Source organism: Notolepis coatsorum (assembly GCF_963971535.1).
Source record: "Notolepis coatsorum genome assembly, chromosome: 6".
In the NCBI taxonomy this organism is placed as follows: Eukaryota; Metazoa; Chordata; class Actinopteri; order Aulopiformes; family Paralepididae; genus Notolepis; species Notolepis coatsorum.
In genome coordinates this window covers 24909151-24981239 of record NC_140170.1, presented here as the reverse complement: position 1 = coordinate 24981239, position 72089 = coordinate 24909151, and the positions used below count along the sequence as shown (strand labels likewise).

Sequence of the window (72089 nt, the reverse complement as noted above, 5' to 3'; positions counted from 1 at the left end):
TTGGCAACTAAAGTGTTAATATGAAATCATCCCTGTATGTAAACAACGTTTTATTCACTTTTGGCCCCGAGGCAATAAATCATTTGATTTGAACGCTAGTTCTGTTGTCGGACTGCACGTTTTATTCTCTACTGGCTATTTAGTCAGATGAGGGCCTGTTTCTATCATTCTCCTTCTCCCTCCAGTTAGCAACCTCAATGCACTGTGAATAATCCTTAGAAATGTACATAGAATATACGACAGAAGTTTACACAATAACGCTTCTTATCAATCAGGTTCTTATCAGGCAACAGTCTAGCACTCTTTGTGTCGGCCTAGAGCCCCATGTTATTTGCTATAACATCAAGGCTGGAGGACAGGTTGCTTAGCAACGCATGCATACAGAGCTGAATTAACTCTTCATTAAGAGTTTACATCTCAGTGTAGTTTATTCACAATATGAAATCAGATATTGTATGAAAACTGTTGTATAAACTGAACCCTTGAAATTCATCTTACACTCAATCTTCTCTGTAAAGTGTCTCCGTTCCTAAATAAATAGTATTCTTATTATTCTAAATTAACCGTACCTCCACAGGGTTGAAGCGGACGGCGTTGAAGCTGTCTACTCCCCATGAGAAGGACCGGATGGGACTGGTCCTCTGCTCGTCCCAGATGTCCACCTGCTGTCCACACATCACAAACACCCCGTCCCTCTGGTGGTGGTCCAGACCCGTGAACACCGTCTGTGGGACAGACAAGACATTATAGACCCGTTCTGACGCTTCAGAACTACTACACGATACAGTGGAACCCCTCTGGGATAGAGATGGGATTATTGAAACGCGTGGGAACATGTGTGACTTCTTCTGAGATTCATTCAAACCTTTATTTAAATCTGGATGGATCTTGAGGTCGCTTACAATGACGTTGAGTGATACAGACAGACGGGTTCAAATTAACAAAGACAAAAATCTGTTTGCAGTTACACACTGAAACACAGTGGTTTGGGATTGTGGGTTTTAAACTGTCTATAAGCTATGACGATCTTTAACTCGTTGACGGCCAATCACAATGCTCGCCAACCGCTGAGTGCCAAAAACGTAATATTACGTTTTTAGATAGTTTTTTTTTATTTTAATATCCTATACACTCTCACGGAGCTCTGTGTTACCATTGGAACTCATTCTGAGACCTCGAGAGTGCAATGCCGGCCGAATCCTGCTAGGTGGCAGTATCGCCTACCCTTTGAAACCTTATTTCACACTGTGTGTTACATCTTATATGATCCGGGCGGAGAATTTGGATTCGGGCAAGTGAAACGGTTCATTCGAGCAACTTGGAACACACTTGATGCATATTTTGTGCCATTTCATGTCAGGGACCCGATGGACATCAATACTGGAAATCGCGATCAGACAATTGGAATATTCATTTTGGGATACCTCCTAGTAAAGGTAAGGACTATATGACATCAATCCTACTTTGATCCAACAATGATTTTACATCGATCGCAACAACAATCAATGTCACATCCTCCAAAAGGTATGCCGTTGCTGACGATCAGAGCATCAAAAAATGACCCCCCCCCCCCCCTTTGATGCATTCATGATGAAACATAATACCTATTATATACCTTTGATTTTGAAATAGTAAAGTGTCCAGGCGAGCAACGCGAATGACTTTAGCTAAATATCACATATCGCTCCATAACTAAGTTTTTCAGGAATTAGCCCGGATCACTCTGAAACTATACAATGTTCACCACGGGATAACACGCAAACATATACATGAAAAGATTTACTCTTTCTTACATGTTGGACGAGAGATAGTGACTGTCAAATGAGCCATAGTATTGTCTCCATAGATATAATATAGAATATAGATATAGCTCTGCAAACATTGTGACGCATCGTGAAAATAGGCATAGGAAAGCTGGCCCATTGACTACAGGTTGAGGATAATAGCTGGCGCTCAAAGTTTTAAGGCAGGGCTTTCCCTAAACAACGGTAAAGGGGCGCTGTGACACTATGACAACACGTCAGCGCCACCATGTGTTGGAAAATATATATATATACTTTTTTTTGGTAGTGAAAGCGAGCTTAGAAACAGATGCATCATTGTCTAATATATGATTGCTATGTCCTCTGTTCCTCTGTGGGTGTGTGTTATCGTGTTCAATCAGTGGTGGCTGGTGAGGGACGCATTGGCGAATATTTAAGTAGGTAGAGTACAACTATCACCATTGCCATCAATCAATATATGATCACAGTCAGTCAATGCAGCCACGTTTCCAATAGCCCTACACAAACACGCACGCCCAGGTCTCTCGGTCTCTCGGTCTCTCGGTCTCTCGGTCTCTCTCTCTCTCTCTCGTATTCAGATCTATCCAATAATAATCACAGATGTATATCTTGTCATTTTAAACAAGTTACCATTATATTGTCCGGGTGATTATCCCCCCCTGTGGCGAAATTAATTAGTATCCCCCTCTATCTCTCTCTCTCACACAGACACACACAGCATGACGTGGAATCCAAGCTATCGTTACAAGTAGGGATGCTCGATATTGGCTTTTTTACCGATACCGATATTCCGATATTGTCCAACTCTTAATTTCCGATACCGATATCAACCGATATCAACCGATAACGATATATACAGGGTTTCCCCCTCCAAAAAACTGAATAATTTCAGGTAACTAATAATTTCACTGGATATATATATAACAAATATTGTTATTGTTTTTTTTTGTTTTTAAACCGATACCGATATTTTCCGATATCACATTTTACTGCCGATATCGGCCGATAATATCGGTCGGCCGATAATATCGGACATCCCTAGTTACAAGACTTACTTACCATCACAAGAGTTGAATGGGGCAAGATATTCAACTGTCCAGTCCACAATAAGCCATACCGAGTTTGCCATTTAATTGAAATTATGTTTTTAAGTAAGTAAGTAAGTAAGTAAGTAAGTAAGTAAGTAAGTATTTATAAAGCACCTTTCATACATGTCATGTAGCTCAAAGTGCTGTACACAAGTATATGCATATATAACGATAAAAGCAATAAAGTCACAGTGATCAGTTAAGATCAATGTTTAAAAAAAATAATAATAATAATAATAATAGTAACGTAAAAATGAAAATAACGTAAAAACAGTCATTTGCTTACCAGTTTGGGAGAACAGGTCCGCACAAACATTTCCGCTCAGTAGCAACCGGAAGTGCACTAAACCAATGCACTTGTATGGTAGGTAGCAATGTTTAGCTCTTATAACGCTAGTGTAGTTACGTTTTTATCAGTGGTCATAGTTGGGTCCATAGTGCTTTACCAAGTCCCATGGATCCATCAGTGGCCGTGTATTGTGTGCGTATGTACCCGTTCCCTCATGTGGTCAGTGGCCAGAGTTTGGGTCCATAGTGCTTTACCAAGTCCCATGGACCCATCAGTGGCCGCGTCTTGTGTGCGTATGTACCCGTTCCCTCATCTAAAAGAGTTGGGTCCACAAGACTTTTCCAAGCCTTACGGATCCATCATTGGTCGTGTATTGTGTGCGTATGTACCCGTTCCTTCATCTAAAAAGTTGGGTCCACAAGGCTTATCCTAGCCTCATGGATCCATCAGGTTTTTCCAAGCCATAACTATTTGTAAGCTAGACTGTATAGGTACGTTTTTAATTTTCCTTTAAAAATGTGTATAGAGCTGGCGTTTCTGATGTGTGTTGGTAGTGTGTTCCATAGTTTTGGGGCATAGTTGGCAAATGCCATACTTCCTATCCTTTTTTGGTTTCTGGGCGTGTCTAGTAAACCTGTAGTGGATGACCGTAGCGTTCTTGAGGGCAGATAACTAACTAGGGAATTTGCTATGTATTTTGGGCCTTGCTCATTAAGAGCTTTATATGTTAGGAAAAGGACCTTAAAATCAATTCTATGAGTTATTGGAAGCCAGTGCAGAGTGGCCAGGACTGGAGTGATATGTTCTCTTCTCCTTGTATGAGTTAGTAATCGAGCTGCAGAGTTTTGGATAAGCTGAAGCTTCCCAATGGTTGCTTTGGGAAGACCAGTGAACAGTGCATTACAATAGTCAAGCCGACTTGATACAAAAGCATGAATAAGTTTCTCTGCATCCTTTTTATTTACGAAAGGTCTTACTTTCGCTATGTTTCTTAGGTGGAAGAATGACGTTTTCATGGCCTTATTTATATGAGACTTAAAGGTCAGGTCTGAGTCCAAGATGACACCTAGGCTTGTAACCTCAGTCTTTACATAGGATGACAGACTCCCCAGGTTTTTACAAAGCACTTCCCTTTTCGCTTTTGGGCCGATCAATAGGATTTCGGTCTTGCTTTCGTTTAATTTTAGGAAGTTATTGTTCATCCACTTGTTTATTGCTAACAGACAATTTGTAATGGACTGTATGGCTGTAGTGTTATTTGGTTCTGCGGAGATATATAGTTGTGTATCATCAGCATAACTATGGAAGCATACATTGTGGTCTCGAATGATGTCCCCGAGGGGCAGCATATATAGTGAAAAGAGTAATGGACCAAGGCAGCTTCCTTGTGCGACTCCAAAATTGCTGTCATGTTCCTCGGATACATTGTCTCCAAGCTTAACATAGAACCTTCTCCCCTTAATGTATGTTATGAGCCAATTTAGTACATGATCGGAAAAGCCAACCAGTCTTTCAAGACGACTGATCAAGATATTATGGTCAATCGTATCGAACGCTGCACTAAGGTCCAATAGGACAAGAATTGAGACTTTGCCAGCATCGGAGTTTAGCCTGAGGTCGCTAACTATTTTGGTAAGGGCAGTTTCAGTGCTGTGATTTGTTCTGAAACCTGATTGTAGTTCCTCCATGATGTTATTATCTTTGAGAAAGGAGTTTATTTGTACTGAGACTATCTTTTCTAATATCTTGCTGATAAATGGAAGGTTCGATATTGGCCTATAGCTTTTTAGTTCGTTTACATCTAAGTTTGTTTTCTTTAGTAGTGGTTTTACTACAGCCGTTTTAAATGCATCTGGAAAAGTGCCTGTTTGAAGAGACATATTTATGATTTCAAGGACATGATTTGAGACACTATCAAACACCCGCTTGAGAAATGCTGTTGGTATAGGATCGAGGCAGGAGGTGGCGGAATTACACTCAGAGACAATCTTACAGAGGTCAGGTAATGTAATACATGTGAATTCCCCCATAGTTATCTCAGGTGGGTTTTCACTCACAGCCAGATCTATATCAGCGGTAATGCTTGCTCTAATCAATGATATTTTTTCATTAAAGAAAACTGCGAACTCTTCACATTTTGTGGCTGATTGCTGCGGTATATGGGGGGGTGGTATGTTAATCAGCCGGTCAATGGTGGAAAAAAGTACCCTGGAGTTACCCATATTTTCTGAGATCATTTTGGAAAAATATTCCTTTCTCGCAAGTTGTATTGCCTTATTGTATGCGCCCATGGTGTCTTTGTATAAATTAAAGTGAGCTGTGAGTTTGAATTTCCTCCATTTTCGCTCGGCTATCCTACATTTTCTCTTGTTATCTTTAACATTGGTTTTATTTAGCCATGGAGAGATTCTATCAGTTTTTACCTTTTTAACCTTTAGAGGGGCAACAGTATCTAACACTGTTGACAAGGTGCTGTGGAAGTTTTGCACTTTCTGATTTAAGGAGGATTCACTGCATTGGTCATATGATTTCATCATACTAGAGAATTTTGCTTCAGCTCTAGCGTCCAGAAGCCTTCTGTGAACTAGGAATTCGCTTCTGGTCTTATGTAATATTAGGCTTGTACCATAGAACACACAATAATGGTCAGAAATTGGAATTTGTTTTACTGATACATTCTCAATGTTTAGCCCTGTTGTTATTAGTAGGTCCAGAGTGTTGCCATGTTGGTGGGTGGCCTCGTGAACATGTTGCATCAGTCCAAAACTGTCCAGTAGGTTCAGAAACTCACAACCCCTGGGGTCATCCTTTTTGTTGATATGAATGTTTAGATCTCCATTAAGAATGATTCTATCATACCTGGTAATGCAGATCGATATGAGTTCTGAAAATTCCTGTATGAAGAGTGGCGAGTACCTTGGTGGTCGATACAATGTCACACATATTACTGGCATTTCTGTTTTCAATACAATAGCAAGGTATTCAAATGATAAAAATGTTCCCAGGTCAATATCATTGCACACAAATTGAGTGGAGATGATTGCTGCTATTCCGCCTCCCCTCCCACTCTGTCTGTTTGATTGATAGAATTTAAAATTGGAAGGGCAGGTCTCAATCAGTGTTGCTACACCAGTGATATTGTCTAACCATGTCTCTACTAAAAACATACAATGTACACCATGTTTTACTATGAGTTCATTTATCAGAAATGATTTTTGTTTCAGCGCTCTAACGTTGAACAGTGCTAGTTTTAGCTGTACGGGTTCTGTAGTGGGGTGTGAGATAGTCTGTGGTTGAACACTGATATTGATAAGGTTAGATTTACATATGGGACGTGATAATGAGTAATTGATTAGTCTTTTGGTGATCAGAATCGGGATGACACTCAACGTGTTTTTTTGTAGTTTAGGCTGCTTCTGTATATAGTCTACAGAGCTAGATATGGTTGGTTGTCAGGCCAGTGATGCTATACTTTGTATGACGTTATGTATTAGCACATTTACCCCTGATATGTTTGGATGGATGCCATCGGGTCTGTAATGGTCTTTCCTGGACCAGAGCAGATCAAAGTTATTTATATAGCAAAGTCCTATAGTAGTACAGTAGGTCTGTAGCCATTTGTGCAACCAGAACAGACGGCTAAATCGCTCAGATCCACGACCTATGGATGGAATGGGGCCAGACACAATGCATATTTTACCCAGGCTTTCAATAGTGAGTATTAGTGATTCAAAGTCAGATTGGAGTTTAACGGATTGTCTAGCCATTACGTCATTTGCTCCGATATGAATGATAACGGTGTGGGCGGACGGATATCTGTCGATGATTTCGGGAGTACACTCAAGTAAGTCAGTAACTTTTAAACCGGAAAAACAATACGTAATGCCGTGTGGTATTTGCAAAAACCTGGTGATGGAATCTCCGATGAGTAGGATCTCTGGCTGTTCCTGGATGCATTCCCCGTCGTAGATGGCCAGGTTTCTATGGTGAAAAGCCGCAGGAGTAGCGTCTACATTGTTGGCGGGGTTTGATGGTTGGTCGAGCAGCAGCGCCGTGTGGAGGGGCTCGTTCACAGCGGCATTTCCATCGATGACACTCGCCGTTTGAATGATCATACTGGCATGGGCTGCAGAGCACCGCAGACGAGGACGTTTAAACTTTGGGGAGTCGGACCCATCGCGTGAGTCTGGGGAGTTTGGCGATGCGAGAGCAAACAGGGCAGAGCGCTTTCTGCTCTGGGTTGCAGATATATTTCCATGGTTGAGTTGTGAGCTGGAGAGGGCCGCCGTCCTGGTAGCTTCGCTTGGAGCCTGGCTAGTAGCTAGGCTAGTAGCTAGCATCGGATAGTCTTTGAGCAAAGCTACATTACTAGCAGCAGGAGACGGAAACGAGGGAGAGCCTAGGAGGCTGGGATCATTACAAAGAGGATTGAATCGGTTTGATAGTTGAGGTGAATCAACGGGATCATATAGAGGAAGGGAGAGCTTCCTTCGGCCCCTCACCACTGTCGCCCAGGAGGGACTACTGGTGTAGCCTGCGTCCGCTTTTTCCATGCTAGCCAGCCTGGACATGAGCTCCGTTTGACGCTTGAGAAGATCCATTACTAGTATCTCGATGGTCTTCAGTTCCGTTCGCATTTCTGCGACATCTGATGTTGGAGCCATTTCCTCGGGGGAGTTTAGCACTGTGAGTACTGTAGCGTGTAGCTGTAGCTATGGCAACAACAAGCGCCGATAGCTTTAGGTCACGTCCAGTAAAAAGTCACATAAAACCAATAAATCCAACAGCATAAACGATAAGAGCAAAAGTCACAGTGATCAGTTAAGATCACTGGTTAAAAAATGGTAGAAAGAAAGAAAACAGTCTAAAGTTTGAAAGTTTGGGAGGTCCGCAAAAACACGTCCGTTCAGTAGTAACCGGAAGTGTAGTGGATCCAACCAACTAACACACAGGAAGTTGCAAGATTAATTACAGCAAATGGCTTTCTTAACACATTCGGGGCCAACCACGGACATGTCCGTGGCAAGGTTGTTTTGGCTTTTATTCCATTGTAATATCCTACTCAATGTCACCGAGCGGCACTGCAGATTTACCCTACTCTTGGAATTCGTGCATTACCGGCCAGATCCTCATAGGGGCGCTGTCTCGATAATGCAGTGTTCCCTGTTAGAGACTGGTGTTTTATGAATATTTTTTTTTTATTCCGGGGAGGAACCGAGCCCCCGGACCCCCCTAGAGGGGGACGGGAGGGAATCGGATCCGACTGTGCGAAGAGGGTTTAGCAACTCAAACGCACAGGGTGAGCAGATCGTGGGACTTACCTTCACACAGAAGAACCCGCGACTACACAGGCGCGCATCCCACATGCCACTAGGGAACGAACAGGAAGAAAAAAAATTTGTTACAATCCCTAACATCACGGGGTCAAGGTCAAGAACCCAACCCTGTGGCAAGGCCGTAGCAGCGGAGCGAAGAAGGAGGACCCAGCCCCAGGAAGGGTCAGCATCATAGCTGTCAACATTGGGATTTGAAAAAACAGGATACTTCATTTCCATTATTTCCACCATGTGCAACATTTCCTAAGAACAGCAATGTCCATTCTATCAACTCCAAATCTGTGCTATGAGCTCAATTCTCCCGGTGCATGCAGAAGTAGAATTACTGTCTTGTTTTGGATGAATGAGTAGAAATGAAAAACGGAAATCTTCTTTTATTAAAGTAGTTTTGACATGTGATATAGATAAAGATATTGTTTCATTGTGCATTGATTAACTTTACATTTGCTCTTCATTCATATTACAAAAGTTATACTGGCACGTCTAATACAGCAATGGATTATGGGTAAATGCAACGTTAAAGCAGTGCCAATGTAAGACTGACTTTACATTAAACTAATGACAATAATATAGTATAAAGTAGGGTATTATTTGGACTAAAGAATGGTGTTGTCTCACCCTACTCGCATGTTGAGGGAGAGCACCATACATTATACACTGAGAAACCACGGCCGAAAGTGAGCTCTCCGGGAACAACCCCACTTTGCCGGTATTGTCAAAGACACTCTGATGTCACGAGACCGCCGCCATCTTGCTATTAGGGAAAACAAATGGATTTCTACCATCAAATGTATGCGTTGAGCTCCGTTTTTATTACATGTTTGATCACATTCTTGTTCATTTCATAACATTTTCATACAATTTGTTTTGAATATATTGAGGCCAACGCGTAACACAGCAGCTCTTTGGCATTGTGAAGGACTGAAGAAAATTCCGCTTGATTGTCTTTAATTTGCCGTTTTAACGATCCGTTTCTCCCCTAAATGAAGCGTACACAATGTACCAGGCGGGACAGTTTCCCCCCACGCTGCAGTTGCCTAGCAACAACAGACAGGAAGTTGACTTCGAGAATCGCTTCTCTGCCTTTTGTAGGTAGTTGTAGAATGTAATACATTTCACGCTAAACCCCTCCTTTATCCGGCCGCTGTTCTTCTTCTTCTTCGGGTCGCAACCGTCTTCCGGTCTGACTTCCCCTGGAAAAGGGGGCCTGGTGAGGCCAACGACGCCGCAGCATCGAGACCCCACCAGGCGGTCACTAGTGACACCACGCCCCACATCGCCAGCATATTGGATGGGGCCCATCCAAGAGCAGGCCCTTCCCCCCTACAGCACGCCGCCCTGAAGCACTCAAAGAGGCTACACCCCCACAACACATTGGGACCAGGCAGCGCACCGGGGAGACAACCCCCAAAGAGGTTGATCCCTCAATCCAGGCAACAGGTCAAAAGAACTCGACCTGTGCCTGGAGCACTGCGGAGTGCGGACTAGACAGGCGCCTAAGGGGTCTGCTGAAAACAGCACCCCGGCGGAAGGGGCGTTCGGTATGATGTGCACCATGTCGCAGCCTCTACAAAAAAAATCCGACTCTCTAGAGAGGCCGAGGCAGACGTCATGAAAGGTGCGGGGGCACACTCGCAGGCAGACGGGGTCAAACCCGGCCTAACCCGAGAGTCGACTCCGCTACCAAGACAGCTGGAAACCAACCACCAGTAGTACAAGTGTTTCAGTTCTCAAAAAGGGGTTAACCCAGGCCAACAGGTCGACGAGAACGAGTCCGGACCTGGGCCCGGCGGCCCGGGACGTACACAGGGATGCCAGAGGGGCACAAAGAACCACCTCGACAGCCCCCTCCCAGCCCCGCCAAGCAGGAGAAGAGAGGGGGGGAAAAATAATGGAGAAGGACCAGGCTCCTTTAGCACAGCGCAAGGTACAACACAATATGGACCAAGCAACAGTGAAGGATAAGACGCAGTGACATAACCACGAACACCTCCATAACATCAAACCCTGCAACGCCCGGGCCAACCCGGCATTTTCACCCCGAAAAAGCACAAGTCCTTCAGGGTACCAGAACAGCAGATCTGTGCCCCGGTGGACAACGGGTTAACTGACCTGGTCCAGCGCAACCAGAACCAGTCCAGGGTCCTAATCACGCCACCATCCCCAGTCCTAAGAGGGGGGTAGGTACGCGTGTTGATCTAAAACATCACAGAGGGCGCCACCAAGACGGACAGAACATAAAGCACCGCGCCCGGTAGCCCACCCCAAGGGCGTGAGACCCCTCCGCCAATGCTTTGATCTATTCCGTTATCTCCCCCCAGAGATGAACGAGAATTCATCGAGACTAACCTAGTACACTGGCGCTCGGAAGAGACAAACTCCATCCTAGTTGCCCCATAAAAACGCTGTTTCCATGATGAGCAACCAAGGCGCGCAAGCCCATGCATGGTTCCACACAGAAGCACCCAGGGCCAGCACTATGTACACGTCGAGACCCAAAACACATCAATGGTAATTCTAACAAGAACCCAGATAACGTTCCCTCCAAGCCGCCTGGGAGAGCGGCAGGAAGCTGACCAAGAGACACAGATATGGGTCCCATATGATGCGTCTGAGGGAAAACACCCCTGTCAACCCTGCTCTGTATAAAAGAGAGGAGACAGGGAACCCCCAGAGAGACCTCCCAAGTGAGTAATAATTGAAAAGATATATGTAACATTGAGCTACGTGACCAAAAGCTCAAGACATGTGCAACAGAGCGCAGAGCAGAAAACTTTTTTAAGTTCTCACGCACCGCATAACTCATCTTGACAATAACAGAGGTCCACAACATGGAGCCTGAAAAGAACTCACGGAAGTCTCACAACCAATAGAAACGCGCCCAGTAACGTACTCTATGGCGGGTGAATTCCGTGACCCACCTGCCTAAATATGGCGTGGGACCAGGGAACTCGCCTCCCCCTCTCCCTACCCTGTGATGCGCTGACCCAACAGCGTGACAGGAAGCCTGAAGGACAGGAGGTCCAACCCCCTGACCAATCAGAAAAAAGGGGAGGAAGGGTTTATCAGTTCACCCCCTCATGACCCCACACCCCGGATACGATGAAAAACAACAAGCAGCGATGATACCTGTGTACCTAGCATGCTACATGAAAAGCGTATATCCATTAGGATAAGCTAAACCAAATGTACGCCAGCCACAGACGACAACTCGTTTGCGAACAGGTTTTATATACAAGGCTTTAGGCTCATGTGCGAAACACGTCACCCGTGTTTATGTCTAAAGAAAAACACAGACGTTTAAAGAGAGGGTCAAAGACCTCGGTACAAGCTACATATAATGAGCACTTCTGTAGGCAACACTAACCAAGTTGTGGACTCGATGCCATGTTTCCAACGTAACAGAATACACACAACCCCCTCAGATAAAAAACGGTAAAGTTTACCATTGCAAGAAGAACACAGTCTTCTTCATGATGAGGGAAGACAAGTCTTTCGACCGAGTGCTAGCCACAGGCCTTGCCAAGCACACATATATATATAGCGACCAGAACGATTTACAAGAAACTGTCCTACTCTCCTAAACAACACACAACCCCACAGCTAGGTGAGGGTTTACACATCGTATCCCGAATATATAACAGTGAATAAACACACAGTTTGTAACAAAAAACAGTCCCCCACCAGGAGGGACCTTTTATTTAGTAACAAAATTATATGTTGGGGAGGGGATGGGTAAACGGAGAGAGTCACTAGTGGCGCCTGCCGCATGCAGCGCGGTGCTTGCCCCCACGGGGAGCCGTCCCGGAGGGACGGTTCTGGGAAACCTGGTCACATCGATCCCTACCGTCACCTCCGGGCGTTGTGCGGCTGGCTGCGGCGGACGAGGCACTCCCTCCACTCCTGGCCTTCTTTGGTGGTTGCGGAGTCAACGGTTGCGGTCCTCTGCCGGCGTTGTTTTCATCGGCCATCACCGGTGGTATCGGGTCGGGGGAAATGGGGTTGGAGCACAGAGCGCTCCTCCATCTCTCTGCAGGCAGCCGTCATTTGTTGCATGGCCGACCCGAACAGCCCAGCATCGGAGAGGGGGGCCGTGAGCAGGGGAATCCTCTTCTGTTCCGGCACCCTCGCCTGCTCCAGCCGAAGGTGGCGCTGGGATAGAGTGGCCAGGGCACGCCCCTTCCCGGCGGCTATCGCCTGCAGCTGGGTAAGGTGCAGGATGGCTCCAGCCGCCTGGGCGTGAAGGTACTGTTGATGGTCATCCAATACCGACCCGCCCGCCATCATCCCCGACATGTAGTGCGCTAGCTGCGCGATGTTAGACGTTGCAGCTAGGCTCTGAGTCGCGGCGATGTACGCCTGGTCACTCCAATTAGCCATCTGCCTAGCCGATTTCCCTTGGGGAACCGGCTTACGCAACGGCTCCCTCACCACTTACATTACCTGACCTCTGTAAGATTGTCTCTGAGTGTAATTCCGCCACCTCCTGCCTCGATCCTATACCAACAGCATTTCTCAAGCGGGTGTTTGATAGTGTCTCAAATCATGTCCTTGAAATCATAAATATGTCTCTTCAAACAGGCACTTTTCCAGATGCATTTAAAACAGCTGTAGTAAAACCACTACTAAAGAAAACAAACTTAGATGTAAACGAACTAAAAAGCTATAGGCCAATATCGAACCTTCCATTTATCAGCAAGATATTAGAAAAGATAGTCTCAGTACAAATAAACTCCTTTCTCAAAGATAATAACATCATGGATGAACTACAATCAGGTTTCAGAACAAATCACAGCACTGAAACTGCCCTTACCAAAATAGTTAGCGACCTCAGGCTAAACTCCGATGCTGGCAAAGTCTCAATTCTTGTCCTATTGGACCTTAGTGCAGCGTTCGATACGATTGACCATAATATCTTGATCAGTCGTCTAGAAAGACTGGTTGGCTTTTCCGATCATGTACTAAATTGGCTCATAACATACATTAAGGGGAGAAGGTTCTATGTTAAGCTTGGAGACAATGTATCCGAGGAACATAACAGCAATTTTGGAGTCGCACAAGGAAGCTGCCTTGGTCCATTACTCTTCTCACTATATATGCTGCCCCTCGGGGACATCATTCGAGACCACAATGTATGCTTCCATAGTTATGCTGATGATACACAACTATATATCTCCGCAGAACCAAATAACACTACAGCCATACAGTCCATTACAAATTGTCTGTTAGCAATAAACAAGTGGATGAACAATAACTTCCTAAAATTAAACGAAAGCAAGACCGAAATCCTATTGATCGGCCCAAAAGCGAAAAGGGAAGTGCTTTGTAAAAACCTGGGGAGTCTGTCATCCTATGTAAAGACTGAGGTTACAAGCCTAGGTGTCATCTTGGACTCAGACCTGACCTTTAAGTCTCATATAAATAAGGCCATGAAAACGTCATTCTTCCACCTAAGAAACATAGCGAAAGTAAGACCTTTCGTAAATAAAAAGGATGCAGAGAAACTTATTCATGCTTTTGTATCAAGTCGGCTTGACTATTGTAATGCACTGTTCACTGGTCTTCCCAAAGCAACCATTGGGAAGCTTCAGCTTATCCAAAACTCTGCAGCTCGATTACTAACTCATACAAGGAGAAGAGAACATATCACTCCAGTCCTGGCCACTCTGCACTGGCTTCCAATAACTCATAGAATTGATTTTAAGGTCCTTTTCCTAACATATAAAGCTCTTAATGAGCAAGGCCCAAAATACATAGCAAATTCCCTAGTTAGTTATCTGCCCTCAAGAACGCTACGGTCATCCACTACAGGTTTACTAGACACGCCCAGAAACCAAAAAAGGATAGGAAGTATGGCATTTGCCAACTATGCCCCAAAACTATGGAACACACTACCAACACACATCAGAAACGCCAGCTCTATACACATTTTTAAAGGAAAATTAAAAACGTACCTATACAGTCTAGCTTACAAATAGTTATGGCTTGGAAAAACCTGATGGATCCATGAGGCTAGGATAAGCCTTGTGGACCCAACTTTTTAGATGAAGGAACGGGTACATAGGAGACACGCCTCCAGTTTTTCAAAAGTTTTTGACACGCCTCAGCTTCTGAGCTGAAGGCGTGTTTTTGCGGACCTCCCAAACTTTCAAACTTTTTAGATGAAGGAATGGGTACAATAGGAGACACGCCTCCAGTTTTTCAAAAGTTTTTGACACGCCTCAGCTTCTGAGCTGAAGGCGTGTTTTTGCGGACCTCCCAAACTTTCAAACTTTTTAGATGAAGGAATGGGTACAATAGGAGACACGCCTCCAGTTTTTCAAACGTTTTTGACACGCCTCAGCTTCTGAGCTGAAGGCGTGTTTTTGCGGACCTCCCAAACTTTCAAACTTTTTAGATGAAGGAATGGGTACAATAGGAGACACGCCTCCAGTTTTTCAAAAGTTTTTGACACGCCTCAGCTTCTGAGCTGAAGGCGTGTTTTTGCGGACCTCCCAAACTTTCAAACTTCTTAGATGAAGGAATGGGTACAATAGGAGACACGCCTCCAGTTTTTCAAAAGTTTTTGACACGCCTCAGCTTCTGAGCTGAAGGCGTGTTTTTGCGGACCTCCCAAACTTTCAAACTTTAGACTGTTTTCTTTATACGTTTTTCTTTTTCTTTCTTTCTACCACAAGACGCGGCCACTGATGGGTCCATGGGACTTGGATAAGTCCTGTGGACCCAACTCTGGCCACTGACCACATGAGCGAACGGGTACATACGCACACAATACACGGCCACTGATGGATCCGTGGGACTTGGTAAAGCACTATGGACCCAACTATGACCACTGATAAAAACGTAACTACACTAGCATTATAAGACCTAAACATTGCTACCTACCATACAAGTGCATTGGTTTAGTGCACTTCCGGTTGCCACTGAGCGGAAATGTTTGTGCGGACCTGTTCTCCCAAACTGGTAAGCAAATGACTGTTTTTACGTTATTTTCATTTTTACGTTACTATTATTATTACTATTATTATTTATTTTTTAACATTGATCTTAACTGATCACTATGACTTTATTGCTTTTATCGTTATATATGCCTATAATTGTGTACAGCACTTTGAGCTACATGACATGTATGAAAGGTGCTTTATAAATACTTACTTACTTACTTACTTACTTACTTCGGGGCAAAGTATGGATGTCATCGGGCTATCAAGCCGAGGCACTCCGTCCTTTAGTCCCTGGACCAAACCCGCCACCATCGTGACTGGCATGTAGGCGGGGTAAGGCCAGTGATGCGGGAGATTACCTGTGCCTGTTTCACGTAGGCCTCCATTGAAGGGAAGAATGGGCAGACAACGCCCGTCTCTCACAGAGTTTTGGTAAAGTACACGTAAAATAGACGTTACCTTTGTTTTAGAGGTACTCCATTTCTCACTTCGAGTCCAGGTGTCGAATCAGAACAGGATCAATACATATAACTAGGGATGCTCGATATTGGCTTTTTTACCGATACCGATATTCCGATATTGTCCAACTCTTAATTTCCGATACCGATATCAACCGATACCGATATATGCAGGGTTTCCCCCCCCAAAAAACTGAATAATTTCAGGTAACTAATAATTTCACTGGATATATATATAACAAATATTGTTATTGTTTTTTTCTTTTTTTAAACCGATACCGATATTTTCCGATATCACATTTTACTGCCGATATCGGCCGATAATATCGGTCGGCCGATAATATCGGACATCCCTACATATAACACACCTTATCGTCCATAATCATCATCCATATAATCCATTTAGTCTTTTTCATAATATCCAATAGTTCGCTCTAGGCGATCCCCATTGTCGTCCTGCTCACAGCTGCTCGCAACCTACTAGTAGAGTGAGTCTCTAGTTGTTTTTGCGGCTGGGGCCACACACACTAAGCTGGCCCATATGCATGTTCATAAGGTAGGCGATAATGCCACCTGGCGGGATTCAATCGTCATGCGTGACTGTTTTGAATTTTTTTTGAATTTTTTTTTAATGATCTAAACCCGGGAAATCTCGGGGTTGGCGCTTAGCGGTTGGATTTGAAACCTGAGAAATCTCGGGTATGGCGCAGAAAGAGTTAAGCCCTAGCCATATTTTCAGAAAACGTGACTAAAAATACATACCCAAGTAAATGGAAGATTGCTCCACTTCTACAAGGCCCATTTGCATGTTCTTGGTATCTAGGGACATCTATGGATCTCAGGGAATATATTCCCAGTGTCAGAAATATTGTGTCTGTTACTAGGCTTGAGTAAATTGTAATGAACCAAAGGAGAATATAAATTATTATTATAATACATTTTATTTTGCATATTTGACGGTGAATAAAACCATGCTAACATTGACCAGATGTGAAAAAAGAATTGCCACTGAGCTCATTCAGCACCTTCTTGAGATCTAGTGTACAACAAAATCTAAGCAAATTAATAAAGGGCAGATGATTTACATTTTGCTATTATGTACAAATGTACAGATTTACATATTTTTTTAAATACAGTACTGAATCTTGCCATCCACATGCTATTTTAAATATGAATATAGAATATCAGGCCTATAAATGGCCAAGTCATACATCTATGGATTGGGCCAAATCTCCTCTTTCCAATGGCAGAGTTCAATCTGGATTTAGTACCACCAGGTGCCCCTGACAGGGCAGCAAAGACTGTGAATTAAATCTACTGTAAGTACAGTTACTTTTTTGTAATGAAAAATGCTCCACCATTTTTCATCAGATTGAGACATGTTTTTTTTTCTCTAGACGTTCACAGAAAGGTAAAGAAACAAACAACGTTAAATTGTATGGCAATAACATTCTCTCTCTCTCTCTCGCTCTCTCTCTCTCTCTCTCTCTCTCTCTCTCTCTCTCTCTCTCTCTCTCTCTCTCTCTCTCTCTCTCTTGTGAACCAACTGCTCCACCTTGTGGTTAGGTCAGAGTAATGCACCACCACACCTCTTTATCAAACAGAATAGTACATGATACGTGTGAGTGCGTGTGTGTATGTGTGTGTGTGTGTCAGGCAGGATACATTCTGTCTGAGGACCAAATGTCCCCATGAGGGATGAAAAAAATATTAATGTTTCTGTTGGGATATTGGCCGGACCTCACCTGACAACATGCAGGAGCTATTTGAGGGTCAGGGGTTATGGTTAGGTAAGGTTAAAGGTCACGTTTAGTGGTTATGAGGGTTAGGTTAAGGGTTAGATTAAGGGTAATGGTTAGTTTAGTTTCTTTAGGATCTCTTTTAGCCCAGCTGTGCTATTCTCCCAAGTCCTCAACATCACTCAATACCAACAGAAACCAACATGTGTAAGTAAAACAATTAAACACACACTTGTCCTCATACATCTAACATCAAACAATTATCTTCATACATCTAACAACACACAATTATCCTCATACATCTATAACAGCACACAATTATCTTCATACATTTATGACATACATGACATACAGTGCTGTTTCATCCAGACATTATGACATACAAGATATACTGTACAAATATACAGTACTGTTTAAGAGAAAGATCATAAAAAATGTATACATTAGAGGTGGAAGAAACTGTACTTTGGAGGTGGGTGCGTGGGGGGTTCAGACATTTACCAGGACCAGTTTGGAATTGCAGCCACCCGTAGGTACTCTTTGAGAGAGCGGTTTTGAAGGAGGGCAGGCCGGCAGGGATTCACATTATTCTCCTAAAAAAAATTATGCGTGTGGGTGAACGAGCCGCCTCGGAGGGAGGATACCGCAGGCGGAAGACGGCCGCTGCTGCTGGAGCTGGCGTCTCAGGCGAGAGTGTAAAGGGGGGCGTAATAGCATAGGTCAGTGGCCAATCAGAGGAACCCGGAAACACAACTGCGTTGGGTAAAGCATACACGCTATCCGGTCAGATAGTAGTGAGACGCTGCCCTCTAGTGGCCGGCGATAAACTCTTCAGTGAACTCTGAACACGTGTCGGGTGGGAGGTGCTTCCTGGTTGTAGAGTGAACTCTGATCGTGTGGGTGGCGTTATTTTTTTCCGTAGTCGCATTTTGCGGAGACGCTCTCTGATTGGCCACTTCTTGTGACATGTGCGCCCAATCGTGTGATGCCTGTTTCTACACCGGTTAAGCTTAGACACTCTTTCGAAGTTGGTTAAGGTTAGAGTTTGTCTTAGAGCATGGCGATAGAACACCAGCCCTGATTCCAAACTCTAACCTTAACCAACTTCGAAAGAGTCGCCTAAGCTTAACCAGTGATAAACTAGGTGTTAGGTAGTTTGCAGGCTGTTATAATGCCGTGCGCCGTGCGCCGTGCGGCCATTTTAATTTTAACGTTACTGTTTCACTCTGCCTCCAGTCAGGACGTCGTTCAACTCATTCATGTGAGATTGTTTACATTATTGTTAGTTAGTTAGTGTGTATTTTATTTAATTTATATCCTTATATATATTTACATTTCTTTATATATATATATGCGTTGTTAGTGACAACAACATGCATGTATGTAAAACTTTGTCAGCTTATTTCGCTGTATTGTCTGTTTCAGGGTGTTGTCATCCTTGTCAATTAAATACTAAAACTGACACTGAGTGTGTTTCTTCATTCACTATAACCAGGAAGCACCTCCCACCCACACGATCAGAGTTCACTCTTGTCTTGTCTTTGTCTTTGTAGAATAAAATGGCGCAGCAAGGAGTTGATCTGTACCGGGACCTGTGCTGCTGTTGTATCTGTCAGGATGTACTGAAGGATCCGGTAACTATTCCCTGTGGACACAGCTACTGTATGGGCTGTATTACAGACTGCTGGGATCACGGTGATCAGAGGGGGATCTACACATGTCCCCAGTGCAGGGAGACTTTTACTCCGAGGCCTGTTCTGAAGAAAAGCAATATGCTGGCTGAACTGATAGAACAACTAATGAAGACAGGACTCCAAGCTGCTCCTCCTGATCACTGTTATGCTGGACATGGAGATGTGGCCTGTGATTTCTGCACTGGGAGAAAGCAGAAAGCCCTCAAGTCCTGCCTGTTATGTCTGACCTCTTTCTGTGACACTCACCTCCAGCCTCATTATACTGTAGCTCCGTTAAAGAAACACAAGCTGGTCAAAGCCTCCACACGGCTTCAGGAGAACACCTGCTCTCGTCATGACAGGATTCTGGATGTTTTCTGTCGTACTGATCAGCAGTGCATCTGTTATTTGTGTTCCATGGATGAACATAAAGGCCATGATACAGTCTCAGCTGCAGCAGAAAGGACGGAGAGACAGAAAGAGCTTGGCATGAGTCAGCAGAAAGTCCACCAGAGAGTCCAGGAGAGAGAGAAGCGACTCAAAGAGGCCCAACAGGCTGTTGATTCTCTCAATCGCTCTGCTGATAAAGCAGTGGGGGACAGTGAGAGAATGTTCACTGAGCTGATACGCTCCTTGGAGACGAGGCGCTCTGAGCTGAAGAAGGTCATCAGAGCCCAACAGAGGACCACAGTGACTCAGGCTGAAGAACTGCGGAAGAGACTGGAGCAGGAGATAGCGGACCTGAGGAGGAGAGACACTGAGCTGGAGCAGCTCTCACACACAGAGGACCACATCCACTTTCTACAGAGTCACCCCCCCCTCTCCAGTCCCAGTGAGTCTACAGACTTACCCAGCATCGGTGTCCTTCCTCTCCTGTACTTTGCAGATGTGACTGAGGTCGTGTCTGAGCTGAGAGAGAAACTAGAGGAAGTTCTGAAAGAGCAGTGGTCCAGAAACAGTGAATGCAGTTAATGTTTTACTGCCACCAGAGCCCAAGACCAGAGCTGACTTCTTACAATATTCCTCTCAGATCACACTGGACCCAAACACTGACAACACACACACTTCTGTATTTGTCTGAGGGGAACAGAAAAGCAACACGGATGCAGCTAAATCAGTCATATCCTGATCACCCAGAAAGATTTGAAAGGTCTCAGGTTCTGGGTAGAGAAGGTCTGACCGGACGCTGTTACTGGGAGGTGGAGTGGAGTGAAGAGGTTTCTGTAGCAGCCTCCTACAAAGACATTAGTAGAACAGGCAACTGGTTGAACTGTGGATTTGGATACAATTCCAAATCCTGGGCTTTATCTTGCAGTCCAGGTAATTACTTGTTCACACACAATAACAAGACCATAACAGTACCGGGCCCCTGGTCCTCCAGAATAGGAGTGCACCTGGATCACAGGGCAGGTACTCTGTCCTTCTACAGCGTCTCTGACACCATGACCCTCCTGCACAGATTCAACACCACATTCACTCAGCCTCTCTATCCTGGACTTAGGTTATACTTTGGTGGGGCTGCTGAGTTTTGTGAGCTGAAGTAGAGATCAGTGACATTCACAGCTCCTCTACCCAGGGTTTTGGATTTAAATTGATCTTGAAGATTCTGAGTTGTGAAAGATGAGGTCATTAGGAGTTACATTCACTCAGTCACTCTTATCATTGTTCTGAGGGACACAGTTTATAGCCTACCGAGGTAAAGTTTGTTTGATTGGATATTTGCATATTCACATATTTGATTCCCATCTTCAATACCTCTGTTCCTTTGCATGTGGGGAAGTCAAACTCTTTATTTTCATACTCTGGGTAGGTTTGACAATATGCAACCATTGTATTTGTATTTGATCACCTTTGGTTATTTTGGTCATTACTGTGGGATTTGGGTCGGTCTCTTCGCTTAGGAAGAATGACCATTCATTGAATATTGTGCATTTTGTCTTTTGTTCTTTTATTCTTACTAAATAAACGTGGACATCTAAACCCAGAAGGACCCGTGTGGATATTTGATATTTGATAGATCCTACTGTCTCTCTAGAAGCTCATACTGGCTGCATATCTTTCTAGTGTATATCTAGAAGCTCATTGGTTTGTACATTTACTAGATTTTCTAGAGATTTTTAGTTTTGAATGTATGTTTTGTAATCTGTATATTGGCCTGGCGAATGATGTGTTATCGTTTTATTAATTGTGATACTGCACACGATAACCATTAAATATAAGGATGTAGAATACAAGGTGTAGTGGTTTAAGCCCTATAGTCAGTTTGAAGGTTACTTATGTTACACTGAAAAACTAAATATTTTCATATTCACTTTTTTATATTTTTACAAAATATTGATGTACCTTGCTCAAAGAACTTATTGTTTCAAATGTTTTTTTTATTAACCATTTATTATAGATTCAGCAAGTCTTCTTTTAAACAACAACAACAACAACAACAACAACAACAACATATACAACATATACAAATAATAAAAATATCAAGAAGAAAAGAAAGAAACAGTCAAAAGAATAAACAGCAGGCAGCTGTCTTAAGCCTGTGTGACCTCTAGCTTTTCTCTCATGTGGTTCATAAATGGACTCAGAACTGAGTCTCAGAGCTCCTCCCACCCGCACACTTCAGCACCGTTTTCAACTCTAAGTCATTTTCATTTAACGCTATTGGATTCAATGGTATTTCATGACCGTTTCATATTTTTCCTTAAACATGTAAACAGATATTTGAGAAGCTAATTGCTGCTAATTGGAGGGATGAATGATTGAATGAATGATATAAAATACTGTATCCAGTACAGGTTCAAATGACAGTAAAACAAAAACAAAAATAGAAACAATTTAAATAGAGTACAGAAAATACTAGACATTATCTATAGGGAGGTGTAGTGGTTACGTCATTGCCGTTTTTCGTGTTCCACCCTCTGTCCAACGCAATGTATTTCCCCATTGCCCATTTCTAATCGCCTCGTTTAACACCTCTATCTGACTCTATTGTCTGACTGGCTCACCCTGCACACTACAAGTTGCATCGCGTCACTTCACCTGGACTCTCTCTCTCTAACCCACTGCACTCAGTTCAGCGGTGTCATCATGTTTTCTTTGTCCGGGTGGGCATGACGTTGAAGCGCCTGCCCGAGCACAGCCGTATGAGGTGTTTGTTGCCCGGGTGGTGTGGGTCCTTCAGTATTTTGACTGCCTTCTTAAGACAGCAGGAGTTGTATAGTTCTTCCAGTGAGGGGAGAGGGCACCTGATGATTTTCTGGGCCGAGTTGACCCTCTGGAGCGCCTTCCTCTCTGCGGCTGTGCAGCTGAGGAACCACACGTTGATGCAGTAGGTGAGGAATGAGATGCTTTCCACGCATTTCTAATTATGCATTCTAGTGAATTTTCATAGTAACACACTGCACTTCAGACAACCTACAACTGGTGATGGTGTCTAGGTCTTTAAGTGTTAAACAGCTGAGAGCAGTCACTGCTGTTTTTTGTCGTCTTCTTTCATACACACATCTTACCAAGTGTGTATTAACATCCTCACAAACCAACAAAGAACATGATCTATATCAAATTTGTAATTTATGGGTGGCTCCCCCCAAAGTATAATTTATGTTTTTTAATTAATTTTTTTACTCTGAGCACTCATTGCCACCAATGCAAATGAGTGCTCACTGAGTAAAAAAAAACAAAGAAAACACACAAATTATACTTTGGGGGGAGCCATTATACTTTGGGGGGCCCCAAAGTATTAACATGCAGTGGGAATCACTTCTCTACTACTGTTACACCCCTATTACACAGGAACAGTCAGGTTAAAACACCCCTCTTGTTTTCACCTCCTCCATCTCCCTTCACCCCCCTCCTCTCCTCTCTAGAGTTGAAGACGGAGGGTTCTGTTCGGAAGAACCAAGGAGTTGGTCTGCTGGAGAAGAAGAGGGAATATGTTGTGCCTTTACACATATGTTGGATTATGTAATTGGTTTGTCATGACAAACAAATAAAAAAATTGCGATTTACCCGGTGGCTACAACAACACACAGTGACTACATGCATATATGTAAAGGCCCAACATATTCCAGTTAACGGTATCTTTTTTTAATGATTCGTTACGGCGCAATCAATACTTCCATTTGTATAAATTGACAAACAAATAAAAAAATCGCGATTTACCCGGTGGCCAAGTCAAGTCAAGAGTTTTATTTGTCACGGCATACAAGTATACAATGAAATGCGGGTGGTCTTGCCCGCAACGATGTGCAATACAGTAGTACAACATATAATAGAATCCAATAAAACAACATTGTGCAATAAACAGGTAACATAGTGGGACATCTCGGTATTTGTACATAGTTATTTACAGAGCATGGAGGACATGCTAGGTCCTTTGGTAGTGCAATACACTGTTACTGTTGCTATACTATTTTTAAAGTGACCTTTCCTTTGTGGCCATAAGTGTGGGCGTGTGCAGCATGAGTGTGTGCTTGCTCATGTTAAAGTGGCTGCTAGTGTGCGAGCGTGCACAGCGTGCGTGTCATGTGTGTGCTCATGTGTGCTTGTGTGTGGAGAGTTCAGTGTTCTGTGGCCTTCAGTGTTCATTGTTCAAGGCTCTGATGGCCTGGGGGAAGAAGCTGAGCCGAAGCCTCTCTGTCCTAGTAGCTGGGGTTCGCAGGCGTCTGCCTGACCTTAGCAGCTGGAACAGGTTGTTGTTGGGGTGGTGTGGGTCTTTCATTATTCTGCAGGCTCTGGATTTGCACCTCTTGTTGTATAGAACCTGCAGGGGAGGTAGTGCAATACCCGTGGTACGCTCGGCTGAGCGCACCACTCTCTGTAGGGCCTTCTTGTCCTGTGCCGTGCTGTTTCCATACCAGACAGTGATGTTTCCAGTCAAGATGCTCTCTACAGCTCCGGAGTAGAAGGACTGGAGTATCTTCCCTGATACTCTGAACTTCCTTAACTGTCTCAGGTGGTAGAGGCGCTGCTTCGCCTTCTTTACGACTGTGTCTATGTGTGTTGACCATGTCAGATCCTCTGAGATGTGGACCCCCAGGTACTTAAAGCTGCTCACCCTGTCCACGGTAGCCCCGTTTATCCTCAGTGGTGTGTGTGTCTCCTGCTGCCCTCTCCTATAATCCACGATCAGCTCCTTGGTTTTACCAATGTTCAGGAGCAGCTACAACAACACACAGTGACTACATGCATATTATGTAGTCACTGTCAATCAATACTTCCATTTGTATAAATTGCGTTCGGGACCTCCATGTTTTGGGGGTATTCATCAGAAAAATCCGATCCGGGATTCGGCTCCCATCAGTCGGGCAAAAACTGCGGGTTTTCAGCTTCTCTCCTCTCTCCTGGAGCTTAGCGCTCGGCCAATCAGAGAAACGCGGAAGGCGCTCGGCCAATCAGAGAAACGCGGAAGTACATGTGCGTTGCCCAAAGTGTTCACGCGCCCCGGAGTCAGCGGGACTGAGAATGAAACCTGCAGACGCGGCTCTCTCCTCTCTCCCTCCCTCCCTCTCTCTCTCCCTCTCAGCGGGACTGAGAATGAAACACGCAGACGCGGGCTCTCTCCTCTCTCCCTCCTCCCTCCCTCTCTCTCTCTCCCTCTCTCTCTCTGTCTCTCCCTCTCTCTCTCCCTCTCTATCTCTCTCTCTCTCTCTCTCCCACGCAGAGTGCATGAGAGGTGCATGAGAGGTGTCGGGTTTCACTCTGCCTCGCAGTTTGATGAAGTGGTTTCCACTCGCTGTGTGGGCTGTCCGCGTACCCAGCGCCCACTGACGTCAGCATGCGCCTCAAATCAGAACGACCTAATTAAATCTAGCAGGAAATGGTCTGAGCTGAATGAGAGCAATCCGCCAATATGGTATTTAGACACAAAAACACATTGATACTAACTCCTATTACTATAATACAATGCTAGAGACTGAAAAATTACATTTATAATGCATGTCACCTTTAAATACTAAAACTGACACTGAGGAGTGTGTTTCTTCATTCATTATATAACCAGGAAGCACCTCCCACCCACACGATCAGAGTTCACGGCAGGTGATTCTCATGAAATCTTGATTTCAAGATTTCTAAAATAATTTTTTTAACAAACATGCATCAACAAATTTCCTTTCCAAGCACTATAAGCCAGGTCTGGAGTATATGTGAATAATAATTAGAAAATATTTATTTACAATTTAACACCTTTTTGAACACATTTTCCAAAATAAGTCCTTCAAATTCTCATTACCGCAACAGTCTTAAAACTTCAAGACAATAAGAAAAGCGTATACATTTTCACAGTTTTAAGAATTGATTATTAACAGTCATAGACACATACCTGAAACTATGAAATAATATATATCTTTAAATAATCATTTTTAGAATAGTTTGTCATATTACTCTCATTACCGCAACACCTTCTGCAGCCGTCAACCTAATTTTTGTGATATTTCATGGAAACCTGAATTTGTCTTAAAATGTCATTGTAAACCTGAAAGCACATAACAAATAGATCATGGACATGCCTTTAGAATCAAATTATAATTGTTCACTAAATTAAATAAACATTAAATTAACAGCTGTTGTGGTAATCATACATGGGTTTCGGAAATGAGATTAATGATTTCGGTAATGATAATAAGTATGCTAAGTGTTGCCAGACACAACTCGAGGCTTAAGAGCAAGCCTGTTGGTTATTCAAAGCAAACCACTTGGTGTGTCTGATTAGCCACAAACACCAAAGCAGTCAATTACATTTGTGTCATTTTACTTGCATCACAAAATTTAGGTAACACAACAAATTACATAATTATGAAAACCTCTAATTTACTGTCTATTTGTCAAGTTAACCTTTTTAATGAGAGATTATTTCAGGGCTTGCCAACGCTCACTGACTGCAATGACTGGATGCTTTCATAAAATTGCAATTAAGGCATTTGCATATCCTCTCAATCAAATTAAGAAAAAAATGCATTTGTTCAGCTCAACTCACAACTTTATTCTGTCGCCGGGGTTAAATTCATAATTTACCATCCCTCGCCAGCCCTATTTAACATGGAGAAGTTCCCCTTCTTTGCAGGGCTATAACTTTTTAAATTTATTGCTAAATTGCCATTATTATGGCCCATTCAATGTCCTATATGTATTGTTCAGGGTGTAGCAACGTTAAACTTTTTCATTCACATATTCATACTAAAATATGGTCTAAAGTATAAGTATGTTTTTATCGTTTTCTGCAGTTTTCTTCAGAACGTGATTTATAGCCCTAAATGCATTATATTGATGCTCAAATACAGTTTGGTAGGAATCTGTGCGAGATAAAAAATGTCAACTGGATGTGCTTCTAGAAGTTTCTACGTATCATCTGATGATGACCGGATGGGCGGGGGATCGTTTATAATTCCGTGGGCAGCGTTAGATGATTCATCCAGAGTGGGTCATATGTTCATCATAGCAGTTTATATCGAACACGTTAGAATATAATGCTGAATCTTACCGTGGCTTCCTCGCGCCGCTGGCAGATGAGCGTGGAACAGAATTTTTTCTATTATGGGATGTAGAAATGCCCGATCCATTTCCAGGTTGTATAATAGTATATACGTCCAAATCATGTTGTTTTTTCGAGTTATTTACACCGATCGATGTTCACTGTATCAAGACGGAGTCTCTCTAATGATAGCGAGTGGCCGGACCACATATGGATGAGCACCACCGGTTCAAAGGTTTAATATCCGGTTGGCGATCTGCCGATCGGCCACCAGATGGCGCTCTTGAACCGCTAGAGAGTTGAGAGGAGATCAGCAGTGTGTCTCAGGGCTCCGGAAAGGAAATATGATTTCGAGGACAGATTTTTGAAATATTGACATCAAAGACGAGTTACGGCGTCTTCGGCAGAATGAGCATGGCTAGGAAAGACGAGTTCCGGCGTTTTCGGCGATTAAAGTGTTAACAACATTCTGTTTAAAAATACAATAAGATGCAATCAATATACAGAGAATAATAACAAAAACAAATAAAACCTTTTCCATAGAACAATCATTGGTTCAGGTCATATACTTCAAAAAGTGCTTTAAATACCAAAAAATAACTCAAACAATCACACATATCATTATAGGCCTGATAATGCAAAATGTGCAACTCTGAACCTTGCTTAGATAATACAATCCATATAGGCCTAAGATAAATGTGTATATTCTGGTTAAAAACAAGTAGGCCTGTACAAAATGAAATAAAAAAACAAGGACACAATCATGACAAAATGGTTGTTGTCATGTATAAAACATGCTTAGACCTGTAGAACCCCCCACCCCACAACACGCATTTACACACACCAGTGTTTTAGACACACTTCTTTGTGTATTTAGCCCAGATCTCAGCTGAAACACTAAAATGAAGTGCAGAGTATGTGGCAGGTAGTGGCTCCGGGATGACACATTTGATGTCGTCCAAGTAATACCACACTTTCTCTCCATCGAACCTCCGAGATGGAATGTAGAATTTGTTCTCTCCAGCACAATTCATTGTGTCAACCTCATATTGATCATCCACAATCTGTAAAGGACATAGGTAAAAGAAAAAGTACAAAACAGGACTCAGGATTTACCATTAACAAGTAACTAGTGTCCATATCTAAAACTAGTTCTACATATACCTGTGTGATGGTGCCAGGGAACAACTCTGCATCATACTCCACAAGGACCCACTTTCCCACTTCCAAAACAGATCCTGGCTCTGCATTCTCCGTATCTGACTCCACATTCGCTCCTATGAAGGAGCACTCTTTTGGGAGAAAGCATCCACATGCACTGCCACAAAAGCAGGATACGTCCCGGGTCTGGATTACCCCTGGTTTTGTAGATGTCAGCTATAAGCAGAAATTAAATAATAAATGTATTAAAAAAGCATATGAATCAATCAAGTTAAGCCAACTTATGACAATTCATTAATTAATTAAAACACTCTTAACAGGAGCACTCATTCAAGGGTACTACGACTATGCTTCCACCTCATGGTACCAAAGCACCTCAAAGGCACTAAAAACAAGATTACAAACATCACAAAACAAACTGGTCAGACTACTGCTTGACCTTACTCCTAGAACCCACCTCACCCCTGCCCACTTTGACAACCTAGGATGGCTTAGAGTAGACGACAGAGTACAGCAACTTGCAATGGGCCTGGTCTACAAGATACACTGACTACACCACTAAGGTACCCATGTACATGTCAAAATACTTCCCAAAGGTCAGTGAATACCACAACCACAACACCAGAGGGAGTTCCACAAATCATGTTCAACCCAGATTCGGCACAAACAAGGGTCTAAACACGTTTTCGCAATTATGCCACATCAATGTGGAACGCCCTACCCACAGCCGTAAAAAAAATTGAATCCCTACCCACCTTCAAAACCGTTCTCAAAAGCACCTACAGGGGGCTGAAATTTGAAACTGGCCCCCGTAAATGTCCAAACCCTCCCATCCCATTCCAGCCCCCCCCCCCCCCCACCCACCACCTCCCAATGTACAGTCTCCTCCCCCTCGTATGTATATATTTTCTGTTAGGATCTTTGTTTAACAGTACTGTATATTTGCATATCGTGTATGTCACAATTGTAACAGTACTGTATATCTGTATGTCATGTATGTCATAAATGCCATGATATATCTGTATATCTGTATGTTGTGTATGTCATAAATGTCATTATGAATTGAAAATGGGGGACCCTGATGTAAACAAGACGAAAGTCTTTCTCTGGTCAGCATCCCCTTAACAATTGTGTGTATTGAGCTGTACTGTATTGTACCCATTCTACAACCTATTAATAAAGTTTTCAATCAATCAATCAAACTTGTTCAACCTCATGTCACATTGACTTACCTGGTGAATCTTCATAGTCCCGGGCACTGTATTCAGGGCTGGAGGAATCAAATCGTGGGCCGAAATGATCTCCTCCTCTGTTACCATGTATAGCCTTACAGATGAGTGTGTTGCCAGTTGCTGATGCAGTGTGTTGGTGTCTGGGATGCTAGTTCCATAAGCAACAAGCCCGTCTGCTAGGTTCTTGAGTGCACCCCCTACCCCATCAGGGGCACCCTTGCCATGAGATGCCTCTGAGAAGTTCCAGGTGACATATTCAAACCCTCTCATGAAAGGCACTGTCGAGGCCGGATAGAACGCTGTCTTGTTGCGGTACTGGGAGGTGGGTCCATCTGAAATAAAATCGATGTGCTTCACTTCTGGATGTTCCTCCCGGATGGACTTGAGCACTGGATTAAGATGAGCCCACGTTGCAACAGCATCATGCTTTAGGGACGCTGACAGAGAGGCAAAAGACTCCACACGTCCCCCACTCAGGTATTTGACCCCAGTATGAAGCGTCACTTGCTGGTTCCCGCCACCAAAGTGGGTGTCTTTCACTTCCCTGGTGTACTTACAGCTATGGTTACCCACACTATTGTAATCTATACTATTTATTTATAATTTATTCCGCCGATTTTCGTCCAGTAACTCCTGCCAGGGCTTTTTTTGGTCCAACTCGAGTTGCTATTACTTTTTGGAAAGTTTCACCGCACCGCTTGGCTACAAATCGACTTTAAACGGGAACTTTTGGTCCATAAGGAATGAATGGCAGACCATTCTAGAACATTTGTGATGTCAAAGTATGATGTCATAATAGACATTCTAGAACATTTGTGATGTCATAGTATGATGTCATAATAGAACATTCTAGAACATTTGTGCTGTCACAGTATGATGTCATAATAGACCATTCTAGAACATTTGTGATGTCACAGTATGATGTCATAATAGAACATTCTTGAACATTTGTGATGTCACAGTATGATGTCATAATAGAACATTCTAGAACATTTGTGATGTCACAGTATGATGTCATAATAGACCATTCTAGAACATTTGTGATGTCACAGTATGATGTCATAATAGAACATTCTAGAACATTTGTGATGTCATAGTATGATGTCATTATTTGAACATTCTAGAACATTTGTAATGTCACAGTATGATGTCATAATAGAACATTCTAGAACATTAGTGATGTCACAGTATGATGTCATAATAGAACATTCTAGAACATTTGTGTTCTATATATAGAACAATTCTAACAATTCTCTCAGAAGATCTCATTCTGAAGAAGAATCAGGACTGACACAGACTGAAGCCTGCATAGCTCAAACAAGATGCTTAAGGTGAGTGTCCACAATGGCTAGCTAGCTGTTCTACTTGAATACTGAATGTTAATATTGAATCAGACAATATTGAATACTGAATGAAAAAAGACTAATTTAATCAGATAAATCACTTTATTTGAGGATATTAAAAAAATTATACTTTTATTTATTTTTATATTATTTATTTTATTAAAAACGAAGGTTCGAACGTCCGTTTAATCAGATTAATCACTTTATTCAAATTGAGGATTTAGTTTGAGGATTAAAAAAAAAGAAAAAAAAGTATAATTATTATTATAATTTTTTTACATTTTTTTTTAATTAAAAACGAAGGTTCGAACGTCCGTTCGAAAAACCCTGACGAAGTTTGAATCCCAAAAACAGGCTTCGGGGACAGCCTTACCAAACATTATTATTTATATTATTCAAATAGAACTCAAAAATATGTTCCGTTGTGATGTCACAGTATGATGTCATAATCAAACATTCTAGAACATTTGTGTTCTATATGTATTCAACAATTCTCTCAGAAGATCTCATTGTGCATCTTGAAACAGGTGTTCAGACAGATAGACTAAACAACACATAGACTGAAGCCTGCATTTCTCAAACAAGATGCCTAAGGTGAGTGTCCACAACGGCTAGCTAGCTGTCCGCACGGGGAAATTGTGAAGGTGTGGGTGATCCCTGTGCACCGCCGGCCAACGGGAGAGGGTCTATGAATTGTTGAATAGATACACAAATGTTCAAGAATGTTCTATTATGACATCATACTGTGACATCACAAATGTTCTAGAATGGCCTATTATGACATCATACTGTGACATCACAAATGTTCTAGAATGATCTATTATGACATCATACTGTGACATCACAAATGTTCTAGAATGTGCTATTATGACATCATACTGTAACATCACAAATGTTTTAGAATGTTCTATTGTGACATCATACTGTGACATCACAAATGTTCTAGAATGTTCTGCCACTCATTCCTTATGACCAACATTTCCCGTTTAAAGTCGATTTGTAGCCAAACGGTGCGGTGAAACTTTCCAAAAAGTTATAGCAACTCGAGTTGGACCAAACCGTCGTTTTTATTTTTGTATCCACTTTTTCTCCCATTTCTTTTCTATTTTTCTCCCATCCCAATTTCGCCTCGCCAATTCTCCCTTCAATTCCCCCCCCCCCCCCCCCCCCCTGTCTCGAACGTTGCCAGACCATGCCTCCCACTGGTCGGCTGCAGTGATGACGAAGCCTTGCATCACATGTCCCCTCCGGTACACGAGGAGGCAGCTGTCGCATCTTTTCACCTGTACAGCGCAATCTCTCAGTGGCGAGGAGTAACGCGTGGGAGGCTCACGCTGCCCCCGGTACTTCCTGATTCTACTGTACAGGCGCACCAACCGACCTGTAGGAGTCGCTGTCCACAACGTCCGCTCCCCACCGGCTTTCCCACCCCCTAATACTGCCAATTGTATTAGTATGAACGACCAGCCAAGCCGGAAGCAATGGACGAGAGCTGGGCTCGAACCCAGCATCTCCTGCATTAGTGGCGAGCGCCTTGCCCACTGCGCCATTTAGCCGCCCTCAAGCCGGTCATTTTGGTACCTTACACTTGTGTGTGGTGTGAAAGCTCTGGCAGGAGTTACTGGACAAAAATCGGCGGAATAAATAATAAATAAATAAAAATAAATAGTATAGATTACAATAGTGTGGGTGGCAGGGACGTGCACAGGACTTTAGAGGGGCAGGTGCTCAAAGGCTGAAAAGGGCACTACACTTGTGTGTATATATTAACCGAACGCGCGTAGCGCGCAAGCGCAATTTTTAAGGGCCCTTTTCGGGCGGGGGGCCCCCTTTTTATGCTTTTTGGGGGGTTATGGTGATCAAATATTGAATATTGAACTATAATAATCAGTGCAGGAGCTCACTTATCTTTGAAAGACACTTTTATCACTGACTTAAAAGGCCCATACATCTCCATAAATGTTCAGGGGGGAGGGAATAAGTGCTTACCCTACAGACCCCAAGAAGTGCTGTATATTCTGTATTGTTTAATATAAATGCATTTTTTATTCCAATCCCGATTTGTATTTGAGATTCCCAAATCCCATCGGACTTGACTTCTTCGTGTCCCTCAATGAGTGAAATACCAGCATTCAACAGCGGTTTCTATCATCATCATCATCACCACCCACGCTATGCATAAAATAATATAGGTCCGCGGAGAGGCACGCTGAAGAGGCCGTGCAAACTGCAATGGAATATGGGGCATCTCTCTCTCTTTACCTAATATTTTGATTCTATCTTGACATTTTTCAGTTGGAAGGGCAGTCTATATGCGTAACGGTAAAAAATTTTTTTTTTTTTTTTTTTTTTTTTTTTTTTTCAAAAAGGGCACTTTTTTGATGAGGCTCAAAAAGGCAGGTGCTCAGGCACCCCTTGGCCTCTATGTGTGCACGTGCCTGGTGGGTGGTCACTGGTCACCTCACTGTAATCAATGTGGACGGCCACCTCTTTCTCAGTAAGGCTCTCCTTGAGTGACTTCAGCCTCTGGACCTGGTGCTGTATGTTATACACATGAATGGCCAGTTTATTTACATGGTCCTGAGTGAGGTCAACAAGTTTGTCGATAGATGTGTGTGTCTTCTCCAGTGCTGTGTTTTTGACATTCGTCTCCTCCAGTGCACCATCTACCATCTTTTCCCTTTTTTGTGATTTTACCTGTCCGGGTAACCCACTGGTCCCAGGAAATTATGTTTCCCTTGGTTGATGGATCAATAGTTGTAGGGAAGGTTTTGCCTTGGCATTGAATGCACCTTCTGTACATGCATTCCATATCACTTGAGCTGCAGACACAGGACTCAACTATTTCAGTTGTGGATGGTGTGGCAACAATCCGAAACTGGTGAAGCTTCTTGATTTTGAATTGGAAATTCTTGTGGATTTTGCAGGCACAGGTTTCTCTTTGGGAAACGTTTGGTCTCACGGTCCAAAAGGGCTTCAGTCTGCAGAACTGAGCCCTTGAGAGTTTGTAGCGAGGATGCTGACTGAGAAATGTAACATGTAGTCTCTCCATAGTGTCAGTCAGTGCCCTCTTCCTGAACACTTGTCCTTTCTTGCGGACTTCCCCTGTTTTGTCATTGATGACGGTTGAGTTGTCATCCTGGTGCAAGAAACGACTCACAACATGTCCCATCAATCGTCTCTGGCTGTTGTTGGGCAGGGTCTTGGGCTCTCCGGTGGGTGGCTCTCTTCTCAATGGTGCCTATCAAAGGTGCTGGTCCTTTTTAGTTTTTTCTTGTAGCCTTCTAAGCTGCTTTGTTAGGTTAGAGTATTTTCGGGACTTGTACTACCTTGACATCCTGCATCCTCCTTTTTCTTCTTGCTTGGGGGGTGGACGTCTGCTCTGGTGTTGGGCAGTTTGATGGCAGTTCTGGGGGGCTTGGTGGTACCGGTAGGCCTCCATCTTGCTCCGGTACCTGTGCGGCATCTGGCTCATTGATGGAGGGAGGGGTCAAATCCAAGATGGCATTCAGTGTTTTCTTTTTAGCATAATGCCTGTTCGAATTTTCTCTCCATTGTTTTTGTTTCCTTTCATATTGTTTGGAGGTAAGATATTCCATTTTCTTGATCTTACCATTTTCCTTTCGTTTTTGATATCTAGAAATGGAAAGGAAGCATACCATAAAATTAGGAAAAACATATATGGACAGACCCTGTGCATATGTGTGTCCTACGGTAGGGTTCTCCCTGTGTGTATGTGTGTGTGTGTATCCTACAGTAGGGACTGAATGGCTTACAAAGTGCTAGTGTGTACACATCCTCTAGTAAGGGCCAGAATGCTGGACATCCTATCAACTAAATGGCTTGTATGAGGCTTCCTATAAACTAGCATGTTTGCTAATGACTGTACCATTTCCAACCCCCCTAACCTCTCTCTCTCCTTCCGTCTGTACTCGTCTAGCAGGTCAGGGTTGTTGCAAACCTTTTCTCTGAATTTTGCTAGCCTAGCCTTTGCTAATGCTTTCTTTTTCTCAGTGGCTGACTGTCTGCAATGAAACAGGAAAGTTAGTAAATTACATCAAAATGAACTGTTGATGATACACATTTTATTATTACTATGTAATTACAACCTTATGAACACTTAATGTTGAAGTGTTACCAATTATTACTATTTAATGACAAAGTTATGTGATGTGTTACCAAATTCTCATTGCCGAAAGAGAAGTTCTCATTACCGAAACAGCCATGATGACATCGGCAAAAAAAATTCATGGCACATGTTAGGAATGTATTAACCTTTGTATTGATCAAATATTGATGATCAAAACTTTTTTCAAACAAGTAATACTTCATGTTTCAGTAATGAGAATCAATTTTGTCGTGTACAAGGGCTGAAGCGGGAAGTTAGAACTTTTAAGTGTTAACCATTGAGGTTACTTAAGTTACCTTGTAGGCATCTTCTAGCTTGTCTTCTTTGTGATGCATCATGGGACAATAAAACTTTATTTAAAAAATACTGTAGTCTTAACAGGAAGGTGAAAACTGTTGCGGAGAATGAGAACTGCATCCATGGACATTATGTTTTCCACAAAAAAATCATTAATTTGTCAATTGAATTGTATAATTCATCAGAATTTCCTTGCTGACACAAATAAACAATATTAATAAAGTTTTAGAGAAACATTTTGAGTTTATTAAATATAAAATTAAGTCAATGGTCCATAGAAATCAATGTGGACACATTGCGCTAATGAGAATTTAAGCACAAAATGTACTAAAATATTAAAATAATGAATTGTTATGAGTAAACAACTCATTGTACAAGAAAGAGCAAATTTTTTTCTTTAATATTATGTTTTGTTTACTTGAATAAATGTTAACCTTTATTTAGAAAAGATAACGGCCATGGTAAATCATTGATTTCATGAGAATGACCCACTCTTGTCTTTGTCTTTGCAGAATAAAATGGCGCAGCAAGGAGTTGATCTGTACTGGGACCAGTTCTGCTGTTCTCTCTGTCTGGATGTACTGAAGGATCCGGTAACTATTCCCTGTGGACACAGCTACTGTATGGGCTGTATTACAGACTGCTGGGATCACGATGATCAGAGGGGGATCTACACATGTCCCCAGTGCAGGGAGACCTTTACTCCGAGGCCTGTTCTGAAGAAAAACAACATGCTGGCTGAAGTGATAGAACAACTAATGAAGACAGGACTCCAACCTGCTCCTCCTGATCACTGTTATGCTGGACCTGCAGATGTGGCCTGTGATTTCTGCACTGGGAGAAAGCGGAAAGCCCTCTGCCTGGTATGTCTGACCTCTTTCTGTGAAAATTACCTCCAGCCTCATTATACTGTAGCTCCGTTAAATAAACACAAGCTGGTCAAAGCCTCCACACGGCTTCAGGAGAACACCTGCTCTCGTCATGACAGGATTCTGGATGTTTTCTGTCGTACTGATCAGCAGTGCATCTGTTATTTGTGTTCCATGGATGAACATAAAGGCCATGATACAGTCTCAGCTGCAGCAGAAAGGACGGGGAGACAGAAAGAGCTTGGCATGAGTCAGCAGAAAGTCCACCAGAGAGTCCAGGAGAGAGAGAAGCGACTCAAAGAGGCCCAACAGGCTGTTGATTCTCTCAATCGCTCTGCTGATAAAGCAGTGAAGGACAGTGAGAGAATGTTTACTGAGCTGAAGAAGGTCATCAGAGCCCGACAGAGGACCACAGTGACTCAGGCTGAAGAACTGCAGAAGATACTGGAGCAGGAGATAGCGGACCTGAGGAGGAGAGCCACTGAGCTGGAGCAGCTCTCACACACAGAGGACCACATCCACTTTCTACAGAGTTACCCCCCCCTCTCCAGTCCCAGTGAGTCTACAGACTCACCCAGCATCGGTGTCCTTCCTCTCCTGTACTTTGCAGATGTGACTGAGGTCGTGTCTGAGCTGAGAGACAAACTAGAGGACGTTCTGAAAGAGCAGTGGCCCAGAATCTCAACAACAGTGAATGCAGTTAATGTTTTACTGCCACCAGAGCCCAAGACCAGAGCTGACTTCTTACAATATTCCTCTCAGATCACACTGGACCCAAACACAGCAAACACACATCTGTCTTTGTCTGAGGGGAACAGAAAAGCAACATATGTGTATCAAAAGCAGTCATATCCTAATCACCCAAAAAGATTTATTGGATGGTGTTGTCAGGTTCTGGGTAGAGAAGGTCTGACTGGACGCTGTTACTGGGAGGTGGAGTGGAGTAGAGGGGTTTCTGTAGCAGCCTCCTACAAAGACATTAGTAGAACAGGCACCAGGGTGGACTGTGTATTTGGATTAAATTCCAAATCCTGGGCTTTAGAGTGCTCACAAAGTGATTACTACTTCAGACACAATAACAAGAGGATCACAGTACGGGGCCCCCGGTCCTCCAGAATAGGAGTGTACCTTGATCACAGGGCAGGTACTCTGTCCTTCTACAGCGTCTCTGACACCATGACCCTCCTGCACAGAGTCAACACCACATTCACTCAGCCTCTCTATCCTGGACTTCATGTATATTACTCTGGGAAGGCTGAGTTTTGTGAGCTGAAGTAGAGATCAGTGACATTCACAGCTCCTCTACCCAGGGTTTTGGATTTAAATTGATCTTGAAGATGCTGAGTTGTGAAAGATGAGGTCATTAGGAGTTACATTCACTCAGTCACTCTATCATTGCTCTGAGGGACACAGTTTATAGCCTACCGGGGTAAAGTTTGTTTGATTGGATTTGCATATTCACATATTTGATTCCCATCTTCAATACCTCTGTTCGTTTTGCATGTGGGGAAGTCAAAATTCTTTATTTTCATACTCTTTATTTTCATACAACAATATGCAACCATTGTATTTGTATTTGATCACCTTTGGTTATTTTGGTCATTACTGTGGGATTTGGGTCTGTCTCTTCGCTTAGGAAGAATGACTATTCATTGAATATTGTGCATTTTGTCTTTTGTTTTTTATTCTTACTAAATAAACGTGGACATCTAAACCCAGAACGACCCGTGTGGATATTTGATATTTGATAGATCCTACTGTCTCTCTAGAAGCTCATACTGGCTGCATATCTTTCTAGTGTCTATCTAGAAGCTCATTGGTTTGTACATTTACTAGATTTAATTTTGAATGTATGTTTTGTAATCTGTATATTGGCCTGGCGAATGATGTGTTATCGTTTTATTAATTGTGATACTGCACACGATAACCATTAAATATAAGGATGTTGAATACAAGGTGTAGTGGTTTAAGCCCTATAGTCAGTTTGAAGGTTACTTATGTTACACTGAAAAACTAAATATTTTCATATTCACTTTTTTATATTTTTACAAAATATTGATGTACCTTGCTCAAAGAAGTTATTGTTTCAATTTCTTTTTTATTAACCATTTATTATAGATTCAGCAAGTCTTCTTTTAAACAACAACAACAACAACAACAACAACAACAACAACAACAACAACAACATATACAACATATACAACATATACAAATAATAAAAATATCAAGAAGAAAAGAAAGAAACAGTCAAAAGAATAAACAGCAGGCAGCTGTCTTAAGCCTGTGTGACCTCTAGCTTTTCTCTCATGTGGTTCATAAATGGACTCAGAACTGAGTCTCAGAGCTCCTCCCACCCGCACACTTCAGCACCGTTTTCAACTCTAAGTCATTTTCATTTAACGCTATTGGATTCAATGGTAATTCATGACCGTTTCATATTTTTCCTTAAACATGTAAACAGATATTTGAGAAGCTAATTGCTGCTAATTGGAGGGATGAATGATTGAATGAATGATATAAAATACTGTATCCAGTACAGGTTCAAATGACAGTAAAACAAAAACAAAAATAGAAACAATTTAAATAGAGTACAGAAAATACTAGACATTATCTATAGGGAGGTGTAGTGGTTACGTCATTGCCGTTTTTCGTGTTCCACCCTCTGTCCAACGCAATGTATTTCCCCATTGCCCATTTCTAATCGCCTCGTTTAACACCTCTATCTGACTCTATTGTCTGACTGGCTCACCCTGCACACTACAAGTTGCATCGCGTCACTTCACCTGGACTCTCTCTCTCTAACCCACTGCACTCAGTTCAGCGGTGTCATCATGTTTTCTTTGTCCGGGTGGGCATGACGTTGAAGCACCTGCCCGAGCACAGCCGTATGAGGTGTTTGTTGCCCGGGTGGTGTGGGTCCTTCAGTATTTTGACTGCCTTCTTAAGACAGCAGGAGTTGTATAGTTCTTCCAGTGAGGGGAGAGGGCACCTGATGATTTTCTGGGCCGAGTTGACCCTCTGGAGCGCCTTCCTCTCTGCGGCTGTGCAGCTGAGGAACCACACGTTGATGCAGTAGGTGAGGAATGAGATGCTTTCCACGCATTTCTAATTATGCATTCTAGTGAATTTTCATAGTAACACACTGCACTTCAGACAACCTACAACTGGTGATGGTGTCTAGGTCTTTAAGTGTTAAACAGCTGAGAGCAGTCACTGCTGTTTTTTGTCGTCTTCTTTCATACACACATCTTACCAAGTGTGTATTAACATCCTCACAAACCAACAAAGAACGTGATCTATATCAAATTTGTAATTTATGGGTGGCTCCCCCCAAAGTATAATTTATGTTTTTTAATTAATTTTTTTACTCTGAGCACTCATTGCCACCAATGCAAATGAGTGCTCACTGAGTAAAAAAAAACAAAGAAAACACACAAATTATACTTTGGGGGGAGCCATTATACTTTGGGGGGCCCCAAAGTATTAACATGCAGTGGGAACCACTTCTCTACTACTGTTACACCCCTATTACACAGGAACAGTCAGGTTAAAACACCCCTCTTGTTTTCACCTCCTCCATCTCCCTTCACCCCCCTCCTCTCCTCTCTAGAGTTGAAGACGGAGGGTTCTGTTCGGAAGAACCAAGGAGTTGGTCTGCTGGAGAAGAAGAGGACATATGTTGTGCCTTTACACATATGTTGGATTATGTAATTGGTTTGTCATGACAAACAAATAAAAAAATTGCGATTTACCCGGTGGCTACAACAACACACAGTGACTACATGCATATATGTAAAGGCACAACATATTCCAGTTAACGGTATCCTTTTTTAATGATTCGTTACGGCGCAATCAATACTTCCATTTGTATAAATTGACAAACAAATAAAAAAATCGTGATTTACCCGGTGGCCAAGTCAAGTCAAGAGTTTTATTTGTCACGGCATACAAGTATACAATGAAATGCGGGTGGTCTTGCCCGCAACGATGTGCAATACAGTAGTACAACATATAATAGAATCCAATAAAACAACATTGTGCAATAAACAGGTAACATAGTGGGACATCTCTGTATTTGTACATAGTTATTTACAGAGCATGGAGGACATGCTAGGTCCTTTGGTAGTGCAATACACTGTTACTGTTGCTATACTATTTTTAAAGTGACCTTTCCTTTGTGGCCATAAGTGTGGGCGTGTGCAGCATGAGTGTGTGCTTGCTCATGTTAAAGTGGCTGCTAGTGTGCGAGCGTGCACAGCGTGCGTGTCATGTGTGTGCTCATGTGTGCTTGTGTGTGGAGAGTTCAGTGTTCTGTGGCCTTCAGTGTTCATTGTTCAAGGCTCTGATGGCCTGGGGGAAGAAGCTGAGCCGAAGCCTCTCTGTCCTAGTAGCTGGGGTTCGCAGGCGTCTGCCTGACCTCAGCAGCTGGAACAGGCTGTTATTGGGGTGGTGAGGGTCTTTCATTATTCTGCAGGCTCTGGATTTGCACCTCTTGTTGTATAGAACCTGCAGGGGAGGTAGTGCAATACCCGTGGTACGCTCGGCTGAGCGCACCACTCTCTGTAGGGCCTTCTTGTCCTGTGCCGTGCTGTTTCCATACCAGGCAGTGATGTTTCCAGTCAAGATGCTCTCTACAGCTCCGGAGTAGAAGGACTGGAGTATCTTCCCCGATACTCTGAACTTCCTTAACTGTCTCAGGTGGTAGAGGCGCTGCTTCGCCTTCTTTATGACTGTGTCTATGTGTGTTGACCATGTCAGATCCTCTGAGATGTGGACCCCCAGGTACTTAAAACTGCTCACCCTGTCCACGGTAGCCCCGTTTATCCTCAGTGGTGTGTGTGTCTCCTGCTGCCCTCTCCTATAATCCACGATCAGCTCCTTGGTTTTACCAATGTTCAGGAGCAGCTACAACAACACACAGTGACTACATGCATATTATGTAGTCACTGTCAATCAATACTTCCATTTGTATAAATTGCGTTCGGGACCTCCATGTTTTGGGGGTATTCATCAGAAAAATCCGATCTGGGATTCGGCTCCCATCAGTCGGGCAAAAACTGCGGGTTTTCAGCCTCTCTCCTCTCTCCAGGAGCTTAGCGCTCGGCCAATCAGAGAAACGCGGAAGGCGCTCGGCCAATCAGAGAAACGCGGAAGTACATGTGCGTTGCCCAAAGTGTTCACGCGCCCCGGAGTCAGCGGGACTGAGAATGAAACCTGCAGACGCGGGCTCTCTCCTCTCTCCCTCCCTCCCTCTCTCTCTCTCCCTCTCAGCGGGACTGAGAATGAAACATGTAGACGCGGGCTCTCTCCTCTCTCCCTCCTCCCTCCCTCTCTCTCTCTCCCTCTCTCTCTCTGTCTCTCCCTCTCTCTCTCCCTCTCTATCTCTCTCTCTCTCTCTCTCCCACGCAGAGTGCATGAGAGGTGCATGAGAGGTGTCGGGTTTCACTCTGCCTCGCAGTTTGATGAAGTGGTTTCCACTCGCTGTGTGGGCTGTCCGCGTACCCAGCGCCCACTGACGTCAGCATGCGCCTCAAATCAGAACGACCTAATTAAATCTAGCAGGAAATGGTCTGAGCTGAATGAGAGCAATCCGCCAATATGGTATTTAGACACAAAAACACATTGATACTAACTCCTATTACTATAATACAATGCTAGAGACTGAAAAATTACATTTATAATGCATGTCACCTTTAAATACTAAAACTGACACTGAGGAGTGTGTTTCTTCATTCATTATATAACCAGGAAGCACCTCCCACCCACACGATCAGAGTTCACGGCGGGTGATTCTCATGAAATCTTGATTTCAAAATTTCTAAAATAATTTTTTTAACAAACTTGCATCAACAAATTTCCTTTCCAAGCACTATAAGCCAGGTCTGGAGTATATGTGAATAATAATTAGAAAATATTTATTTACAATTTAACACCTTTTTGAACACATTTTCCAAAATAAGTCCTTCAAATTCTCATTACCGCAACAGTCTTAAAACTTCAAGACAATAAGAAAAGCGTATACATTTTCACAGTTTTAAGAATTGATTATTAACAGTCATAGACACATACCTGAAACTATGAAATAATATATATTTTTAAATAATCATTTTTAGAATAGTTTGTCATATTACTCTCATTACCGCAACACCTTCTGCAGCCGTCAACCTAATTTTTGTGATATTTCATGGAAACCTGAATTTGTCTTAAAATGTCATTGTAAACCTGAAAGCACATAACAAATAGATCATGGACATGCCTTTAGAATCAAATTATAATTGTTCACTAAATTAAATAAACATTAAATTAACAGCTGTTGTGGTAATCATACATGGGTTTCGGAAATGAGATTAATGATTTCGGTAATGATAATAAGTATGCTAAGTGTTGCCAGACACAACTCGAGGCTTAAGAGCAAGCCTGTTGGTTATTCAAAGCAAACCACTTGGTGTGTCTGATTAGCCACAAACACCAAAGCAGTCAATTACATTTGTGTCATTTTACTTGCATCACAAAATTTAGGTAACACAACAAATTACATAATTATGAAAACCTCTAATTTACTGTCTATTTGTCAAGTTAACCTTTTTAATGAGAGATTATTTCAGGGCTTGCCAACACTCACTGACTGCAGTGACTGGATGCTTTCATAAAATTGCAACTAAGGCATTTGCATATCCTCTCAATCAAATTAAGAAAAAAATGCATTTGTTCAGCTCAACTCACAACTTTATTCTGTCGCCGGGGTTAAATTCATAATTTACCATCCCTCGCCAGCCCTATTTAACATGGAGAAGTTCCCCTTCTTTGCAGGGCTAAAACTTTTTAAATTCTATTGCTAAATTGCCATTATTATGGCCCATTCAATGTCCTATATGTATTGTTCAGGGTGTAGCAACGTTAAACTTTTTCATTCACATATTCATACTAAAATATGGTCTAAAGTATAAGTATGTTTTTATCGTTTTCTGCAGCTTTCTTCAGAACGTGATTTATAGCCCTAAATGCATTATATTGATGCTCAAATACAGTTTGGTAGGAATCTGTGCGAGATAAAAAATTTCAACTGGATGTGCTTCTAGAAGTTTCTACTTATCATCTGATGATGACCGGATGGGCGGGGGATCGTTTATAATTCCGTGGGCAGCGTTAGATGATTCATCCAGAGTGGGTCATATGTTCATCATAGCAGTTTATATCGAACACGTTAGAATATAATGCTGAATCTTACCGTGGCTTCCTCGCGCCGCTGGCAGATGAGCGTGGAACAGAATTTTTTCTATTATGGGATGTAGAAATGCCCGATCCATTTCCAGGTTGTATAATAGTATATACGTCCAAATCATGTTGTTTTTTCGAGTTATTTGCACCGATCGATGTTCACTGTATCAAGACGGAGTCTCTCTAACGATAGCGAGTGGCCGGACCACATATGGATGAGCACTACCGGTTCAAAGGTTTAATTTCCGGTTGGCGATCTGCCGATCGGCCACCAGATGGCGCTCTTGAACCGCTAGAGAGTTGAGAGGAGATCAGCAGTGTGTCTCAGGGCTCCGGAAAGGAAATATGATTTCGAGGACAGATTTTTGAAATATTGACATCAAAGACGAGTTACGGCGTCTTCGGCAGAATGAGCATGGCTAGGAAAGACGAGTTCCGGCGTTTTCGGCGATTAAAGTGTTAACAACATTCTGTTTAAAAATACAATAAGATGCAATCAATATACAGAGAATAATAACAAAAACAAATAAAACCTTTTCCATAGAACAATCATTGGTTCAGGTCATATACTTCAAAAAGTGCTTTAAATACCAAAAAATAACTCAAACAATCACACATATCATTATAGGCCTGATAATGCAAAATGTGCAACTCTGAACCTTGCTTAGATAATACAATCCATATAGGCCTAAGATAAATGTGTATATTCTGGTTAAAAACAAGTAGGCCTGTACAAAATGAAATAAAAAAACAAGGACACAATCATGACAAAATGGTTGTTGTCATGTATAAAACATGCTTAGACCTGTACAACCCCCCACCCCACAACACGCATTTACACACACCAGTGTTTTAGACACACTTCTTTGTGTATTTAGCCCAGATCTCAGCTGAAACACTAAAATGACGTGCAGAGGATGTGGCAGGTAGTGGCTCCGGGATGACACATTTGATGTCGTCCAAGTAATACCACACTTTCTCTCCATCGAACCTCCGAGATGGAATGTAGAATTTGTTCTCTCCAGCACAATTCATTGTGTCAACCTCATATTGATCATCCACAATCTGTAAAGTACAAAACAGGACTCAGGATTTACCATTAACAAGTAACTAGTGTCCATTTCTAAAACTAGTTCTACATATACCTGTGTGATGGTGCCAGGGAACAACTCTGCATCATACTCCACAAGGACCCACTTTCCCACTTCCAAAACAGATCCTGGCTCTGCATTCTCCGTATCTGACTCCACATTCGCTCCTATGAAGGAGCACTCTTTTGGGAGAAAGCATCCACATGCACTGCCACAAAAGCAGGATACGTCCCGGGTCTGGATTACCCCTGGTTTTGTAGATGTCAGCTATAAGCAGAAATTAAATAATAAATGTATTAAAAAAGCATATGAATCAATCAAGTTAAGCCAACTTATGACAATTCATTAATTAATTAAAACACTCTTAACAGGAGCACTCATTCAAGGGTACTACGACTATGCTTCCACCTCATGGTACCAAAGCACCTCAAAGGCACTAAAAACAAGATTACAAACATCACAAAACAAACTGGTCAGACTACTGCTTGACCTTACTCCTAGAACCCACCTCACCCCTGCCCACTTTGACAACCTAGGATGGCTTAGAGTAGACGACAGAGTACAGCAACTTGCAATGGGCCTGGTCTACAAGATACACTGACTACACCACTAAGGTACCCATGTACATGTCAAAATACTTCCCAAAGGTCAGTGAATACCACAACCACAACACCAGAGGGAGTTCCACAAATCATGTTCAACCCAGATTCGGCACAAACAAGGGTCTAAACACGTTTTCGCAATTATGCCACATCAATGTGGAACGCCCTACCCACAGCCGTAAAAAAAATTTGAATCCCTACCCACCTTCAAAACCGTTCTCAAAAGCACCTACAGGGGGCTGAAATTTGAAACTGGCCCCCGTAAATGTCCAAACCCTCCCATCCCATCCCACCCCCTCCCCCCCACCCACCACCTCCCAATGTACAGTCTCCTCCCCCTCGTATGTATATATTTTCTGTTAGGATCTTTGTTTAACAGTACTGTATATTTGCATATCGTGTGTCACAATTGTAACAGTACTGTATATCTGTATGTCATGTATGTCATAAATGCCATGATATATCTGTATATCTGTATGTTGTGTATGTCATAAATGTCATTATGAATTGAAAATGGGGGACCCTGATGTAAACAAGACGAAAGTCTTTCTCTGGTCAGCATCCCCTTAACAATTGTGTGTATTGAGCCATACTGTATTGTACCCATTTTACAATCTATTGTGTTCAATCTATCAATCGATCAATCAATCAATCAATCAATCAATCAATCAATCAATCAATCAATCAATCAATCAATCAATCAATCAATCAATCAAACTTGTTCAACCTCATGTCACATTGACTTACCTGGTGAATCTTCATAGTCCCGGGCACTGTATTCAGGGATGGAGGAATCAAATCCTGGGCCGAAATGATCTCCTCCTCTGTTACCATGTATAGCCTTACAGATGAGTGTGTTGCCAGTTGCTCATGCAGTGTGTTGGTGTCTGGGATGCTAGTTCCATAAGCAACAAGCCCGTCTGCTAGGTTCTTGAGTGCACCCCCTACCCCATCAGGGGCACCCTTGCCATGAGATGCCTCTGAGAAGTTCCAGGTGACATATTCAAACCCTCTCATGAAAGGCACTGTCGAGGCCGGATAGAACGCTGTCTTGTTGCGGTACTGGGAGCAGGGCCGCCTCAGGGGGTGTGCGAGCAGTGCGGTCGCACAGGGCCTCGCGGGAAGGGGGGCCTCGCAAAATAAAAAAAATAAAATAATAAAAAATAAAAAAATAAAACATTTTTTTTTTTTTTTTTTTTTTTGCGAGGCCCCCCTTCCCGCGAGGCCCTTTTTCATCACTGACCTAAAATCTAGTTTTGCTTATATGCTTATATATTTCACATTAGACACGTTTGTAGAATGTGTCTGACTTGTTCCTGCCTCTGCGGCTCTGCAGACTGCAGTTTTCCGGTTTCTGCGGCTTTGCTGCTCTACAGATTTTAGGATAGTGTTTCCGGGCCCTTCTCCCGTCCGCCGTAATAGAAGAAGAAGAAGAAGAAGAAGAAGACACACGACTAACACGAGGTAGAGGGATGATTTAATTCAGCGCTATTCAGAGGAGCCAGTGGATGTCTTTTCAAAAGCAGCATGGATCAGAAGAAATTACACCGTGGGCCAAGAAAGTCTCCTTCCAACTTTACCATTGGCGCCGCATTGATACTGCGTTATGGTGAGTCAACTATTATTATATTCCCGCCGTGGACCTATCTCTCTCTCTCTCTCTCTGGAGCCAAACTGGTCGACTAGCTAATAGTACTACTAGTAGCTAACGGTGTGTGCCTGGTGTCAGCACCTGGCTGTATGTAGCCGCATAGCTTGCTTCTGCGTTAGCTAATGGTTAGCCGTTAGCGATAGCCTGATTGAGCTAACTGTTAGCCAGTTAGCTGTTTAGCTTCGACGTTAACTGCCGGCTGCGCTCGGCTGGGAACGTTCGTTTGATGCTATCAGTTAGCCTTGAGTTAGCTGTTAGCTTGTGCTACGACCATTGACATTAGCCGTGAGAATAGCAGGGGGTTCTGGCACTCTGACTAGTGACTACGACATCATCTTTGACAGAAGATGTAGTCGGGCCTGCACCATGACAAGGCTCTGGCCATAGCTTATTTTTGTCCCGACAGCGAGAGGCCTTTCGTCAACGTGGAGACCTGTGTTACGGCCTTTCGCCCTGCGTTCCTTGGTGCAGGTAAGATTAATGAAAATGTCATGACATTACCCCACTCTTCCTTCCTTCCCCTCCCGAATGTTTTGTTAATAACGATGTTTTTTTCCAGGCAAAACATATGCTACTTCACAACATTTGGAGATACGACATGTGCTGTGTGTGAATGTCTTGGTCGTTTGTGTAGCTTGGGTAGCGTTGGGCCGTTGGCCAAAGCTGTGTGTGTCACAGTACCTGGCTAGCCTATTTAGCTGATGTCGGCCATTGGCTCCTTGCTGCTTTGGTTTCTCTATAGACCCTCTTCTCTTTGGATTTAAGTGTTGATCTTTGTCCTTTTTGATCTCTCATACATGCTCTCTCTAACACACACACATGCTCTCTCTCTCTCTCTCTCTCTCTCTCTCTCTCTCTCTCTCTCTCTCTCTCTCTCTCTCTCATACATGCTATCTCTCTAACACACATGCTCTCTCTCTCTCTCTCTCTCTTTCTAACACACACAGTCTGCCTATGGCGGCCTTTCTCGATGGCTAGGCTGTGCTCGCTGAGTCTGTATAGTCAAGGATCTTCAGTCACAGTGCTCAGGTATTCTGCCACTGTGTACTCTCTGTTTAGGGCCAAATAGCATTTCAATTTCTTTCCAATGTGTCTCGCGTTAAATCTCGCACAGGGCCTCGCATTTCTCCCAGGCGGCCCTGACTGGGAGGTGGGTCCATCTGAAATAAAATGGATGTGCTTCACTTCTGGATGTTCCTCCCGGATGGACTTGAGCACTGGATTAAGATGAGCCCACGTTGCAACAGCATCATGCTTTAGGGACGCTGACAGAGAGGCAAAAGACTCCACACGTCCCCCACTCAGGTATTTGACCCCAGTATGAAGCGTCACTTGCTGGTTCCCGCCACCAAAGTGGGTGTCTTTCACTTCCCTGGTGTACTTACAGCTATAGTTACCCACACTATTGTAATCTATACTATTTATTTATTATTTATTCCGCCGATTTTCGTCCAGTAACTCCTGCCTGGGCTTTTTTTGGTCCAACTCGAGTTGCTATTAATTTTTGGAAAGTTTCACCGCACCGTTTGGCTACAAATCGACTTTAAACGGGAACTTTTGGTCCATAAGGAATGAATGGCAGACCATTCTAGAACATTTGTGATGTCAAAGTATGATGTCATAATAGACATTCTAGAACATTTGTGATGTCATAGCATGATGTCATAATAGAACATTCTAGAACATTTGTGCTGTCACAGTATGATGTCATAATAGACCATTCTAGAACATTTGTGATGTCACAGTATGATGTCATAATAGAACATTCTAGAACATTTGTGATGTCACAGTATGATGTCATAATAGACCATTTGTGATGTCACAGTATGATGTCATAATAGAACATTCTAGAACATTTGTGATGTCATAGTATGATGTCATTATTTGAACATTCTAGAACATTTGTAATGTCACAGTATGATGTCATAATAGAACATTCTAGAACATTAGTGATGTCACAGTATGATGTCATAATAGAACATTCTAGAACATTTGTGTTCTATATATAGAACAATTCTAACAATTCTCTCAGAAGATCTCATTCTGAAGAAGAATCAGGACTGACACAGACTGAAGCCTGCATAGCTCAAACAAGATGCTTAAGGTGAGTGTCCACAATGGCTAGCTAGCTGTTCTACTTGAATACTGAATGTTAATATTGAATCAGACAATATTGAATACTGAATGAAAAAAGACTAATTTAATCAGATAAATCACTTTATTTGAGGATATTAAAAAAATTATACTTTTATTTATTTTTTTATTATTTATTTTATTAAAAACGAAGGTTCGAACGTCCGTTTAATCAGATTAATCACTTTATTCAAATTGAGGATTTAGTTTGAGGATTAAAAAAAAAGAAAAAAAAGTATAATAATTATTATTATTTTTGAGCACTGGATTAAGATGAGCCCACGTTGCAACAGCATCATGCTTTAGGGACGTTGACAGAGAGGCAAAAGACTCCACACGTCCCCCACTCAGGTATTTGACCCCAGTATGAAGCGTCACTTGCTGGTTCCCGCCACCAAAGTGGGTGTCTTTCACTTCCCTGGTGTACTTACAGCTATAGTTACCCACACTATTGTAATCTATACTATTTATTTATTATTTATTCCGCCGATTTTCGTCCAGTAACTCCTGCCTGGGCTTTTTTTGGTCCAACTCGAGTTGCTATTAATTTTTGGAAAGTTTCACCGCACCGTTTGGCTACAAATCGACTTTAAACGGGAACTTTTGGTCCATAAGGAATGAATGGCAGACCATTCTAGAACATTTGTGATGTCAAAGTATGATGTCATAATAGACATTCTAGAACATTTGTGATGTCATAGCATGATGTCATAATAGAACATTCTAGAACATTTGTGCTGTCACAGTATGATGTCATAATAGACCATTCTAGAACATTTGTGATGTCACAGTATGATGTCATAATAGAACATTCTAGAACATTTGTGCTGTCACAGTATGATGTCATAATAGACCATTCTAGAACATTTGTTATGTCACAGTATGATGTCATAATAGAACATTCTAGAACATTTGTGATGTCACAGTATGATGTCATAATAGACCATTCGTGATGTCACAGTATGATGTCATAATAGAACATTCTAGAACATTTGTGATGTCATAGTATGATGTCATTATTTGAACATTCTAGAACATTTGTAATGTCACAGTATGATGTCATAATAGAACATTCTAGAACATTAGTGATGTCACAGTATGATGTCATAATAGAACATTCTAGAACATTTGTGTTCTATATATAGAACAATTCTAACAATTCTCTCAGAAGATCTCATTCTGAAGAAGAATCAGGACTGACACAGACTGAAGCCTGCATAGCTCAAACAAGATGCTTAAGGTGAGTGTCCACAATGGCTAGCTAGCTGTTCTACTTGAATACTGAATGTTAATATTGAATCAGACAATATTGAATACTGAATGAAAAAAGACTAATTTAATCAGATAAATCACTTTATTTGAGGATATTAAAAAAATTATACTTTTATTTATTTTTTTATTATTTATTTTATTAAAAACGAAGGTTCGAACGTCCGTTTAATCAGATTAATCACTTTATTCAAATTGAGGATTTAGTTTGAGGATTAAAAAAAAAGAAAAAAAAGTATAATAATTATTATTATTTTTTTACATTTTTAAAAAATTAAAAACGAAGGTTCGAACGTCCGTTCGAAAAACCCTGACGAAGTTTGAATCCCAAAAACAGGCTTCGGGGACAGCCTTACCAAACATTATTATTTATATTATTCAAATAGAACTCAAAAATATGTTCCGTTGTGATGTCACAGTATGATGTCATAATCAAACATTCTAGAACATTTGTGTTCTATATGTATTCAACAATTCTCTCAGAAGATCTCATTGTGCATCTTGAAACAGGTGTTCAGACAGATAGACTAAACAACACATAGACTGAAGCCTGCATTTCTCAAACAAGATGCCTAAGGTGAGTGTCCACAACGGCTAGCTAGCTGTCCGCACGGGGAAATTGTGAAGGTGTGGGTGATCCCTGTGCACCGCCGGCCAACGGGAGAGGGTCTATGAATTGTTGAATAGATACACAAATGTTCTAGAATGTTCTATTATGACATCATACTGTGACATCACAAATGTTCTAGAATGTTCTATTATGACATCATACTGTGACATCACAAATGTTCTAGAATGAACTATTATGACATCATACTGTGACATCACAAATGTTCTAGAATGAACTATTATGACATCATACTGTGACATCACAAATGTTCTAGAATGTGCTATTATGACATACTGTAACATCACAAATGTTTTAGAATGTTCTATTGTGACATCATACTGTGACATCACAAATGTTCTAGAATGTTCTGCCACTCATTCCTTATGACCAACATTTCCCGTTTAAAGTCGATTTGTAGCCAAACGGTGCGGTGAAACTTTCCAAAAAGTTATAGCAACTCGAGTTGGACCAAACCGTCGTTTTTATTTTTGTATCCACTTTTTCTCCCATTTCTTTTCTATTTTTCTCCCATCCCAATTTCGCCTCGCCAATTCTCCCTTCAATTCACCCCCCCCCTGTCTCGAACGTTGCCAGACCATGCCTCCCACTGGTCGGCTGCAGTGATGACGAAGCCTTGCATCACATGTCCCCTCCGGTACACGAGGAGGCAGCCGTCGCATCTTTTCACCTGTACAGCGCAATCTCTCAGTGGCGAGGAGTAACACGTGGGAAGCTCACGCTGCCCCTGTTACTTCCTGATTCTGCTGTACAGGTGCACCAACCGACCTGTAGGAGTCGCTGTCCACAACGTCCGCTCCCCACCGGCTTTCCCACCCCCTAATACTGCCAATTGTATTAGTATGAACGACCAGCCAAGCCGGAAGCAATGGCGAGAGCTGGGCTCGAACCCAGCATCTCCTGCGTTAGTGGCGAGCGCCTTGCCCACTGCGCCATTTAGCCGTCCTCAAGCCGGTCATTTTGGTACCTTACACTTGTGTGTGGTGTGAAAGCTCTGGCAGGAGTTAGTGGACAAAAATCGGCGGAATAAATAATAAATAAATAAAAATAAATAGTATAGATTACAATAGCGTGGGTGGTCACTGGTCACCTCACTGTAAACAATGTGGACGGCCATCTCTTTCTCAGTAAGGCTCTCCTTGAGTGACTTCAGCCTCTGGACCTGGTGCTGGATGTTATACACATGAATGGCCAGTTTATTTACATGGTCCTGAGTGAGGTCAACAAGTTTGTCGATAGATGTGTGTGTCTTCTCCAGTGCTGTGATTTTGACATTCGTCTCCTCCAGTGCACCATCTACCATCTTTTCCCTTTTTTGTGATTTTACCTGTCCGGGTAAGCCACTGGTCCCAGGAAATTATGTTTCCCTTGGTTGATGGATCAATAGTTGTAGGGAAGGTTTTGCCTTGGCATTGAATGCACCTTCTGTACATGCATTCCATATCACTTGAGCTGCAGACACAGGACTCAACTATTTCAGTTGTGGATGGTGTGGCAACAATCCGAAACTGGTGAAGCTTCTTGATTTTGAATTGGAAATTCTTGTGGATTTTGCAGGCACAGGTTTCTCTTTGGGAAACGTTTGGTCTCACGGTCCAAAAGGGCTTCAGTCTGCAGAACTGAGCCCTTGAGAGTTTGTAGCGAGGATGCTGACTGAGAAATGTAACATGTAGTCTCTCCATAGTGTCAGTCAGTGCCCTCTTCCTGAACACTTGTCCTTTCTTGCGGACTTCCCCTGTTTTGTCATTGATGACGGTTGAGTTGTCATCCTGGTGCAAGAAACGACTCACAACATGTCCCATCAATCGTCTCTGGCTGTTGTTGGGCAGGGTCTTGGGCTCTCCGGTGGGTGGCTCTCTTCTCAATGGTGCCTATCAAAGGTGCTGGTCCTTTTTAGTTTTTTCTTGTAGCCTTCTAGGCTGCTTTGTTAGGTTAGAGTATTTTCGGGACTTGTACTACCTTGACATCCTGCATCCTCCTTTTTCTTCTTGCTTGGGGGGTGGACGTCTGCTCTGGTGTTGGGCAGTTTGATGGCAGTTCTGGGGGGCTTGGTGGTACCGGTAGGCCTCCATCTTGCTCCGGTACCTGTGCGGCATCTGGCTCATTGATGGAGGGAGGAGTCAAATCCAAGATGGCATTCAGTGTTTTCTTTTTAGCATAATACCTGTTCGAATTTTCTCTCCATTGTTTTTGTTTCCTTTCATATTGTTTGGAGGTAAGATCTTCCATTTTCTTGATCTTACCATTTTCCTTTCGTTTTTGATATCTAGAAATGGAAAGGAAGCATACCATAAAATTAGGAAAAACATATATGGACAGACCCTGTGCATATGTGTGTCCTACAGTAGGGTTCTCCCTGTGTGTATCTGTGTGTGTGTGTGTGTGTGTATCCTACAGTAGGGACTGAATGGCTTACAAAGTGCGAGTGTGTACACATCCTCTAGTAAGGGCCAGAATGCTGGACATCCTATCAACTAAATGGCTTGTATGAGGCTTCCTATAAACTAGCATGTTTGCTAATGACTGTACCATTTCCAACCCCCCTAACCTCTCTCTCTCCTTCCGTCTGTACTCGTCTAGCAGGTCAGGGTTGTTGTAAACCTTTTCTCTGAATTTTGCTAGCCTAGCCTTTGCTAATGCTTTCTTTTTCTCAGTGGCTGACTGTCTGCAATGAAACAGGAAAGTTAGTAAATTACATCAAAATGAACTGTTGATGATACACATTTTATTATTACTATGTAATTACAACCTTATGAACACTTAATGTTGAAGTGTTACCAATTATTACTATTTAATGACAAAGTTATGTGATGTGTTACCAAATTCTCATTGCCGAAAGAGAAGTTCTCATTACCGAAACAGCCATGATGACATCGGCAAAAAAAAATCATGGCACATGTTAGGAATGTATTAACCTTTGTATTGATCAAATATTGATGATCAAAACTTTTTTCAAACAAGTAATACTTCATGTTTCAGTAATGAGAATCAATTTTGTCGTGTACAAGGGCTGAAGCGGGAAGTTAGAACTTTTAAGTGTTAACCATTGAGATTACTTAACTTACCTTGTAGGCATCTTCTAGCTTGTCTTCTTTGTGATGCATCATGGGACAATAAAACTTTATTTAAAAAATACTGTAGTCTTAACAGGAAGGTGAAAACTGTTGCGGAGAATGAGAACTGCATCCATGGACATTATGTTTTCCACAAAAAAATCATTAATTTGTAATTTGTATAATTCATCAGAATTTCCTTGCTGACACAAATAAACAATATTATTAAAGTTTTAGAGAAACATTTTGAGTTTATTAAATATAAAATTAAGTCAATGGTCCATAGAAATCAATGTGGACACATTGCGCTAATGAGAATTTAAGCACAAAATGTACTAAAATATTAAAATAATGAATTGTTATGAGTAAACAACTCATTGTACAAGAAAGAGCAAATTTCTTTCTTTAATATTATGTTTTGTTTACTTGAATAAATGTTAACCTTTATTTAGAAAAGATAACGGCCATGGTAAATCATTGATTTCATGAGAATGACCCACTCTTGTCTTTGTCTTTGCAGAATAAAATGGCGCAGCAAGGAGTTGATCTGTACTGGGACCAGTTCTGCTGTTCTCTCTGTCTGGATGTACTGAAGGATCCGGTAACTATTCCCTGTGGACACAGCTACTGTATGGGCTGTATTACAGACTGCTGGGATCATGATGATCAGAGGGGGATCTACACATGTCCCCAGTGCAGGGAGACTTTTACTCCGAGGCCTGTTCTGAAGAAAAACAACATGCTGGCTGAAGTGATAGAACAACTAATGAAGACAGGACTCCAACCTGCTCCTCCTGATCACTGTTATGCTGGACCTGCAGATGTGGCCTGTGATTTCTGCACTGGGAGAAAGCGGAAAGCCCTCTGCCTGGTATGTCTGACCTCTTTCTGTGAAACTTACCTCCAGCCTCATTATACTGTAGCTCCGTTAAAGAAACACAAGCTGGTCAAAGCCTCCACACGGCTTCAGGAGAACACCTGCTCTCGTCATGACAGGATTCTGGATGTTTTCTGTCGTACTGATCAGCAGTGCATCTGTTATTTGTGTTCCATGGATAAACATAAAGGCCATGATACAGTCTCAGCTGCAGCAGAAAGGACGGGGAGACAGAAAGAGCTTGACATGAGTCAGCAGAAAGTCCACCAGAGAGTCCAGGAGAGAGAGAAGCGACTCAAAGAGGCCCAACAGGCTGTTGATTCTCTCAATCGCTCTGCTGATAAAGCAGTGAAGGACAGTGAGAGAATGTTTACTGAGCTGAAGAAGGTCATCAGAGCCCGACAGAGGACCAAGGTGACTCAGGCTGAAGAACTGCAGAAGAGACTGGAGCAGGAGATAGCGGACCTGAGGAGGAGAGCCACTGAGCTGGAGCAGCTCTCACACACAGAGGACCACATCCACTTTCTACAGAGTTACCCCCCCTCTCCAGTCCCAGTGAGTCTACAGACTCACCCAGCATCGGTGTCCTTCCTCTCCTGTACTTTGCAGATGTGACTGAGGTCGTGTCTGAGCTGAGAGACAAACTAGAGGACATTCTGAAAGAGCAGTGGCCCAGAATCTCAACAACAGTGAATGCAGTTAATGTTTTACTGCCACCAGAGCCCAAGACCAGAGCTGACTTCTTACAATATTCCTCTCAGATCACACTGGACCCAAACACAGCAAACACACATCTGTCTTTGTCTGAGGGGAACAGAAAAGCAACATATGTGTATCAAAAGCAGTCATATCCTAATCACCCAGAAAGATTTATTGGATGGTGTTGTCAGGTTCTGGGTAGAGAAGGTCTGACTGGACGCTGTTACTGGGAGGTGGAGTGGAGTCGAGGGGTTACTGTAGCAGCCTCCTACAAAGACATTAGTAGAACAGGCACCAGGGTGGACTGTGTATTTGGATTAAATTCCAAATCCTGGGCTTTAGAGTGCACACAAAGTGATTACTACTTCAGACACAATAACAAGAGGATCACAGTACGGGGCCCCCGGTCCTCCAGAATAGGAGTGTACCTGGATCACAGGGCAGGTACTCTGTCCTTCTACAGCGTCTCTGACACCATGACCCTCCTGCACAGAGTCAACACCACATTCACTCAGCCTCTCTATCCTGGACTTCATGTATATTACTCTGGGAAGGCTGAGTTTTGTGAGCTGAAGTAGAGATCAGTGACATTCACAGCTCCTCTACCCAGGGTTTTGGATTTAAATTGATCTTGAAGATGCTGAGTTGTGAAAGATGAGGTCATTAGGAGTTACATTCACTCAGTCACTCTATCATTGCTCTGAGGGACACAGTTTATAGCCTACCGGGGTAAAGTTAGTTTGATTGGATTTGCATATTCACATATTTGATTCCCATCTTCAATACCTCTGTTCCTTTTGCATGTGGGGAAGTCAAAATTCTTTATTTTCATACTCTTTATTTTCATACAACAATATGCAACAATTGTATTTGTATTTGATCACCTTTGGTTATTTTGGTCATTACTGTGGGATTTGGGTCGGTCTCTTCGCTTAGGAAGAATGACTATTCATAGAATATTGTGCATTTTGTCTTTTGTTTTTTATTCTTACTAAATAAACGTGGACATCTAAACCCAGAAGGACCCGTGTGGGTGTGGATATTTGATATTTGATAGATCCTACTGTCTCTCTAGAAGCTCATACTGGCTGCATATCTTTCTAGTGTCTATCTAGAATTGATTGATTGATTGATTGATTGATTGATTGAAAACTTTATTAACAGATTGCAGAATGGGTACAATACAGTACAGCTCAATACACACAATTGTTAAGGGGATGCAGACCAGAGAAAGACTTTCGTCTTGTTTACATCAGGGTCCCCCATTTTCAATTCATCATTATGACATACATGTACATGACATACAGATAGTCAGTACTGCTACATCTATACATTTATGACATACCAGATTTGCAAATACAGTACTGTTTGTGATACAGAAGGAGTCAAGAAAAGGGAGTATATACATTTGACGTAGAAACTGTACATTGGAGGAGGTTGGGTGGGGGGGGTTGGGTACATTGGGATATTGACAACCATACTGGGTAATTTACATTGGAGGTGGTTGGGGGGGGGGGGCACACTGTATAAACAAGTAAAACTGTACATTGAGGGGGGGGGGGGGGGGAGGAGACACTGTACAAACAAACAAAATTGTACATTGAACTATTGACAAAACCATACTAGGTAAATGACTGTACATTGGAGGGGGTTGGGTTAGGATATTTACAGGGGCCAGTGTTGAATTGCAGTCTCCCGTAGGTGTCCCTTGAGAGAGGTTTTGAAAGTGGGTAGTGATCCACATTCCTTTACAGCTTTGGGTAGGGCGTTCCACATTGATGTGGCATAATTGCGAAACGTGTTTAGTCCCTTATTTGAGCCGAATCTGGGTTTAACATGATTTGTGGAGCTCCCTCTGGTGTTGTGATCGTGGTATTCACTGACCTTTGGGAAGTATTTTGACATGTACATGGGTACCTTGGTCGTGTAGTGTATCTTGTAGACCAGGCCCATTGCAAGTTGTTGTACTCTGTCGTCTACTTTAAGCCATCCTAGGTTGTCAAAGTGGGCAGGGGTGAGGTGGGTTCTAGGAGTAAGGTCAAGCAGTAGTCTGACCAGTTTGTTTTGAGATGTTTGTAATTTTGTTTTTAGCGCCTTTGAGGTGCTTTGGTACCATGAGGTGCAAGCATAGTCGTAGTACCCCTGAATGAGTGCTCCTGCCAGAGTCTTCAGGGTGTTCTTGTTTACCAGAGAGGAGATCCGGTACAAGAATCGAGTTCGTTGGTTGACTTTTTTTATTACATTGGATGCCATTTTGTCACAGGAGAGATTAGCCTCTAGGATGGAACCCAGGTAGGTAATTTCATCTTTCCTTGTGACAATATTGTCACCCACTGTAACTGAGAAGCCGTCGGTCTTGCTGAGTTTGTTATTTGAACCGAAGAGAATGGACTCTGTTTTGCCCATGTGTAATGATAGTTTGTTATCAGCGAGCCATATGCAGATTCTGCCTAGTTCCGAGCTGAGGGTTTTTTCAACCTGTAACTTGTTCTTGTCAGAGACCAGCAGGGCTGAGTCGTCCGCAAACAGGAACAAGTTGCAGTCACAAGCTGACGACATGTCATTTGCATAAATTAGGAACAGTAGCGGTCCTAGTATGCTTCCTTGTGGAACACCACAGCTCACTGTGAGGGGGGGGGATAGGGTACCGTTTACCTCCACCATCTGTTCCCTCCCCTCAAGGTAGGATTGCATCCAGCTCACTGATAGACTATCAAAACCAATTGCTTTTAGCTTGTCAATCAGAATGGAGTGATTGACCGTGTCAAAGGCCTTTTGTAGGTCCAGCATGACCATGCCGCAGTATTTGCCTGCGTCCACCTCTTGTTTGATGTTGTCATTCAAATAGAGAAGGCATGTGTCAGTGGAGTGGGATGTTCTGAAGCCAGATTGGAATTCGTAGATTAGATTTTTTTCCGCTAGGTACTTTTCGACCTGTTCGTAGACTATTTTTTCCATGACTTTCGAGATGGAGGTGAGAATAGAAACAGGGCGGTAGTTGCCTGGGTCTAATTTGCTGCCCTTTTTGTGCAGAGGGGTCACCCTCGCAATTTTGAAGTCCTTGGGGACGTGTCCCTGTTTTATGGAGAGGTTTATTATGTGTGTGATGATTGGGGTGATGGCGGCTGCTGAGTCTCTGAGGAATTTGGAGGGGATGTTGTCATGGCCAGTGGCCTTGTTAGGTTGGAGGGCGCTCAGTTTATTGAGTACCTCATCTGTTGTTACCATTTCCAGCTTGAAGTCGTCCTTGCGGACCCCTAGGTTTTTGTAGTAAGCTACTATGTGTTCTACCCCATAAAGCCCTGAGTGGGAGGGTAGTTTGTTTACCAGTGTTGTGGCTATGTTTGTGAAGAAAATTTTTAAGTAATTGGCTACATCCAGCTTGTCTGTGATGAGCGTGTTGTCCGTTTTTATGTTTATGTTTGAGAATCTGGTTTTAAGTTTTTTACTGCATCCTAGTTGATTATTGAGTAATTTCCAAAGTTCACGTGGTTTGTTTTTGTTTTCCTCAGTTTTGTCATTGATGAAATTCTTTTTTGCAGTTTTGATCATGGAGTTTACGTCGTTTCTTAGTCTGTTTCTTTCTAGTTTGAGTTCAGTCACGTGGGCTTGGAGTTCACTGCTCGTGCTTTTAGTAAGCTTTGACTGACTTTTACGAAACTCAGAGCATTTTTTGTCTCTGATTTTCATAGCGGCCAGTATTTCGGAGTGCATCCACGGCTCAGCGCGATTTTTTACCCTGGTGGTTCTTAGGGGGGCCATGTCGTTTAGTATTGCTGAGAATTTGGTTTTGAAACCAAGCCATGTTTCTTCAACCAGTGTACCATTGAGTTCATCTGACCAGTCCAGACTCTCCAGTTCAAGGTTGAAGGCCTCGCTAGAGTAGGTTTTGAGGTCTCTAGATGTGACTGTTTTGTGGCAGCCAGCCTTTTGTTTTAGTTTTTTTCGGGTACAGAATATCATATAATGATCACTTAACCCGCATGCTATAACCCCTTTATTTGAGATCTTGGACTTGTCGGAGGTCAGAATGAGGTCATTGGTTTGTACATTTACTAGATTTAATTTTGAATGTATGTTTTGTAATCTGTATATTGGCCTGGCGAATGATGTGTTATCGTTTTATTAATTGTGATACTGCACACGATAACCATTAAATATAAGGATGTAGAATACAAGGTGTAGTGGTTTAAGCCCTATAGTCAGTTTGAAGGTTACTTATGTTACACTGAAAAACTAAATATTTTCATATTCTCTTTTTTATATTTTTACAAAATATTGATGTACCTTGCTCAAAGAAGTTATTGTTTCAAATGTTTTTTTTATTAACCATTTATTATAGATTCAGCAAGTCTTCTTTTAAACAACAACAACAACAACAACATATACAACATATACAAATAATAAAAATATCAAGAAGAAAAGAAAGAAACAGTCAAAAGAATAAACAGCAGGCAGCTGTCTTAAGCCTGTGTGACCTCTAGCTTTTCTCTCATGTGGTTCATAAATGGACTCAGAACTGAGTCTCAGAGCTCCTCCCACCCGCACACTTCAGTACCGTTTTCTCAACTCTAAGTCATTTTCATTTAACGCTATTGGATTCAATGGTAATTCATGACCGTTTCATATTTTTCCTTAAACATGTAAACAGATATTTGAGAAGCTAATTGCTGCTAATTGGAGGGATGAATGATTGAATGAATGACATAAAATACTGTATCCAGTACAGGTTCAAATGACAGTAAAACAAAAACAAAAATAGAAACAATTTAAATAGAGTACAGAAAATACTAGACATTATCTATAGGGAGGTGTAGTGGTTACGTCATTGCCGTTTTTCGTGTTCCACCCTCTGTCCAACGCAATGTATTTCCCCATTGCCCATTTCTAAATCGCCTCGTTTAACACCTCTATCTGACTCTATCTATTGTCTGACTGGCTCACCCTGCACACTACAAGTTGCATCGCGTCACTTCACCTGGACTCTCTCTCTCTAACCCACTGCACTCAGTTCAGCGGTGTCATCATGTTTCTTTTGTCCGGGTGGGCATGACGTTGAAGCGCCTGCCCGAGCGCAGCCGTATGAGGTGTTTGTTGCCCGGGTGGTGTGGTTCCTTCAGTATTTTGACTGCCTTCTTAAGACAGCAGGAGTTGTATAGTTCTTCCAGTGAGGGGAGAAGGCATCCGATGATTTTCTGGGCCGAGTTGACCCTCTGGAGCGCCTTCCTCTCTGCAGCTGTGCAGCTGAAGAACCACACGTTGATGCAGTAGGTGAGGAATGAGATGCTTTCCACGCTTTTCAAATGATGCATTCTAGTGAATTTTCATAGTAACACACTCAGGGCCGGACTGGGGAAATAATTCATACCGGGAGATATAGCGCGAAATATAGCCCCAATCAGGCCACTTTTTAAGCGGGGGGTCTGGGAGTCCCCCACCAGGATTTTTTTTTGTTACAAAGACTTAATTCCCTGCATTCTGGTGCATTTTAGTGCATGTGAATCACAAACTAATGAGCCAACAATTGCTTAGTACAATGTACTGTTATGAACCTCAAATAAAACTGTTGTGGTACTAGCAATGCTACTCTCTCCACCTTCAAAAAGAAAAAAGCAAGAGCACAACATATTTTTCTATTTACTATTATAATACAGTTAACCACTCTCTCCATCTATTCAAACAGAGCAAGAGCACAATACCATATTCACTTTACTGATGCACTACCCATCACCAGTTAAAATAGCCCTTTACACAAACATTAAATAACAGACCTTTCATTACAATACTATAATAACAGTAGCCACTGCCAGAATAGTGACACATGTATCGCGTGTGGTGAGCACACGCATGCATGCACAACGAAGACAGAAGATTGCGTTGTCTCAATCATTTTAACTATAAAATGAGCTCAAAGTATGAGCTCACTGACTGAAATTTCCAACAAAAAGCATCAATTGTCAAATAATATTGATCACATTAACTAGACTAGATGTTTTTGAGGAAATTAGAACGGGAACAACAACTTAACCCTTGTGTCTGATCAGATTCTTATTTTTGTTGATAAATTTGCAGTGATTATGTTTGTAGCCAATATATGTGGTGAGTAATCTTTGAATTATCTTGGAATTATTTTGACTTTCTCTTTCATAAATTGTTTATTCAACTTCAGCCCCAATCATAACCACCACATATTGTTTTTTGTATTGTCAGATTTAACAACTCCTTTCAGAAAAGTGGGAGTATTTCGTTTTTAATCTGAAGTTGAATAAAATATTTATGGAAAAGAAAGTGGGAAATTATTTCAACATATAATCTTTTTATGGCGTTTTTCAATTTAGTCCCCTAATAATATGGTAAGAGTATAACAATTTAGTTTTCAGACACAAGGGTTAAATTATTTATTTGTTTCTTGGCAGATTTAACATTGGGCTTTTGACAGGGGAGATGCATTGCATGGTAACGTTAGCTAGCTAACATCCACATGTTTATTTTTATCACTGACTAACCTGCTGGTTCCTTGACCTTGGTGAAAGAAAACATTTGATAAATGTTGCCGGATTTAGCAGCATCTCCTGTAAGGGCCTTTCTTTTTCTTTGTTTTATCCCTCTCTCCTCCACCCTTTCTCTTTCTTCCACTGTCCATCTTGACATCAACGTTAATTGACTTTCGCTCTACTGTATCTCTCCCGAGTCCCTCACTACCTGGCTCATTGCCTGGCTGTTATTCTGCATCTGAGTGCCATCTGCCATTCCTGGTGTTCCACAAGGAAGCATACTAGGACCCAGTGGCGGCTCGTGAATTTTTTCCCAGGGGGGTCGATCGATACCAAAAATGTACATGTACCAAGGTAGCACAATGCCACACTGCACACAAACACGCGCGTGCGCACGTATCGTGAAACCACACACTACTGTGTGCGTCAGAGCGTCGGTGAAACCAAAAGCATACGGATATTTAAGTAGGTACAGTTACAGTACAACTATCACCATTGCCATCAATCAATATGATCACAGAGTCCATGCAGCTAGGTTTCCAAACACTCACACCCCGATCTCAACTCTCTCTCTCTCTCTCTCTCTCTCTCTCTCTCTCTCTCTCTCTCTCTCTCTCTCTCTCTCTCTCTCTCTCTCTCTCTCTCTCTCTCTCTCTCTCTCTCTCTCTCTCTCTCGAAAATTAACAACACGCTGTGTCATGTACAGAGGTCTATCGACCATACAAGATAGTAACTGGGCAGGTGGTACATGAGCAGAAACAACCCTCTCAGTAGAAAAATGCTTCTCAAACAGTCCCGGGTAGGCAGATAGTAAACAAAGACGTTTTTCAAATGGTAAATTACGTTTATTTGCAATGTGGGGGTTTCAACCCACGGCCTTTTCCCAAAGGGAAAAGGGGATGTTGTCAGTGGGGATTCCAACCCACAACACACACAAAGGGAAAAGGTATGGGAGGACAAACAAGACATATAAATAAAGTGGCAATGGCATACAGCCTACCAATATATATATATATATACAGCTCTACTTGAATGACACAACAGCACAGAGGGCAGTGAAATATCAGTCCACACTCAGTGGGAACAGGCACAAAGGCCAACAAGATAACACTCACCCAGCTAGAGAAGTGGCACATAGGTCAACAATATATATATATAAACACAACCGTGGTTAACCATGGCAACCTCACTCTTCTCTAGTCGCTAGCAATTGACAGAATAAAGGACTGTGAACCACCTGTATCACGAAGGATCCTCACCTTGCGCTGGTCACCAATACCAATTGTACGAAGGTCAAACGACCGCACCTGAAGAGTATCTGGAGTAGGCTGTACATGAACAGAAACAGCCTCTCTCAGTAAATGTTTTCAAAATAGTCCCGGGCAGGTAGGTAATAACAAACACAAGATGTTTTCAAATGGTAAATTAAGGTTTTATTCAAATGTGGGGGTTTCAACCCACTGCCCTTTCCCAAAGGGAAAAGGGGATGTCGTCGGTGGGGATTTCAACCCACAACAATTAACAAACAGGGAGATATAAGGGGAGAACAAACAAGGGAAGTATAATAGTAAACAAGTCTGGACAAACACAAAGAACCACCACTCTAACCATGCTCCAGTTTAGGATGAACACCAATCCACCTCCTCTCACAGGGAGTGTGGGATGAACCACCGCTCTAACAGTACATCTCACGGCTTAGGATGAATCTAGGAAGCCAACAAGATCTACATACATATACTTAAACATACAAGCTCACCTTCTTAAACATAGAAACACCACTCTACCCATGTGCAGGATGAATCCAAGGTGGCCAACAGTATATACATCTCCCACAAACATGTAAACACAATGGCAACCTCACTCTACTCAAAGACTGAGCAATTGACTGAGAATGAGGCGCGGGCGATTCGGATAAAGACTCCACGTCTTCTGGCCATGCGCGCTCTAGTCTGCGTTTGGCCCGTCTCCAGATGGAGGAGAGAGCGCTGTTGCGCAGAGAGGACAGAGACAGGGAGGACAGAGCAGCTGACAGAGAGGACAGAGCAGCTGAGAGAGATAGACGGGACAGAGCTGACAGAGAGGACAAAGCAGCTGAGAGAGATAGACAGGACAGAGCAGCTGAGAGAGACAGGGAGCTGTACGAGATAGGGAGGACAGAGCAGCTGAGAGAAACAGGGAAGAGAAGGAGAGAGATAGAGAGCTCCAGATTACACTGAAGAGGATGGAGCTGGGGAGTGTTGGCTCTTCTTCACCCTCATCTGAAGGTGGCCATGGCAGTTTTAGTGTTGGGCAACATATTGCTATGGTTCCTGTTTTTCGCGAATCTGAGGTGGAGACATTTTTTTTGAATTTTGAGCGGGTAGCGGGGGCTGCGAATTGGCCGGAGGATCAGTGGGCACTATTGGTGCAATATAGGCTCACGGGTAGGGCTCAGGACGCATGCCAGTTTTTATCAAAGGAGGACAGCATGGTATATGAGAAAGTGAAGGGTGCTGTCTTGCGCGTATATGAACTGGTGCCGGAGGCTTATAGGCAGCGGTTTAGGGGACTAAGTAAAGCTCCCTCGCAAACACATGTCGCATTTTCCCATGAACAACAGATGGTGTTCACTCGTTGGTGTGAAGCGTGTAAAGTGGATGGGGTCGAGGCTTTGAGCGAGTTACTCCTCATGGAACAATTTAAAAAATTTGTGCCCGAACACATGATAATACAGTTGGAGGAGCGAAAGGTTTCTACTCTCCAGGAAGCTGCAGTTTTGTGTGACGAGTTGGCAATGATCCACAAAAATGTTTCTGCATCACATGGTTCTGTGCAAAATGGTGTGTATGTAGGAGGCGACGAGCGATCATTTCGACCACGCTCGCCTCCGTCAGAAAAGAGACATTGTGATTATTGTAGCAAGCAAGGTCATTTGGCGGCGGACTGTTATGCATTTGTGCGCGATCGGCAACATACTGACAGGCCAGCTCAGGAACCAAAGGTGGTGGGGTTGGTTAGCACTGTCTCACGCCCTGGGCGGAGGAAACCGGACAGTTGTTTTGATCCTTTTATATCTTCTGGTTTTGTGTCACTGTCGGGTAAGGTCTGTGACCAGCGCAAGGTGAGGATCCTTCGTGATACAGGTGGTTCACAGTCCTTTATGCTGCCGGATGTATTGCCGTTAAGTGTGGAGTCGTCTTGTAATACAAGTGCTATTGTGTGCGGAATAGAGATGGGCTACACGCCCGCTCCGTTACATATGATACATGTGCGGTCGAAGCTAGTCACAGGTTGTTTTCCCGTGGCGGTTCGTTCCTCTTTTCCGGTAGCCGGAATTGATTTTATCATGGGAAATGATATAGCTGGGGGGAAAGTTCTGTGCGATGCGTTGATTGAGTCGGCAATCCGGCCACGCTCGCCGCCGTCTAGGAGACCGGTGGTGTGCAATTATTGTAAAGAGACAGGCCATGTGGTGAAAGGATGTCGTACGCTGAGGAAGCGACAGGACAAAATCACAAAGTCAGCCCAGAAACCAAAAGGTGTGAGTGTTGATTTTGTCGTGGCGAGCAAGTTTGCTGGGGAGAGTGTGATTCCTGTAGTGGGGGTTGAAAAGGCTCCATTGGCTGACTTGTGTTGTGATAATGTTGATAATAATCACCCCAATGTGTTTTCTGCTTGTGTTGTCACCAAGGCACAGGACGGAATGCGAACTCAAGTTTTGTCATTGAGTGACTCTGTCGGTGGCGAGGCGGCTCTCGCCGAGGACAGGGGGCCATCTGTTGGAGAGATGGAAGAGGTTGCTGTATGTAGCGTTCAGGGGGAGCTGGTAGTTCCCGAACCCTTTATTGGAGAGTTGATGATGGAAGACATACCACTACCACCTGAAGTTGCATTCGTCAAGCAGGGTCGCCCGAGCAGAAAAACTCTAAAGCGAGCTCTAAAGCGGTGGAGTCTGGGTGTGTAGCTGACCATGTGCATTTGACATGGTTTTTTGTGAGTTAGATCTCACCGCATTTTTGAGACCGGTTTGCATTCGGTAGTCGGTGTGTGCTACATGCAGTTTTCAATGACGTCACTGCGCGTCTATTTTTGCATACGTGCATTGATTGTGAGAGGAGAATTTTGTTTTTGTTGTTTCTGTTTTCCCTGGTGTGTGGTACTAATCGGATGTTGGGTAATAAGTAATAATGTTTTGCTAACCCTACAGGTTCGCTCTTATGGGGGGAGGTGTTACGTACCTGGGTACGTGGGTTGGTCATTACCATTATTACTGTATTTATGACACCTTCTGAACATCAGGTTAGTATATTTAATGTGTTATGTTTTGTAGATGATGTGTGTGTGTGTAAACATGAGAGCTAATGCTGTCTCTTCTCTCCCTGTCAGGTGCTGCCCATCCCTACTGAAGAGTGCTGATTGCTAATGAATGACAGCTGATTGGCAATTAGCTCAAGAGGGATGGGTAGCCAAATACCTGACAGCACACACACGTCTCGGCGCCTCAGTCTCAGTCAATTGCTGGTGACTAGAGAGGAGTGAGGTTGCCATTGTTAGACCACTGTTGTGTGCATATATATATATATATATTGTTGGCCTATGTGCCACTTCTCTATCTGAGTGAGTATCCTCTTGTTGGCCTATGTGCCTATTTTCCACTAAGTGTGAAGTGATACTTTACTGCCCTTTTGCTATTGTTCCCTTCAAGTGGAACTGTATATATATATGTGTTGGTAGGCTGTATGCCATTGCCACTTTATTTATATGTCTTGTTTGTCCTCCATTCCCTTTTCCCCTTTGTGTGTGCGTGGGTTGAAATCCCCACCGACAACATCCCCTTTTCCTTTTGGGAAAAGGGCCGTGGGTTGAAACCCCCACTATGCAATAAAACCTTAATTTACCATTTGAAAACGTCTTTGTTTACTATCTGCCTACCCGGGACTGTTTGAGAAGCATTTTTCTACTGAGGGGGTTGTTTTTTGCTCATGTAACACCTGCCCAGATTACTATCTTGTATGGTCAATAGACCTCTGTACATGACATGGGTCAAATGTTGATAATAGCAGTTAGTATCGAAGACGGTAACGTTACACGCTGAAACTCACCCCAGTCTCCGCGCGCCGTTGGGCGATCATCGTCGAGTTGAAATCTTATCATTATGGGATGTAAATTTACCCGGTCCATCTCCAGCTTGTATAATGGTATATACGTCCAAATCATGTTGTTTATCGAGTTATTGGCAATCGATCACTGTGTAGTGTGACGAGCCAGAGTCGCGGGACCTATAGCGAGCGCCGGAAGTACTACGGTCGTCTAGGACAACCTCTATTCAACATCCTGTTTGGCGATTGCGCCGATCGGCCACCAGATGGCGCTCCTGAACCGCCAGAGAGCTCAGTGGGTCCTGCTGGTGGATCTCAGGCCAGCGGAGGGGACATATGAATCCGATCGCAGATTTTTGAAATATTGATATAAGGACGCTGTACAGCGTCCCCCGGCAACTTGAGCATGGCCAGCAATGACGTGAAAAGACGTTTCATGGCAGTCAAAGTGTTAATGTCCCCATGGGCCGGACCCGTCTTCTTTAAACAAGTCAAGGAGAAACATCACAATAAATCAAGAACAAAACAAAAAACACCATGAAATCCAAAAGAAAATGTAAAATAAATAAATGCAACACTTCAAGACATACCCCATGCGAAGGTAAGGAAAAACTAACTAAAAACCTAGCAATAGGAAAAAAGCACCACAGGCAATGTGGAGGGGAGAAACCTTAGAAGGGCCGTTCAAGGCGGGATCTCCCTTCTTAGATGTCGGTGTTGCTATAAAACAGGCGAAACAGTTTGTAAGTATGTACATATACGTGTAATGAAACACAAATATGTACATGCAATAAGAACATTTTGAAAGATTGAAAATAGAATGGAGCTGATGACGGATCCATTTGATGTATGGGGAGAGGCGTAGAGAGGATCGCATCCTCCCGGCCATCACCACGGGACGTCCACCACTCCGACTCCGGTCTTCACCACGAGACATCCACTCACAGGGAGACGGGGACAGGCGTTAGACAGGCGTATAACACACGACTTCAAGTGATGTAATGCGTTTATACAATGGCCGAATTCACCCAACCTTATTGCTATATAATAAACACACAGTAATTGAATCATAATGGAGATTTATTCACAAAACCATCCACAGAAAAAGTAGGTAAGAAAAAATGTAATTGCCTCTGTGTCTAGAAGCAGAAGGAGATGCTACAAAGCATGCCATCTAACAAACTTCATATAAATCCCGCGATTTATTATTGTTTTGACAATGGGTCATGACAAACCAATTACATAATCCAACATATGTGTAACGAACTAATATTACATCGGTAATATACAATTTCAATTGTGACGAGAGAAGATCATCCCGATTCAGCCTACAATTTAACACACGGCTCCAAAGATATTAATGTTTTGCGGCAAATTTTCACCCTGCAATGGATTTAGGTGCGTCCCATCTCTCCTCTCTCATGTTGTCTGTGCTTCTCTCCTCTCCGACACAGAGACAGAGAGCACTCAGCCAGTGGCCATTCCCCTCAGACGCAATTTTCTGTAGTTTTTCACACAGCGAGGAAAATAATACAGTCCGCGATTTTTCTTTTGTTTCACAATGGGTCATGACAAATTAATTACATAATCCATGTGTATGTAACAAACTAACATATTCCATTTGACTGTATCTTTTTTGGAGGATTCGTTCAAAAGCTATTCATACTTCCATTTGTCTATCTATGGCGGATTCATTCAGACAGAAAAAAAGAAGAATTCGGTTGTGGGAGGGATCTGGGGTCACGTGGAGTGTGTTATACGAAATAACAACGTCTAACTTGACTGTTTCAGCAAATCAGAATCAAGAAATTTGCATGCCATTGTATAAGCAAGCATATATGTGAATAGAATAGATACATATAGTAAGCATATATGTGAATAGAATAGATACATATAGTAAGCATATATGTGAATAGAATCAGAGAATATAAGAGAATCGCGAAATCAAGTAATAAATAGAACTAAGAACAACTGCAAGCATATGTATACAGGATGGGATACAAGACGATGGCTCAGGGCCATATGCCCCGGGGGCAGGAGAAACCACTCAGAATAGGTCAAGGCAAAGCAGGTATGGTTCGACGCTGCAGGTCAGACAGAAGGCAGTATGAAGCTGATCCATGATCTCAGTGGTGCACATAACCAATGTGGGGGTAGAACAGTTACTGCAATCTTGGCCATCACCCCGAGACATCCACCACCTTGGCCAACACTACGAGACAACCACTCAGAGAGATGGGGACAGGGGTTAGAGAGTTCCCATGTTTGTAGTGGGTGGAGTTGGAGCAATAAATACATGTAGTAAGCATATATATGCATTCATGGTGACAATAGAATCAAAGTATATAAGAGAACTAAGAACTACTGCAAGCGTATGTGTAACTGAGGGGTACAATTCCCTGACTGTATTAAATAAGTATGGTATCATTAAACCACTACTGTCTTATGTACATTACTACTGGCCATACAGTACACAGGTATATGAGATGAACACCTCCACAATGACACGGTTCCACACAAATCTTGGTTAGAATAATATTTATTAGCAGCAATAATAGTAAATTACATTACTTTACTTAGAGTCGCGCTTGTAAGGCGAAGAATGTGCGTGAGTAAGTCAAGAGCGTAAGTCCATTATAATATTACGCAGGAGATAATGAATACCACCTGTATCTTAGGAATTATATCTATGGTACACTAGTAGGGCAGCGGGAGATACTAGTAGGGTCCCTCCGGTTGTAGGCCAGCAAGGGGAGAGGATTTGTCGGTAACGAAAGTCTGGGTCAACGAAGAATAAGGAGACTCCAGGTACAGGAGACGGTGCAATAATCTCTTGATCCGCAGACGAATAACAGCTATTCTCCGGCATGCAGCTCTGCATGGAAGAAAGCTAGCCAGCCTCAGGCGTCTTAGAGGCGGGCTCGACGTTGCTCCTCACAGGGTAAATCCCACACAATTGTGGGTGTAGACGATTCTCCGCTCCATCAGCTACAGGACCAAAGCAAATATAATCCAGCCGAAAAGGGCTATGCAGTCGTCGGGTAGGTTATCCAGTGTACATATCCACACGGTCCTCGTCTAGGGCTCCTCGGATGAAGGCGCCAGGTTAAGCTGCCCAGCCTGGATAAGCACACTAGCTGGTACGAGGAAACGTTGGTAATGCTGGTCACTGTAGAACGGTAGCCGCACGATACACTATACATAAATAGACTATTACTGAAATAATAGAATAGGTCGAACTCGACTGTACAGCGTTAAACTCTGATACTTCAGCTATCAATTCGCACGCGGTCTCAATGCTCTATTTTGGGGCCAAACGGGCCCTACTTCACCGCACGTTGTATCGTGGTGTGAGGCTTCACTTGGGTAACTCGATTACTTCTGTATTCACCTGCGCCGTATTTATACGTTAGGTGAACAAACTAGTACCAGCCTTATTCCTGTCTCGTATTCTTGCACAGAGCCGGTCATGTCCAGGCATGTCTTTGGCGGTGACTTTGAACTAGACCTTGGGGGTATGGCAGTGGCGCCTAAGGGACCGCTGTCCAATAGGAGAACGAAATATTATGGTCTGTACTAGGTAAAGGGATATTCCGTGTATATGTACAAAGAATACACAAGGGATATCAGACGATATACAAATATTATACAATATATATCAAGTAGTAAATATATATATTCGGTTTAATCTGATCCTTCGTAACAGCCGCCTCCTAATTAGTCCCACCTAATTAGATAAGCAGAGACAGATTAACCGCACTGTCCACTACTCAATGTCAGTTGTGAGGGTAGGGCAGTTCACAAAGTCAGGGGGTCATGGTCGTCATCAAAAGTGTCGGGGAGCCTTGGCAACTCTATCAGCCTCGCCACGGGTCTGGTATATGTCCGCCCTTGGACGAGCACTTCTGCCGCTCTGACCTTTCCGTCGGCACCAGTGATCACTTTGCTTACGCGGCCGGCCGGCCACATAGCTCGGGGTAGTGACTGGTCGATAATCATGACGACTGTTCCTTCTGTCAAATTGTCTCTTTCTTTCACCCATTTCTGGCGGGTCTGTAGAGACGGTAGATAGTGGAGGAGGAAACTGTTCCAAAACTTGTCAGCCAATACTTGACTGTACCTCCACATTCTTCGGCCGTTCGCTTCTTCAGGCCTGTACACTGTCTGTGGGAGCGCGGGGTCCAGCCGCCCCATCAAGAGAGTGTTGGGGATGACTGGGTCGACATCTGCTACATCACTTGAGACGTAACCGAGGGGCTTTGAGTTCAATACTCCCTCGATCTCCGTGAGGACTGTCGTGAGGACTTCTTCCGCCACGGTCTGGGCCCCAAGCACGGCGTACAGGGCTGTCTTTATTGAACGTACTTCTCGTTCCCAAGTTCCACCGAAGTGAGGTGCATTCCGGGGGTTAAACTGGAAATCAATCTGAGATGGGGCGAGGTGGGTCTTAAGTTCTGGGCCCATAGCTTGGAAGCTCTCTCTCAGCTCTCTTTCTCCGCCTTTGAAGTTTGTCCCGTGATCAGACAATAATATAGACGGTTTTCCTTTCCGCGATGTGAATCTCCGGAAGGCCATAAGGAATGAGTCCGTACTCATGGTTGGAAGGAGTTCTATGTGTATCGCTCGGGTGGTCATGCATTTGAATACAATACCCCACCGCTTCTCCGTCCCTCTTCCTTTCTTTACATACAGCGGGCCGAAACAGTCCATACCGGTGGAGTGAAAAGGCTTGTCGCCGAGTCGGAGGCGACAGGGGGGTAGGTCAGCCATCCGGGGTATACTGGGCTGTGCTCGCCATTTACGACAGTCTAGACAGGTCCGCTGGAAGCGTCGTACTGCTTCTCTTCCTTGCAGTATCCAATAACGACGTCTTATCTCCGCGAAGACTCTCTCTGCCCCGGCGTGGTGCACGTCCTCGTCGTATTTCTTTATGATGAGCTCTGTGACCTTGTGTCGGCTGTTTAAGACTATCGGGTACTTGACGTCATCCGGTAAGTCTGGGGCTCTCCTCAGACGACCACCCACTCTGATGAGATTATGGGCGTCGCTCTCAGGGGCTAAGTGGAGCATTCTGCTGTCTGACGGGACTGGCTTTGATCCCTGCAGACAGTCTAGCTCGTCGGGGAACGAGTCTCTCTGGGCTCGCTGTAGCAGAAGGAGTTCTGCTTCTTCGTAGTTAGCTGCAGTAATGTCAGTAGTGGGCTGAACCTCTGGGTGGTGCCACAGGAATGTCTTTAGCTGCGCACTCTCAAGGGTGAGGCAGTCGTCTATGTTGGGATCTGTGGGGACGAGTGTGTGTGTCAACTCACAGAACATAGATTTCTTCTTCTCTGCCTCCTCTTCACTCGCCTCCCGTGGGGTGGGTGTAGGCCACTCTTCTTCCGGGAGCTTGAGGAACTCGGGCCCGTCACTATATAGATTGTGACGGGTGAGGTCATCCAGGGACATTCCCCGTGTGATGACGTCAGCTGGGTTCTGTTTTG

General features: G+C 43.0%; 1 protein-coding gene across 1 annotated transcript; it reads left to right on the top strand.

The window, feature by feature from the left end:
• Positions 1-19197: 19197 nt before the first annotated feature.
• On the top strand, positions 19198-55612 carry LOC311229410 (tripartite motif-containing protein 16-like; the record flags this gene model as incomplete). Its single annotated transcript, XM_084315494.1, is given in 3 exon segments — positions 19198-19791; positions 54366-54870; positions 54873-55612. Coding segments are annotated over 3 exon segments (1839 nt in total).
• Positions 55613-72089: the final 16477 nt, after the last annotated feature.